This window comes from Typopeltis vanoorti, chromosome 3, assembly GCF_054136105.1.
Source record: "Typopeltis vanoorti isolate ZY-2024b chromosome 3, IOZ_Tvanoo_1.0, whole genome shotgun sequence".
In the NCBI taxonomy this organism is placed as follows: Eukaryota; Metazoa; Arthropoda; class Arachnida; order Uropygi; family Thelyphonidae; genus Typopeltis; species Typopeltis vanoorti.
The window spans coordinates 7,888,572-7,960,660 of record NC_143551.1 but is presented as its reverse complement, the minus strand read 5'-3'; positions in this window follow the sequence as shown (position 1 = coordinate 7,960,660).

Here is a 72,089-nt window from a genome sequence, read left to right as displayed (position 1 = left end):
TTTCTGGAAAATATTCTAACGTTTTCTGCATTCTACATCAGCGCGTCAGCTCTGATCTTAAAAACATCGTCAGTGATTACAGCACACAGTGAAGTTACATAAAACCCTGTGTTGTCGTCATATTAATAATATAGTATAGAAATACCTGTCTTAAATTCTATTTTTTATCAGCTACGTACAAAATTACGTATTTAAATCTAAATTTTGAAAGAAGAAAGAGAGAATTCCGATATATATTGTTTGCTTTTTTCGAACAGTAGATAATGGTGAATTCCACTTCAACCGGTGTTATTCAATTGAAGAACAGAATTTCTTTCGAAGATTATTATCATTAAGACAGGTGTTTAATTTAATGAACAAACTATTCCCTTCGCGTTAAAATCAACATTGTAATGCATCAATTCTAGACAGTCATATATAGAATCATCCCTCGCCTTACGTGCGGGTTCCGTTCCATCCAGCAGGACGTAAGTCGATACATTAAATAAACTGTGTTATAGGGGTTAGGGACTTAACAGTATCAAGTATACTGTCATTTTAATTTTTAAACTATATTATAAAACTTTACTGTGTGTTACTGTCACTATTAACCAGGAGCATAATCACCCAAATATTCCTCCACAATCACGTCTTCCTTATTTTCCTTGTGTGAACGATCAGGCTGTGGTTCTTCTGGTGTAACCTTAGTTGTTTTTTTTTTTATGAAAATGTTAAATGTGCTTTGATTATTTCTCTTCTACTTTTCATCATGAATTTGTTCGCAGCAAGCAAACGCATCATTTACTTTCGTTTCTATTATTAAGTAACGTTCAACCTTGGGGTCCATGTCTTCAGCCATTTTGAGAACATCGCTAACTGCAAAGAACATTTCTGCTATGCTCTTCAATGTAAATTGTTTAACTACTTCTTCCTGTTTTCCTTTCCCCTCTTCCGTTTCTCGTATTTATTCTTCTGCAACAGGTTCCTCTAGTTTGACCAATTCTTTGTTGGTCAACTCTTCAGGGGAACTTTCTATGAGTTGACTTATGTCGTCATCATTCACTTCGCGATTCGATTGTTTTCTAGGCCCACTATTCCAAATATCTAAAATCATGCACAAACCTTTTTAATGAATTTTTGCATGTGTCCCTCATACATTGATTGGTCACTTCATCCCAAGCCACAGCAGTATTATTAACAGCATGAAAAGTATTGAGTTTTCCAGAACTGCATGAGAGTCTGGTCATTTCCCTCAACAGTAGAAATGCTTTGTGGGAAGGTTCTCTGTAGATAATAAGACTAAGCCTTAAAAACTGCAAGAGCTCTCTGATCCATCTGGTGGATCAATGAATTCGTCTTTGGAAGAAGTAAAATGACCTTGAACTTGGTGAAGATCACTGCTATAAAATGTATAAGACGGATGACCTTTAGCATTATCTAGAATCAATAAAATTTTAAATTCAACATTTTCTTTCACACAGTAGCTTTCCATTTCACTCGTATAATAGCTGATTAAGGCATCCTCAAACAATTGTTGAGTCATCCACGCCTTCTTATTGCTCCGATAATGAACTGGGAGTATGCTTTCTAATTTTTTTGAAGAGTTGTTGGTTCTCAATATGCCATATTATAAATGGTTTCGGTTTATATCCAGTCACATTACCCGTAAGAAAATCGTAATATGGGCATTTAGAGCTTTAAACTAGGTTTAGATTTTAGCTTTTTGCGAATGCATGTCCGCTCGGGCATTTTTTTTTTTGGAAACCAGGACATCTCATCCATATTAAATATTGGCTTGGAGAATAATTTTCCTCCGTTATAAGTTTATCCAATTTTTCCATAAACATCTTGGCAGCCTTCTCATCGGCACTTGCAGATTCACCATACATTTTCATATTATGCAGCTCAAAATGCTGCTTCATTCTCATGAAACAACCGGAAGAAGCGTTGAATTCATAGTGATAATCGGGTTCTGCTTTCTCCTTTAACATCTCGAAGAGACTTAGTGCGGTAGTGGTTATGGTCTTAATGCTAAGGGTTATGCGCTTGGGTTCAGGTCCTCTATCCATGAAGCAAGTAGCTTTTCCATATCACCGATAGGACCTTGTCGTTGCTTCGTCACTATCATTTATATAATGGAAGCAGATTCTTTCACATACTGTACGATTTTATCCTTATTTTGCAAAATGGTCCTCACTGTAGAATGAGACCATTCATAGTCATGTGCGATCACATTGACAGGTTTACTAACTTCATGTTGCTTTATAACTTGAAAGTTATAAAGCAACATTATAAAGCTTTATCACAAGAAACCCACTTCTCAAACACAAAATCAACAGAAGAACTGTTGCAGACACGTGCCGACTGCCGAGGGTGCCCCTGAAAGCTCTGTTGCCACTGTGCACGCTTAATCTTAAGCCACGCTTGAGTCTTGTTCGAAAGTATAGCCGAAAATGTTATTTATTCCGTTATGGGGTCGCGGACGTGTCTTCTAGAGGACGTAACTCGAACTGATGTAAATCGAGGGATGACTGTAATTTGGTTTTGTGAATTAACGTCGAACATAAACGAGTTTTTAGTTCGAAACAATTTGTTTGATTCCATTTCAGGTGCGAGGAACTCTTCAGCAAATTGAGGACTCAAGTAGATATTATTTTGGCATTACATATTTTCTTATATTTATTTTGAATCTGAATATAAGCCATAATTTTGATAAATGTCGACTGTAATTGATATAAACCCTCTGTTCAAAAGGAAACCGAACGTTTAGCAAATAGAAGAAACTAGCGGGACTACCTGTTCTATCTTTTTAATGTAGAAAGCGGCTACCTCCATTAGTATTGTGTCAACTGTATATGGCATTTGTTTCATTAGAAGCCGAGTTATAGTGCCAAGAGTGACAGTGTGTTTTGACGAACGTTCGGTCGTCACGATATTCATTCCGTACGCGACGAATTCTCGCAAACAATCGCTTCGAAACTTCGAGATAAAACTAGACATTGACCGTTTGGCCAGGCAGAACGGATTCTTTGTGGATACTGATTTGTTTATACGAAACTCTTGGATTCGTATAAACAAATCAGCATTGTCTTTACTTTTGACTTCTCCAAGCAACTTTTTTTCGGATGTCCCTCTTCTGGTGGTCTCCACTCAGCATTCTGGAGCTTTGTTTCGGGCTCATACTTAAAACACGACGTTTCGTCGAGTTTTATGTATGAGAAACGAACGTTTCAAGGAAGTCTGAGTCCTAACCAGCGGTTCTGACGAGGTGCTTGCAGTATTCAGTTAGTTACATTTTTGGTCGTCGGTCAATTTGTGGGGAACAAATGGAAAATTCAATTACGAAGGCCCAATCTCTCAGTCAAAATGTTGTGCCCAGTTAATTTTGGAATCTATAATTCATCTTCAATCAATCTCAAGGAAGGACGATATCGGGTTTTCTGTGAAGAAATCACGCAATTTTTGGATGTTAACTTCGCTTAGTCCAGTTTTTGGCTGCACGGTTTTTCGTCATCCTCAAGCTACTCACGAACACTTTGAAATTGGTTAAAACAACTCGTGAACTGGAGTACGAGATAAGCTTTCATCACCGTATGCTTTTTGAAGCATTTCATGTTCCAAACACGAAACCAATACAAACGTCAATGGCAGCTCTCTGCTTGAAACTTATTTTCCGACCGTTGGTCAAAACACACTGTCACTCTTGGCACTATAACTCGGCTTCTAATGAAACAAATGTCATAAACAGTTACATAACACTAATGAAGGTTTCCGATTTCGACTACAAAAAAGATACAACAGGTGGCGCAACTGGTTTCTTCTATTTTCTAAAAGTTTGGTTTCTTTTTGGACAGATGGTGTACTTCTAATATATTATCGAAAAAGAAGTGGAAATGTCATCTTTATTTCTCGAAAGTATTAGTAGTTGAAGGAAAATAATTCTTACAGTCTCATAAAAACTTCCAGCTAAGATTTAACAATACAAAGTGATGACCTGATTTTGCTGAAGTAAATTACAGAAATATATCATACATTTGTAAACATGACTGAAATATTCCTCATTTCTTTAAATTTCTTCTTAGGATTAAAAAACATACAATCTGATTATTCAAATTAAGGGGATATTAAATCCAACATTGTTTTAAAACCGAATAAGAAACTCAAAGATTGGAATCAAAGAGTTTCTTTGCCGAATATAGTATAGTAAACTATAAAGTATCGGCGACCACTAGCGTGAGCTAAATGCAAGTGACCCTAGCACGTAGTGCACGTAGGGTCACTTGCACTAACGAAATCTAACGATAAACTGAAAAACTACTTTATTGAAACAAAACATTTAATGAAACAATTTACTGACACAAAAACAGTATACAAACAAAAACATCAAAGACACTCAGAAAATTAAATAGCAAAATCCACTGTATTGAATAACCTACTTACATTTACGGTACCATATCAATGTTGCAAAATATACCGAGCAAATAATTAAAACTAAAACAATGGCAATGAATCTAAAAAAATAAACGACTTCCTTGGGCCTGTATTGAAGAGCAAAGCTTTTCATATGATGATGATACACTGGAAATCGACATTCTTAGTTCTCTTTCTACCCTTAAATGAGATGTATATTTTGTTTTTAAGGAAGCCACTGCAGAAAATCCGATTTCACAAATATACAAAATTGGGAAAGGAAAAAGTGCGTGAACAGCTTTTCACTTTAATGATGAAAAGTTATCATCAACACCGACCCAAAATTCAAATCGCGATTTAGATGCAAATTGTCTTTTGATTTCGCCACTTGACGTCAAGTTGATAAATTGTTCCTCTTCTTCAATCGAGAAACCTTCAAGGGTAATTTGAAATGGGTTTCTAACCCACTCGTACTTTGCTATTATGTTGTTTTCGGTTATCAAATAGTTTCTAAAATTTGTGGTCAGCATTGACAAATGATTTTCAATAGTCACAAATAAAACTTTCACGTGTTGCCCTTCTTCCTTTAATCAAACCCGAAATAGCTGCAATAAAAAACTAGCAATGTTTCAAAACAGGGTTTGAAAGAGAAAAAAGCAGAAAATTGTTCAAACGGCAGGCAAGCCTTTTGGTCTCTTACCAAAACAATTCAACTTGACATTTGCTTAGCACTATTCCCAAATACCAAAATGGCTCTATTGCATCATCACCTACAGAAAAAACCAATCTCCTGGCTTCAAAATTTACCTCAAATGCACACATCACTGATTATTAGAAAAGGTCAAGACTATTCCAGATACCCAATATTCAATACCCATATGTTCTTTCGCAAGAACGAGATTAAAAAATATTGCCCAAATTAGACACAAAGTGTCCTCTCCCTATTGGGATTTCTTCAAGTGTCCAGAATGTTTGTGCACAAAAACTGCCTTCTATTCTGTGTCACCTCACAGTCTGGAAGCTGGCCTGTTTCAATGTTAGTAGTTGGGTGGGCTGTTTGAACTACATCAAGATCCAGATAAGATAAGGAATCGTGAAGTAATGAGTTTGGAATGTTTTGAATTTCCCTGGTGGCCTATGTATCAGTGACATCAGGCTTTGTGTTTTGACTCGCGCATGGAATTGTGGGTGATGTTTAGACAAAATATCTTGTAATTTCCCAGGGTGACAAACATCCGTCATTGTCATCAAGTTTTGTATTTGGTCGTCTATCGGTGGCGGCACGACTTTTCCGATAAATGTGATATTTCTTTCCTGACTATGGGAATTCTTAGTTTAGAGTGAAGAATGGCGGCACCGTTTAGTCATATCTGAATAATTAATTATATGTTGGTGTCCCCTCAACTACACACATTAGACATGAAAACTCACTGATGTATCCTATGATTATTGCTATGAAAAAAAAAAAACTATTCGGTATTAGAATTAGAACTGCACTTACCAAAACATATGATGACCGGTCAATGAAATTACAAATATCACATGCTGTGTTTATGTTAAACAAAAAAAAAAAAAAAGAAAAAAGGATTAACTTACTTTCCAGAATACAGCATCTTGGAACTATTGAGGTTTCCTGAATATTCTAATTGTTGATTTTTGACATATATTCACAGCACAAAACACAAGATCTGAAATGCAGTTGACTCTTTTTCTTTATAGTTTATTATGCACTTCGTTTTTTTCCCATTACTCATGGTGACACTGTACCTACTTGTGAATTTTCTGACTGAGGCTTAGAATTCTCTTGGTCTTATTTGAGGGTTTCATAATACTTCCCACACGACAATCCAAACTTCCTATTTCATTTCTGCTTGCTATTTTCTCGTATCGTTGTGTGACATATTCTGATTGTTTTGGAAGTCTTCATTAGCGTTTTCTTCTTTTTCAAATGAATATTAGCTCTGTAATATACTTTGTTAATTTCTATGTTACCTTTTATTTGACTGAAATATTATTTTCAAATTGTATTTACTGAACATACAGAAATTAAATAATATCTATGTAATAATTAAATTAATACTTCTTCTCTTGAATCTTGCTGTGTGCAGATTCAAGAGAAGAAGCAGGAACTAAACTGGAAAGATGGAGAAAAGTACTGGAAGAGAGAGGTATGAGAGTGAGCAAAAGTAAGACAGAGTATATGTGTTGCGCAGTGTGCGGTGGCCAGATGACAGATCTAGAGCTGGAAGGAAATGTTATCAGGAAGAAGAGGGACTTTAGATACTTAGGTTCAACAGTGGAAGAAGATGGAGTAGCTGAGTAGGAAGTGGGATGCAGGATACAAGCGGTTTGGAGGAACTGAAGGAAGATGGCTGGAGTGTTATGCGATAAGAGGGTGCCAATCAATCAGAAAGGCAAAATCTACACCACAGTAGTGAGGCCAGCTATGACATATGCTATAGAAACTGTGGCCCTGGGGAAAAATAACATCAGCAGGATGGAAGTAGCAGAGATGAAAATGCTGAGGTGGATGTGCAGTGTGACCAGAAAGGATCATCTGAGGAATGACTCTGTGAGGGGAACAGTGAAAGTTACGAACTTAGGAACGAAGATAGAAGAGGCAAGGTTTGGTCATGTGATTAGGACAGAGAACGAATATGTGTGAAGAAGGGTCATGCAAATGGATGTTCAAGGAAGGAGGAAGCGTGGGCGGCCAAAGAAGAGATGGAGGGAGCTGGTAGAAGAGGACTTGAGGATGAAGAACTTGGATGTGGTGACAGCCTAAAACAGAAGAATGCGGAGGAGACTCATCATCAACAGTGACCCCAATTAGGTGGGAAAAGCAGGAGAAGGAGATGATGAAGAAGAAGAACATGCAGAAATTAAATGAAGTGAAAAAAACTTTATTTGTTTCTTACTTTTTCTGATTTAACATTTGTGCTGATGTTCAATTATCTTGAAGGTGACTGACTGACTGACTCATTTCTACTCATTTGTTTTCGCTCCTCTTTCAGACTATGTGAACTTTAGGTGGTGTGTTTATCAAGGTATCTGATGTGACTAAATGTTTTTAGCATTCACGTGATTCCTTCGTTGTGACACACATAGCCTTATCCTCATATATATATATGATTATTGGATTTTATTATCACTTCTTGTTTTTGAAGATTTGGAATTTGACCTCATGTGTTTGAAGAGAACTAAGTTATTCTACGTCATGTGTTCTCGTTATTGATTTTTCTTTTGTTCTTATTTTTTATAAATAGCCAGTAATGGATTCGGAGATTCCCATTGTCTTTCAAGTATTTGGAATATATATATTCAGTCAGACGTTCGTAGTTCCAAAATGAGTGATTCTGGAGAAACCTAAGTTAATTTTCTTTAACACGGCAATGTCATTGAAAATATTAACATTAGTTGAGTTTTTTTAGTGACTACATTAGCAAATGTATCCCGAACACCCTGTATATATATATATATATAGATAGATAGATAGATATATTTTTTGCTTGTTAGTGATTGGGAAAGGTTGTATATTTATTAAAAATGTGTTAGTGAAAGCATCGCGAAGTGTCAAAATTGCAAAAACTTTTTATGATGAGTAACATTTTTTATTTAATTTCTAAAAGAGACTTCTGAAATCTAGAAAGTAATTTTTTTAATGTCTAAATTTTAATATATTCTTATAAGGTGGTTTTGCAATGGAATTAAAAAATGTTCATGAAAATACTTCAAACAGTTTTTGTTTTAAATAAAATGCCAATAGGTAATTTTTTTTTCTTTAGGAAAGATTTTGAGGACTCATATTTAGTAAAATTGTGAAAGGATCGCATAGTGTTGCAATTGCAAAATGACTTTATCATGATTAACATTTATTTATTTATTTATTTCTAAAAGAGATTTCTGAATCTAGAAAGTAATTTTTTTTAATAGTCATCATCCGGCATTCGGTTTGTTGATGGTGGCGGGATTGTGCATAACCATGCACCATTCTTGTAGAGCTGGATTTGATAGATTCATCTGTAGGTGAAAATGAACAACAGTACACAGGTCAAAGGGTTAGTCCTCAGGTTACTGTGGCTGGTATGGCTGTGGAGTAATACCCCCCCTCCCAAAATTTGTATTCAGACTCTGTATATGAAACTAAACTGTCTACTTCTACTACAGACATCTCACTCTATGGGGATTATTATACTGTTTCGGTGGAAGATCATGTTTCTCTATCAAATATCAAACTCATCAAATGGAGTATCAAATTAGATTTCATGACCTTGAACTCCTCCCACCAGAGTCATTTTTCAGAATGTTTCGAGATATGCTTAATGAGATCATTCAGCATTCATCGAGTTTAGGAACTTTTTCTCACATTTGGTTGGGCGTTAAAGCATCCAGTTTAGAAACTGATATCAACTTACCATTCATATTGCTTTCTGAATTAACTATCCAAAAGATAGCTGATGCATTTTATGCTGTCGCTCAATCGAAACATGAGTTTCTTTTGGCAAATGATATTGTTATGATGTTGTACTTACCAATATAAGTAACAATGATTGTGGAAGAACCAATGTAAAAAGAAGAATGCTGCTTAGCCTGGATGACTTTGAGAAAATTAAAACGCTCTGTGGAAATTAACAACAAACACAATCCTTGTATTGCCCAAGCACTTGTTCTGTGTGTTTCTGTACACATTGATGATGCCCAAACATACAGAAAAGTGCACGTAGATCGTAAAGAGATACAAACAAATAGAGCTTTAAATCTCAACAAAATTGCAGGGTTTCAGCTTACTTCCTGTGGTATTCCAGAGGTGGCTCTCTTTCAAAAGCAATTGATTCTGGAATATCAAATCATAATTTTTTTAGCAGATGCTGATTTTTCTGTGGTGTTTCAATAGCCAAATGCAAGTAAACAGATCTGTCTTTTATTCCACATGTGTCATTATGATTTCGTGCATAGTGTGGCAGCTCTGTTTGGGAATAGCTATTATTGCCAGACTTGCTTTTGAACATTCAGAGAATCTCGCAAATTACTAATGCATAAATATATAAATGTGTGAATCAGCTGTCACAAGAATACCAGTCATAGTGTTCAGGATCTTCTTTTGTGGGAGAAATGCAATTCCTTTTTCTACAAATGTCTGAATTCGCACATACAAAATATTATTTATCCAAAATTCCATCATTGCAGACAGTGTTTGGCTACTTTGTCTATAGAAAAAAACCATGTCTGTCCACCTGAAAATTACTGTCCCCACTGCAAGTTAGTACACCTAACACATGTGCTTTGTGCAAAAATCGGTGGTCTCAAATAAGCAGGTTTCTATGAACTATTTTGACACAGATACTATTGCAAAAATTCATCATCATGTTCCAGTATTATGTATAGCTGATTTTGGTAGTCAGAAACGAGAAGTCTGGGGTTAAAACTGTGTGGGTCAGTTTCTAGATGAGTTGTTTTCTGTCAAGGATGTAATGAAATGTGGGCAAGATGAGAGGATCCTTCGGCCTCTCAAACCAAAACACAAAAATGTCCATGTGATGGCACACAATTTTCGTGGTTTTGATGGGTATTTTATTTTAGAATATCGTTTTAGAAAAAATTTAAAACTCCATTTAGTATTTGACAGATGAATGATACCTGCTATCTATTATGACCCATTAAACAACATATTTCTTAAGAGTTTTTCGTACATTAGTGTCCCTCAAAAAAAAACTATGAGCCATGTGGGATCTCCCAGAAGTTATTAAGGGTTTATTTCCTCATACGATTCATACATCCGATTCACTGGATTATCACAGAGTCATTCGCAAAATATCATATTTCCAGCTGTAATATATGATCAAAGCAACGCGCACTGAGTTTTAGAGTTGGTAGGAAAATCGGCGAGAACGTGAATACTGTCTGAAAATGGAACTTTTGGCTTATATGAAGGATGACGTGCATGTTTTGCATGAGAGATGCAACAGTTTTTGCACACTCTTCACACACCGAGATTGATCTGTTTCTTCATGACATAACAATTGCAGGAGTATATTTGAGAGTATTTTTCCAGAACTTTTTAAAACCTAACACTTTGGCTCTAATTCCTGCTCAGGGTTACATTGGGAGATAAGTGAAAAGTAGTAACGATTTGGTTTGGCTCAAATGGCAAGAACAAGAGAACAACATAATCATACAACATGTCCATTCTGTGGGGGAAGTCTGCATTAAAACTTATTTTGTCAATGGGAAATGTGGAAACTTTTTATATCAATTCTACGGCTGCTCCATCATGGTTGCCAAAAATGTTACAGTTCAAGTACATTCCAACCATACAGAAACACAGATGTGATTTCCCTTTTTGAGCAAATGAAGGATTATGAAAACTATTTTTAGCAAAGGATTTGATGTGATCTCAATTTGGGAATGCCAATTTAATGCAGAAACTTTGGAAAACACAGCCATGAAAAACTTTATTGCTGCTCTAAAAATTCGAGATCCTATTTTATATCATAGTGCTTTGCATGGTGGTCAAACTGACTGCTACAAAATGTATCACAAAACACAGTCAGAAGGGGAAGTTATTCACTATTTGGACTTCAATTGCCTTTATACATGGGTGATGAAATAACAGGTATTTCCTATGGGGAATCCCAAAGGCATTCTCGATAATTCGAATATTCTCCTGGGGTATACTTTCGTATTTGTCATGCAAAAATAGTAGCACCTACCGATCTCATTTTACCGGTTTTTCCCATCACGCTGAATGAAAAATTATCTTCCCCTGTGTGGAAAGTGTTCTTTTGAAATTGTCTCATTGTGCACTCATATGTACCGAACTCTTTCAGGTTTTTGGTGAACTCCAGAATTAGATTGAGCACATCCTCATGGTTATAAAATTTTACAATTTTATGAGGTGTGGCATTTTTCTAAAAAATTTGAAGGTTAAGAAAACGTCTTTGCTCACTATATTGATACCTTTCTGAAGCTGAAACAGGAAGCATCTGGATGGCCTGAAGGTCAAAACCGACAGTCTTATCTGAATGAGTTTTTGCTATGGGAAGGTGTTATGCTAAATAGTGAACACATTAGTAAAAAACATGGTAAATGTTTACTTTCTAAGCCTTGTTTTAATTCCCTATGGGGATGGCTTGGTATGAGAATGTTAGAAACTGAGACCCAGGTGATTTCCTTTTATGAATAACTCGTAGAACTTTTTATCAATAAGAATAAAGTTATCCAAGATGCCAGGTTAGTTTCAGAAGAGCAGATCATGCTTGCCTACTCTCCTATTGAAGGTGCAGAGCCTGAAAATAGCAAAGGGAATGCTGCCATGTCCTCGATTGTAGCTGCCTATGGAAGGATAAAGTTATAAGAGATCATGGAACCTTTGTAAAGATGGCGTTTATACACAGATACCGACTCTATCATTTTCATTGAAAAACCGGGCAATTACTCACCATCATCTGGACACTACTTTGGAGAGCTAGGTGACAAATTCAACAGTAACTTATAGTTGAGTTTGTTACCACATTCCCCTAATCTTATTCCTATAGAATGCAGGGGGGGGCAGTAAGATTGTGACCAAATGCAAAGGCATTACTTTAATTCTTGCATCGCCACTGAGATTAATCTGGACTCTATGATAGCAGCAGTAAGGAGTGAGCCACAAAACATCCAAATCCCTATAGAATTTTCTGTCCATAGAGAAAAAAAGGGAGTTGTCAACTCAAAACGACCTCTGTAACAAAAAGATTTGGATACAGTTTTGCGAAGCACATAGTGTCAACATCCACATACACTTTTCCTTATGGGTATTTAAAACGATAATTCCTTACATTCACATACCCCATAAGCAAAAGATGCCATCTATGGGACAGAAAAATTAAACAACATTCTAAGTTTTAGGTAAATTCCATGATTTTTTCCCAAAACGATAATTGGTAGTGTCACCCTTCTCATGTGCAGTTTTCGCATCACTGTTACTATTATTCCACAATAGCTTTTTTCCCTTAGAATTTAAAAAGAAAAGAAGTTCTCTTGTCAAGATTACATGGTGAGTGTGATAAAAAAATCTCGATGAGGATATTTTCTTGATATCAAAAACAAGTATCTATCTGTTTTTACATCATTTCTGATTATATAAAAATAATCACAGTCTAAATATGTTATAATTTTTGCTATGTTCATACATCCATTCACATGCATTAATTTGGGAGCTACTCAGTCAGGAAAAACAACATTCGTGTTGTCTCTCATAGAACATTGTAATCAACTAATCAAACCACCAGTGGAGCGAATGGTTTACGGTTACAGTGAAAATCATGGTAAGTTTAAAAAATTACCAACATAGAATTCGTGAATGGTTTGAAGTTACCTGAATTTGATTCAAATGTGAGAAATTTACTCATAATCGATTCTTTGGTTCACCAGGCTAAGGACAGCACAGTAATAGCTGATATTTTCATAAAAGGTTCACATCACTGTAACATTAGCGTCATTCTTCTGACACAAAATTTATTCTGTAAAGGAACATATTTTCAGACAATTTCTCTCAACAGCCATTATGTTATTGTATTTGAAAACCCCCGAGACTCTTAAATTTTTCTCATTTATCTTCCCAAGTATTTCCAGGACATACGAATGTGATTGTTCTGATTTATAAATATGCAATGCGAGAACCCCACTCATATTTAATTTTACAATTTTGACAGGAAATAACTGATATTTTATGCTTAATGCCGCAGACCTTGCCAGAAGAACCCAACACAGTTTATTCCTGAATGGCTGATAGACTCAAACGATATGAATACCTCATCAAGTACTTATCTCATTCCTTTCACAAACACGCAAATGATGCTTAAAAACACTGCACACCAGCCAAATAACCACAGTCTGTGAAATCTGGAAAAATGTTTTATCTGGAAATATTCCTCTAAAACATAACCAGAAGTCATGCCTATGAAGGAAAAAAAATTATAAGAGCACTAAGCAACAAATCGCTTCCCTTCATTACTAGACGAAAACTTGTTTTACAGCACAGGGTAGCACTGTTCCCATTATTAGACAGTGTTATTGTTCCATTGTTGTGTTCACTTATTAGAAAATGAATTTATTTAAAAAATTTACACTACTCCAATCACCAGAGGAGTGTGTACTGTACACACTAGATGATGAGATGAGTGCCATTTTAAAAATGAGAAATCAAAATCCAGATGAAAAAGTAAAAGCATATTTAGTTGTTTTCCAGAAGTATTTAGGTTTGAAAAACCAATTGGCTCACACAGAAGGAGAGCAACAGGAATTTAGACTTTGACATCAGGAACCTACACTGAACAATACTCAGACCCTTTTCCACCAACCATCAGCATCAGCCAGTCCCAGTGAGTGGTATGGTAGGCACTTTGAACCAAATCAAAATCAAGAAAATATAAGGAATCACGATGTGATTGGTTGTAGGGATGATGACGTCACTGTGTGTGCCGTCATGAGTTTGGAATGTTTGGAATTCCTCTGTGGGTATATGTGTCAATGGCTTCAGTTCTTGTCTTTTGGTTAGCATATGGAATTATTGGTGATGGTAGAGATAAGGATTCGTGTTGTGATTGGTGGGGCACTTCTGACCAGAACAAGATCAAGATAAGATAAGATAAGGAATCGTGACGTATGTGTGTGTGTTGTTATGAGATTTAGATAAATGATGTAAGTTGTTAATTTTAAATTAGTGACGTCATTTGTTAGTTGTAAATAAGTGACGTTATTCTTTTGAATGGAAAGATATATCAGAGGATAAGGAATCGTGTCGTGATTGGTGGGACACTTCTGTCCAGATCAATATCAAGATAAGATAAGGAATCGTGATGCGAATGTTTGTTATTATCAGATGTAGATAAGTGACATACTTTGTTAGTTGTAAATAAGTGACGTAATTGTTAATTGTAAATAAGTGACATTGTTTAGAATGGAAAAGGAATATATTAGTGGATAAGCATTTGTGTCATGATTGCTGGGACACAATGAACAAAACAGAGGTAGGGGGAATGGGGGTAAGCGACGCCTGTGTCTTGGATGTGTATTGTCATAATTTGTAGATAAGTAAATGGTTTGCGTAGGACATTATGGGTGATGGATAGTGATAAGAAAAATTGTGGAATGTTTGGAATTTCGCTTGGGCGGCCCTTCTGTCGGTGACATCATTGGTGTGTTGGTTCCACAAAAAGCATTGTGGGTTTATTTAGAGATAAGCAATTGTGTCGCTATGTGTTTGGAAATTTCTGGCAAATTTCCAAACATTGCCAATGGAATTGTGGGCAATGTTTTTGAGATAAGATATCTTGGAATTTTCTCAGGGTAACACACATCAGTCATTGTCATTATGTTTTGACTTTGGTTGTCTATAGATGGCTGTACTAATTTTGCAATAAATTTGGGGTATTTCTTTCCTCTTAATGGGTGGGAATTCGTAGAGTAGAGTAGACTCTAGTGGCGACAGAGTTTAAGCTTTTCTGAATAATTTAATTATACGCTGGTGTCTCTCACAAACACAATTTTTTTCCATAGCTGATACATATTTTATTCTGTTTTCATATTCTAATTCATATTTTTTTCATAATTCATCCGAATATTTTGATTTGTCTAAAATTTGAGATCTTAAGTTCAATCAATAAATAAATAAACAAATCGAGTGTGAATTCACATTGATTTCAAAAGTGATCTTAATTAAACATCCATAACACATCAATGATACTGTTTGTTCTTTTAAGTTGATCTATTGAACTTAAAGATCAATAAATAAATAAATAATGAAGTATGAGAATTTTAGTTCAGAGTGAAGAGGTGGCAGCAACGTTTAGGTTTCCTGAATAATTTAATTATATGCTGGTGTCCCTCACACACACCCTCTTTTTTTCCCCACAGCTCATCTGAATTTTATTCAATATTCATATTCTAATTCAAATTCATATTTTTTTCATAATTTATCCAAATATTTTGATTTGTCTAAAACTAAGATCTCATCATCATCATCATCATCATCATCAAATTCCTGCCATGTACCATCAAAGGGTGTACAGGATATGATATTGCTACATGAAAAAAATTACATCATTACTAACTTCCTATCTACAATTTTCCTCCAAATCAGTCTGTTACTTGTCAAGACTCCAACATTATCAGATCTTATATTTCTATCGTCTAAGGCACTTTGTACCGTATCAATCCACCTATACCTTGGTCTTCCTCTGGGTCGTTTTGCTGCCAACCTGGCAGAGAACACTTGTTTTGCTAATCTTTCTTCGCCCATTCTGTTTAAGTTCTCTTAGATCTCAAACTAAGATCTCAAAGTTCAATAAATATATAAATAAACAAATCGTGTGTGAATTCACTGTGATTTCAAAAGTGATCTTACTTAAACATACATAACACATCAACGACACTGTTTGTTCTTTTAAGCTTACACATTTATTTTACAGATATTATTTACAATGCAATTCGCAGAAATATGAATTTACAGATATCACCAATACATGTGGTGGTTTTTATGCCATAACGTTTCTATGATTGCCTGATTTTGTGTGATTGCCTGATTTAGATACTGCATCCCAAATGATTATGCCAATTTCAACATACACCAATATTAGCAATAAAAGCAAGTATCTGCGGCTTTTCCATGGTTCTTTATTTTCACCTGCAAAGAAAAAAACTTATTGTTAGTGAGGAAAATGTTAATAGATTACTATAATCCTAATACAGCAGTTAGTTTTGGAAGTATCAAAGCTTTTCAGAAACATACAAATTTGCCACATGAAACCGTGAAAAGTTGGTTTGCAACAAAGCCTACTTATGTGAGACATAAACCCATCAGAAGAAAGTTTAAACGCAATCAATTCAAAATCCCGACACTTTTGCACACTTTTCAATGTGATTTGGCTGATATGTCATCCCGTGCAAAAGCGAATGGGAGTGTGTTTCCTCCTTATATGCAATGATTGTTTTTCCCGATTTGGTGGTTTCCAGCACTGAATAATAAATCAGAAGAAGCTGCTCTTAATGCTTTCGAGTCTATTTTTAAAGAAGTGCCATGTTACATAAACACTGATCAAGGAAAAGAGCTTTGCCACATGAAAGTTCTTGCATTGATTAAGAACCATAATATTCATTTCTACACGTTCAGGAGTGAAATCAAAGAACCCAGTGCAGAACGATTTATCAGAACATTGAAAACAAAGACCTACAAATGGACGACGTATAATAAAAATAAAAGTTATACGAATGTTTTGCCGACCCTTGTACATACTTATAACCTCACACCACACTGCACTATCGGTATGATTCCTTTGGACGTTAACCTTCACAACGAGGATCGTGTTTGGAAATATTTGTATGGAACCCAAGAGGAGACTACTAAACCAAAATTTCAAGTAGGTGAGAGTGTGATCTTAAGTGATGATACCCACACATTTAGAAAAGGGTTTTGGGGTAACTGGACAACAATATTGTTCACAGTTGCTCAGGTTATTAGTAAAAACTCTAGTATATAGAGTTCGCGGTCGGGACGGAGAGATAGTGGAGGGAAGTTTCTATGAGCCTCAACTGCAAAAGGCTGATAACTTCCGGAAGACGTGTATCTAATCGAACAAGTACTGAAACAATGCGAATAGAAAGGAAAGCGTCAGTATTTTGTGAAGTGGCTCGGTTATCGATGATCGTATAATTCTTGGGTGCGTTGTGAAGATGTTTTACTTAAACCTTCCTAGCAATGCCAGGATAAAAGTGTTTCCTACTAACACGCAAACGAAATTTTAAGTGGAATTACAACATGAAATCAGACTTAAAGGTAAATGGGAAGTTGCTCTTTCCGAAACTCATCTTCCGGGAGAATTTAATAACATCGATTCCGGTTACGATATATTTTCATAAGATACTTGGATTTGGAGGAGGAAGAGGAGTCAATACTATTGATTACAACAACAATATCCCAGGAAATAAAGTTTACGAAAGGTCTAAAGAAAGATTTTACAAAGTGTACAATATTCTCCATGGCAGTTGCAATTCACCCTCTGAACTTCTTCAAGCAGTGTTTGATGTCAGTTCTGTGATTACTGTAAAAAGAAACATCAACAACAACACAATTTTTCTGACATTCCCAAAAGATTACAGCCTGTTGTTTCTCAAGGAGGCCTCGGGTTTGGGGCTTCTACTGGGCTTTAATCAGATGTTAAACTGAAATGTACAATCACTGGGAAATATCCAGTTGACATAAACAGGAGTGTAGCCACATATTTTGTTTATTCTGATTTAATCCAAGAACAGGTTGTTAGTGATACATGTGCACCATTGTTAAGAGTTTTTCAGTGCACACCATGTGTTCCTTCGTTTTTGCTCACCCTGAGTATTATCCGTTACGAAAACAAACATTTCAGTCATTTAGCATTGAAATTTGTTCTGACAGCGGCGAGTTGTTCCACTTTCGTGGCAGCAAGACAACAATTGAATGGCAGTTCCGACAAGTGAAGGATTACTGATTATCTCAGGTGGGACTCGAAAGTTTACGTGCGCCCCAATACAGCGTGGGTACAGATTAGGTAGCATTTTCAAAATTGCCTTCTCCTTTCTAAGTCCACTTCTAAAATCTGCAGCTCAATTTGTCGGTCATCAAACCTTAAATGCCGTCAGCATGTGATAGGAGATGTACTGGAAGGGATAACTGTACGTTGAGCCTTTATAAACAGAGCATCAATGGTTGGGAAAACCATTGCTTAAAAGGCCCAGAGCCGATTACTTCAGAGAGGTCATGAAAGCACGAATTAAAAAACGAATACGAAAAAGCGCAAGCGAGATGACAACTTTTGCTGAGGATATGATGTCAGAGTAAGATCTTTTTTCCTACCCTCGTGTCAACATGTGTGTGGAAAGAAGTTATTATGTCATCGACCAACCAATATCCATACTGACAGTGGAGGTCTTGTGAAGTTTTGCATACCAGATACATCTGAAGAATACTTGGATTTAGGAATATCATACCTGCGCGTTCGTGTGCGCATCACTGACAATGATGATAAACCTACAATGTCCGATCAGACAACAACAGTCGATGTTCGTCGTCAACACAGATCCAACCTGGTTGCCAAGACAACATTGGCAAGCTGTCTATATCAAAGACAAACACGGCGATTTTTTCGATAGCTTGGGTCGTCCACCAGAAAGCGATATTCTTAACTTTCTGAATATCAACACTAATATCTAGCATTATAATACTGCAGCTGTACAAGCTAAGGAATCTGTCGCGTGTGATTTGCACTGTGTATATTTGTCAATATTGAGATGTCGTGGTCTTTATATGCAAAATATTATTAGCAAATGTTATTCTAATGATTTGTGGTTAAATGATATTGTAGTAACTTATGCCGTTACAGATCATTTACAGAAAATAAACAAAAATTTAAAAAAAAAATATTTTTTTTCACTTTCCATTTTTTCCACACCAGTTTCTTATTCCCTAGCAGCTTTCGGGGAGATAAAAAGACGAACTTGGTATTGGTTCTTCGAGCTCTCCTGCGGGCAGGGAGTGGAGTGGAAGCATTTTCTTCACTGGGACTGGCTGACGTTGATGGTTGACGGAATGGTTCTGGGTATTCTGTTTGTTCAGTGTAGGATCTGGATGTGGCAATCTATGTTCCTGTTGCTCTCCTACTGTGTGAGCCAATTGTTTTTTCAACTCTAAATACTTTTGCAGAACATTTAAATATGCTTTTACTTTTTCATCTGCATGATTATTTCTTATTTTTGAAATGGCACTCATTTCATCATCGAGTGCGCACAGTTCACCCTCCTCTGGTGATTGGAGAAGCGTAAATTTTTTAAACATATTCCTTTTCTAATAGGTGAACTCAATAAAGGAACAATGATACTTCCTAATAATGGGAACAGGGCTCCCTCGTGCTGTAGAACCCGTTTTCTTCTAGTAATGAAGGGAAGCGATTTGTTACTTAGTGCTCTTATATATTTTGTTTTCCTTCATAGCCATTACTTCAGGTTATGTTTTAGTGGAATATTTCCACATAAAACATTTTTGCAGATTTCACGTAGTGTGGTGATTTGACTGGAAGTGCAGTATTTTAAAGCATCATTTGCTTGTTTGGGAGAGGATTGAAATATGTACTTGATGAGATATTCATAGCGTTTGAGTCTATCAGTCATTCAGGGATAAACACAGTTTTGGGTTTTTCTCCTGGCAAAATTGGTGATCTTAAGAGTAAAATATCAGGTGTTTTCTATCTAAAGTATAAAACTAAATATCAGTGGGGTTCCCGTGTTGCATCTTTATAAATCTGAACACGTTCGTTTGTCCTAGAAATACTTGAGAAGCTAAATGAGAAAATTGTAAAGAATTTCGAGGATTTTTAAATACAATAACATAATGGCTATTGAGAGAAATTATCCGAAAATGTGTTCCTTTACTGAATAAATTTTGTGTCAGTAAATTTTGTGACTGACACTGAGGATACGGTGATGTGAACCTTTTATGAAAACATCAGTGATTTCCATGCTGTTCTTAGCCTCGTGAACCAAATAATCGATTATAAGTACATTTCTCACATTTAAATCAAATTCAGGTAACTTCAAACCATTCACGAATTCTATGTTGGTAAATTTTTTACACTTATCCTGATTTTTATTGTAACAGTAAACGATTCGCTCTGGTGGTGGTTTGATAGTTGACTGAGTAGCTCCCGAAATAATGCATGTAAATGGATGTGTGAACATATCGAAAATGATAACATAATTAGACTGTGATTGTTTTTATATAATCAGAGATCATGTAAACTCAAAGAGATACTTGTTTTTAATATCAAAATATCCCCATTAAGATTTTTTTTTATCACAGTCACCATGTAATCATGCCAAGACAAATTTTTTCTTTTTAACTTCTAAGAAAGAAAAAAAAAGCTATTGTGGAATAATAGTAACAATAACAGTGCTGTGAAACCTGTACAAGAGAAGGGTGCACACTGCAAATTATCGTGTTGGAAAACAATCATGGATTTTTACCTAACAGGTAGAATGTTGTTTAGTTTTCTGTCCCATAGTTGGCATCTTTTGCTTATGGGGTATGTGAGTGTAAGGAATTATCCTTTAAAATACCCCCACCAAAAAGTGCATGTGTCTGTTGACATTATGCGGTTCGCAAAAGTGTATCCAAATCTCTTTTGTTAAGGAGGTCGTTTTGAGTTGACAGCTCCATTTATCTCTATGGACAGAAAATGTTACAGGAATTTGGTTGTTTGGTGGCACACCGCTTTGCCTTTGCATTTGGTCACAATCTTACCCTCCGTGTTCTGTAGGAATAAGATTTGGTACCTGTGGTAACAAACACAACTATAAAGTCACTGTTGAATTTGTTGCCAAGCTCTCTAATTCGGAGAATACACACCAGTGGACGTTGATTATTCGGCAGGTTTTTCATTGAAAATGAAAGAATCAGTATCTCTGTATGAAAGTCATTTTTGCAAAGGTTCCATGACCACATATAATTTTATCCAACCGTAGGCAGCAACAAATCAGGAGATGACAGCATTCCGTTTCCTATTTTCCGGCCTGGTGCCTTCAATCCTAGAGTAGGCAACCATCATGTGCTCTTCTGAAACTTACCTGGCATCTTAGAACTGTTATCTAAAAAAGATTCTATGAGGTCTTCATAAGAGTAAATCACCTGCTTCTGAGTACTTAACATTCTCGTGTCAAGTCTTCCCCATACAGAATTCAAATAATACTTAGCAAATGAACGTTTACCAGGGTTTTTACTAATGCATTTACTAATTACCATAATACCTTCCCTTAGCAAAAACGCATCCAGATAAGACTGTTGGTTTTTACCTTCAGGCCATCCAGATGCTTCCTGTTTTGGCTTCAGAAAGGTATCAATGTAGTGAACAAAGAAGTTTTCTTCACCTTCAAATTTTTTAGAAAAATGCCACACCTCATAAAATTCTATAATTTTATAACTGATAGCACATGCTAAATCTAATTCTGGAGTACACCGAAAACCTATAAAAGATCGGTTAGTATGAGAGCATAATGGAGCCATTTTGGAAGCACAATTTCCACACAGGATGAAGATTAATTTTTCGTTAACCATGATGTGCAATACTGGTAAAAAGTTATTGGTAGGTGTTTCCACTTTTCCATGGAAAACATCAAAGTATACCCCAAGAGAATAGTCCAAATATTTCGAGAATAACATCGATCTGCCCCTTAGGAAATACCTGGAATTTCATCACCCATGGATAAAGGCTATTGAAGTCCAAATAGCGAATAAATTCCCCTTCTTACTGAATTTTGTGATACATTTTGTAGCAGTCGGTTCTGCCACCATGCACAGCACTAAGAGGTAAAATTGGATCTGGAGTATTAAGAGCAGCAATAAAGTTTTTCAAGGCTGTGTTTTCAGAAATTTCTGTATTAAATTTTCATTCCAAAATTGAGATCACATCGAATCCTTTGCTACAAAAATAGTGCTCGCAATCCTTTGTTTGCTCAAAAAGGGTGATTATATTTGTATTTCTATATGGTTGGTAAGTATTTGCTCTGTAGCTTTCCTGACATCCATGGTAGAAGCAATTGTAGTATTCTTATAAAAAGCTTGCACATTTCCCATCAACAAAGTAAGGTCCGATGCAGGCTTCCCCCCACAGAACATGCATGTTGTATGGTTATGTTGTTCTGTTGTTCTTGCCATTTGAGCCAAGCCAAAGCCTTTCGACTTTGCATATTTGTCCCCCTGTAACCCAAAGCAGGATGTATGGCCAAAGTGTTAGGTTTTAAAAAGTTATGGAGAAATACTCTCAAACATACTCCTGCAGTTGTAATGTCATGGAGATGACATTACAATTACATCATGCATGTTTTGCAGCTGTCATGCAAAACATGCAAGTCGTCCTCTGTATATGCCAAAAGTTCCATTTTGAAACAATATTCACTGTCTAGTCGATTTTCGTACCAAATCTCGAAAAATCTGTACGAGTTTCTTTGTTCATAAATTCTGGCTGGAAATATGATTTTTCGGGGATGACTCCACGATAATCCAGAGAATTGGATGTGTGAAACTTATGAGGAAAGAAACCCTTACGAACTTATGGGAGATCGAACATGGCTGGTAGTTTTCTTAGAGGAACACTAATGTAGGAAAATCTATCAAGAAATATATGGTTAAAAGGGTCATTATAGATAGCAAGTATCTTTGATCCATAAAACACTACATGGGGTTGGAAATTTTTTGCAAAAAGATATTCCAAATTAAAATACCCATCACGAAAATTGTGTGCAATCACATGAACATTTTCGTATTTTGGTTTGACAGTCCGAAGGATCCTACCATCTTGCCCCCTTTTCATGATATTCTTGACAGAAAACAACTCATCTAGAAACTGACCCACACAGTTTTCACCCAAGAATTCACGTTTGTGACTAACAAAATCAGCTATACATAATATAGGAACATGACGATAATTCTTAGGAATAGCTTCTGTGTCAAAAAGAATCATAGAAACCTGCTTATTTGAGACCTCACATTTTTGCACAAAACACATCTGTTTTGGGTGCTCTGATTTGCAGTGGGGGCAGAAATTTTCAGGTTAACAGACGTGGCTTTTATCTATAGAGAATGTAGCCAAACATTGCTTTCACTAACATAATTTACTAAACATCACCCCTCAAAATCAAACATATAAAAAATACTTACAAGATTTCAGATAAATGTTACTTACTCATCACAATGTGATTTTGCAATTGTGACATTACATGATCCTTTCACTAACACTAAACATCAGCCCTCAAACTTTTCCCCAAAATCCCCAACAAGCAAAAAATAAATAAATAAAAATATAAAAAATGACTTATGGACATTTCACTAAACATGAAACAGTTTGAAGTATTTTCATGAACATACTTTTAATTCCATTGCAAAACTGTCTTATAAACTTGTATTAAAAACTTAGACATTAAAAAAAATTACTTTCTAGATTTCAGATAAATATTACTCATTATAAAGTGTTTTTGCAATTTTGACACTATGGGATGGTTTCACTAACACAATATACTAAATATCAGCCCTAAAAATCAGACATTAAAAAAAATTTCTAGATTTCATATAAATGTTACTCATCATAATGTGTTTTGCAATTTCAATACTATGCTATGCTTTCACTAACACACTTTTACTAAATAACCATACTCAATATCTTTTCCCAATCCATAACAAAAAAAAAATATATATATATATATAAATGTAGAAATTATTTTACCTTGGGTGTAAAACATTATTCTACATTTTTATCTACATTTATATTTTTATCTCCTCCAGAGATTTTTATTTAATAAGGTTAAAATACCTTTTGGTAACTTGTTCTGGTAAAATACGTATAAGCTTTGTATTACTAAAATCTTGGTATTTCTAGTCTGGCTCCCACTGATGAGACCTCAATACAGGTTAAAACCGGTCTGGGTAGTGGCCCCCTTGCCTTTAATACAAAACATCATACATCTCCTCTAGGAGATGTGTTTTGGCATTAAGGATAAATATTAAGATAAGTGATCAGAGCTTATTCTACTTTTACCATGAGTTGCCTTGGTCTTGCACTACCTTTATATATATATAAAATGACTTATGGGATTTCACTTAACACAAAACAGATTGAAAATCATGAACATGATTTTCAATTGTCCATTGCAAAAACCACCTTATATCTTTATAGATAAAATTCGACAATGCAATACTCACAATGCATTACGCGAACTCAACATACCAAGTGATCTCCTTGACAGAAGTTTGGTCCCAGCGAAATTCCAAACATTCCCAAAATTTTTCTTATCACTATCCATCACCCATAATGTCCTACGCAAACCATTTACTTATCTACAAATTATGACAATACACATCCAAGACACAGGCGTCGCTTACCCCCATTCCCTCTACCTCTATTTCGTTCAGGGTGTCCCAGCAATCACGACAAGAATGCTTATCCACTAATATCTTCCTTTTCGATTCTAAACAATAATCACTTATTTACAAATAACAAATTACGTCATTTATCTACATCTTATAACAACACACACCCACGTCACGATTTCTTGTCTTATCTTGATCTTGATCTGGTCAGAAGTACTCCACCAATTACAACACGAATCCTTATCTCTACCATCACCAATAATTCCATACATGAACCAAAACGCAAGAACTGAAGCCATTGACACATATACTCACAGGGAAATTATAAACATTCCAAACTCATGACTGCATACACAATGACGTCATCATCTCAACAACCAATCACCTAAAGATTCCTTATCTTTTCTTGATCGTGATCTGGTTCAAAGCGCCTACCATACTACTCCAGTGAGGAAAATGCTTTTAATCCACTCCCTGCCTGCTAGAGAGCTCGAAGAACCAGTACTAATTTCGTGATTTTATCGCCCAGAAAGCTGCTTGAGAATAGCAAACTGGTGTGGAAAAAATGGAAAGTGAAAACAATTTTTTTAATTAATTTTTATTTTCAGTAAATGATCAGTTACAGAATAACAGACCACAATATCATTTAACCACAAATCCTTAGAATAACATTTGCAAATAATATTTTGCTTATAAAGACCATGATATCTCAATATTAAAAATTATACACATTGCAAACCACACGAGACAGATTCCTTAGCTTGAACAGGTATAGTTTTATAATGCCATTTATTAGTGTTGATATTCAGAAAGGTAACAATATCGCTTTGGGGTGGGCGCCCGAAGCTATCGAAAAAATCATCATGTTTGTCTTTAATATAGATAGCTTGCCAATGATGTTATGGCAACTAGGTCGGATCTGCGTTCACGATGAACATCGACTGTTGTTGTCTGATCGGATGTGATGGCAATTCATCACGAGCACAAACTCCTAACCTCACTTTTCTTGTGGTGGATTCTAACTAGTATGCTTACTAATTGTTTAGTGTTCATAGTCCAGTAACACAGAACGATCCTTTGTTAAGGATAACGTACATTCAAATTCTGCATAAAGAAGTACTATGATGTTTTCAGGAAGGGGTTGAGCAAATTTAACTTCCAGTCGCACACTTCCTCTTCTTAACAGGCTGATATGGGGGGGGGGTCAACGGCATTTTGATCTGGTGATAAGTCAAATCCATAGAGAACATTTCCCTTTACGTATTACTCATAAGAAATGTCATTAGCACAATCTCTGTTCCATTTGCCTTGAGATGTTAAGAGTGACATGTAACATCTGCTGTAATGCCTTTCTTTGAAATTCGGAGTCAAAGGTTGCGAGGGATACTGAAGAAAATTCCACCACAAGAAAATTCAGATTGAAATGATGAAAATAAAATGAATTTCTGTTCAAAGTGCCATTACAAGTGACCAGTTCAATAATTAATCTAGATGGTATTTCACCTAGATACAGACTGCCTCTTGTAGAATCTGAAATACCTTTGGGAACCGAAAATAAAACATTTGTACTCAATTGATGGGATATACCATGTTTGACTTGTCTAACACAGACAGGTGAGCCAGTTGAATCTTTGGGTTTATTTTGACTTTGCAGACAAAACGTGTAGCCTCTTCAATTTGCACTTTAGCCTTTGCATCAGCATTTGCAGTCAGTAAACAAAATTCTGGAGAACTGCGAACCATACGAACACGAATAGAAACATTGTCGATCAAGTACCGGGCTTGATGCTTGATGTCAGCATGTATTCGCCCAAGCATATCGATACTTTTCGATTGGCTAATTCGAGCTTGTTATATACGCATTCAACATTCATTTTTGCTAAAGATATTACAAATATCAGCACTTCATCTTTAACAAATAATTCATTTGTCAGTTGACAGTTTTTAGCATCTCTGTCATAATTTAACAGGTTTTCAATATAAGCCCTATAAGGATACGTGTCTGATGCCACATTCACTAGTTAATCTTGGAGAAAAAAGTCAATTTGTCTGAACACGGAATGAAAAAAATTGTTCACGACACCAACTGAAGAATCTTTAATAGGTTTACTATCATTATCAGTGACGCTCACATGAATGCGTTGGTGTGATTTTCCCAAATCCATGTATTCTTCAGATGTACCTGGTATGCAAAATTCCACAGTATCCCCACTGTCAGTACCGGATATTGTTTAGGTGACATAAGAACTTTCCACCCACAAGTTGACACTTTGGTGGGAAAAAATATTTAACTCTGACATCATATACTCAGCAAAAGATATCACCTCTCTTGAGCTCTTTATATTCGTTTTCTTTTACTTACCTATTTGGCCTCTCGGAAGTAATCGGTTCTGAGATTTTTGAGCAATGGTTTTTCCCAGCTTCTGATTATCTGTTTATGAATGCTCGACGTACAGGTATCCCTTGCAATACATCTCACATCATATGCTGACTTGCTCTTAATGCTTGACGACCGAGAATTTGAGCTGCCGCTTTTAATAGTAGACTTAGAAAGGAGAAGGCACTTGTGAAAATGCTACCACTTCCGTACCCACGCTGTATTGGGGGCCCTGTAAACACTTGAGCCCCCACCAGCCTGCAGTGTGTAATATCTGAATTAATCAGTCATCCTTCACTTGTCGGAAGTGAAATTTAACTATTCACTCATTTTGACTCGCCGGTCATCCAATACCATATCGTGCAATTGATCAATGATTTCTGGTGTTACACGTTTTGGACGTCCTTCACGTTGATCATCTTCAATGCTGGTACAGCCATGTTTAAACTTGGCAGCCCATTTCTTAATTGTCGAACACGAAGGAGAAGAGATCCCATAAACTCTTTATGAACTTCGAATGAATTTCCTTTGGCGTTAAACCTTCTTTTACAAGAATTATAACCGCACGGCCTGAAGCACAGCAGTTTTAAACAAACTAGTTGCTAGAATGACATGACTTGCAATTTCACATGGATGCTTATGACAGATGTATCAACGTTGGGAAAAAATTGCGCCGATAGTGTTACCATCTATGGTCAAAACCGATAACTATTCACACAACTCTCGTATACATATCTAAAGTTGGACTGCTAACTTTAGAGTAATGCTTTGGTATTACAGGTGGTGGATCAAAACCATCTCCAAATACCTGTGATAATCTGGAGATATATTTTTCTCACTTTCTCTAGACGTTTTAATCGTGTTATTTCAATCCATTCAGATTGAGATTGGATTGAGAGTAATTGGCTCGGCACGGAATTCAGCGAAATCGTATTGAAGGACCTTTTTTTTTTCATTATTATTGACACGTTTGCTGCCAACTACGAGTATACTCGTAGTTCGTATATGAGCTTCACAAGCCAACTACGAGTATACTCGTAGTTCGTATATGAGCTTCACAAGCCAACTACGAGTATACTCGTAGTTCGTATATGAGCTTCACAAGCCAACTACGAGTATACTCGTATGTCGATTACCAACCTCGTATGCCAAGCGCGAGTTAATCCGTAGTATAACATTGTAATTTGTAAATCAATTTTAAACTGGGCTTTCCTCAATATTTTGTAAAGCATATAAATTGGTTTGTTCTACTAAAATTGTGAGAAAATCTTCAGAAAAGAAAAGTTCAACTAACCTTTTGATACTGAAATTTCCAGTGTCAATTTTAAAACCTGCAGTTTCAACAAAGTCAAATTGTGGGGGCTCTTCTTCTGAATTTTCCCAATAAGTTGATGTTGATGTATTTGGCTGGTTGTTAACTTCATCTTGAAAAGTTTCTTCATCATCGGAGTCACCGCTAGAGTCGTCTGTAGGATCATCTTCGGGTGATCCGAGATTACTCGTATTTGGCGAATGAAATAAAATTCGATCTGATAAGCCGGCTACGAGATTACTCGTAGTTACCTTGAAGATGGGAGCGATACGAGATTACTCGTAGCTGGGGTATGAAACAAAATTCTGTCTGATAAGCCGGCTGCAGCGAACGTGTTAAACATCATAGATAGTTATATCTGAAATTTGATACTGAAAGTGATCCTGAAAATTGGCTGATGAAAAGAACATCTTCCAATGGGTGGAAACAAATGTACGTAGTAATCTGAAAGTGAAGCTTACCGCTTTCGGTTGTAGTGCAAATAAATATTATTCACAAAAATGGAGAAAGCAATACCTGAAATTGCTTGGTTTTATTGAAAATAAACACAGCGGTAAAGTTCCGGTGTTAAGCGAAAACCTTAATACCGCATGAATAAATCAATCATTTTAATACGTTTCTAATATGGTTGATATTCATATAATAGCAATGTAATTATGTATATTATTATTATTATTATTATTATTATTATTATTATTATTATTATTATTATTATTATTATTATTATTAAGAGATAACCTCCAGCAGCCAGAAACTCATCGAGGGAAGACATTTACTATACACCAGCAATCATACTTATTCTTGAATTTCATCACACTGTTTGCTCTCAGAACATCCAATGGCAATCCATTCCAATCACGCACCACCCTCTGAGAGAAAAATCTAGCCCTCACACACTTCTTGCCGGCCTTCATTCTCAGCTACCAAGCATGTCCCATCGTCCTTTCCCCACCCTCCATAAATTGAAAAATTCCATCACTTTAAATCCTTTATGTCCCTTCAGAAGTTTGCAAGTCTCAATTATATCACCACTCATTTGATTGTTTGCCAGTGTCTGCAGTCTACAAATTCTCAATTTGTTTTCATAATCAATATTCCACAATCTTGACATCATTTTTAACACTCGCCTTTGTACTCTCTGCAATATATCAGAATCACAACGGAAACCAGGAGACCAGACCTACGCACAATAATCCAAGTGAGGTCTTATCAAGGCCGTGTAAAGAGGCAAAATAACATTCTTAGCTTTACTGGTGAACGTTCGTTTCAGTTGCAATTATCTTTTGAGTGGTATTTGTAATCCTTGCGACATAGCCAATGAAATTCATCTTCCTATCTATTATCACTCCAAGATCCCGTGCCTCATCAGTTTCTTCTAGCATAATCCCACAAATATAATAAGACAATGGATTCTAATCATGCAGAAGTAAATTACAATACATTTACTGACATTGAACTGACATTCATTTTCCCATACCTACATTTCTAGTTTATTCAAATCATTCTGAAAGTACTACATATCAGCAGCATTCCTGATTACCTTACCTATCTTTGCATCAAAAGCAAATAGCTGTATGCTGCTTGTTAAATCATTCCCAATATCAATAATTTACAGAATGAATAACAGTGGACCAAGAACTGATCCTTGTATTACACCTGGTTACTTTGAATCTTCCAAATTCAAATTCCGCGTATACCACTTTTTCATATCTGTCAGTCAGCCATCTTCATATCCACGCTAATAGTCTATAACCGAAACCCATTTTCTCCAATTTATGCGACATTCTAACATGCTATATTCTGTCAAAAGCCTTAACAAAATCCAAAAATATCATAGTTTATCCATTCCAGTTGCCTAGGTCAAGGAACATTGTTATGGAATGTGAGCAAGTTGCTAAAACATGCATTTCCCATAGTAAACCCATGTTGCCTATTGAAAAGTAGAGATTCATTGATATCCTATTTCGGAGAGCTCTAACGAATTTTTCCGAAGTCTTCACCACCACTCCTGAATTAGCAAGTGGTGGATAATTGGACACATCGGTCTTTGTGCCACCCTTGTGGAACGGAATTACCATATATTCCTTCCATTCCTGAGGATTCTTCCCTGTTCTGAGAATCATATTAAACAGCCTGGACAAGGGAATGGCCAGTTCATCTAAACACTCTTTTAGAACGCGTGCTGATATCCCATCAGTCCCTATTGGTGAATGATTATTCAGTTTTGTTGAACAGCTCTAATTCCTCTTCCTCATACACCTAAGTTTCTACATCTAGTGAAGCGGTAACAAACAGCACAATGTCGTGTACTCCAGGTAGATAGATTTTAACAAAACGGTACGCATTATTTGAACAGCCTCTTCTGCATCTGTAACCCTCATACCATCTGCATTTAGAAGAGTTATTATTTCATATTCATTCTTTCTTTTACTTGCAGCATATCTGTAGAATTCTGGTGGGATGTCTTTATCACGCAAAACCGGTTTATTTTCATACTAATACTTTGTTTTCCATACAACAGTTGTGACTATTCTACCCTGCCGCTTATAATTTCAATAATGCGCATCATTCTTACGCGCACGTGTTCCTTAAAAATCATCTTTTGTTTAGGAATCTCCTGCTTAATAAGATTACACATCCATTTGACTCTTGCCCTATTTATTCTTCGAACTATCGGCACACACTTTGAAATCGCGTCATTTAAGTATTGTTTTAGGGGGAACAATATTTCTCACGTCCATAGCGATGTTTAAGCAATACGTGTCTCCTGGGTGGTGCTAAATGAGAAACAGCGATAGGCAGCCAGTCCATCCTAAGGATCTCCTGACCAATCACATGATGTCCACTGAATATAATACTTGCAGAAACCAGATTTTAGAAAGATTAGCCCTATACTACGTATTTGTCAATTAAATATTGAATCTATTAGCAAAGCCAGATGCGATTATTTATCGAAATTATTGATATCGTGCTACTGATCCAGATCAGCTCCTTAAAAGAGGTCGCATTCCATGTTACACTGCTATTCTTGCAACTTATCATGAAGTATATGAAATAGCAACGTACGTGCGAAATCGTCTTAAAGAAGTTTTCTTCGATCTCAAAATATTGAAGAAAACTTATATACAGTAGTGATAAAAGTTCAAGATATTACAATTACGAATATTTATAAGCCACCTGGATCACCTTGGCCGGGAAAAAGTATTCCGATTACTGAACATCCTGCAATTTATATTGGGCACTTTAATAATCACAATGAACAGTGATATTATGCTCCAAACAAAGAATGTGGCGAAAAACTGTTGATTGGATCGAACTAAATAATCTTCACTTAGTCTTTGATACCAAAGACAAAGGCACTTTTAGATATGAGGCCTGGAAAAGAGTCTATTTAACCCTGATTTGTGTGTTGTGAGCAAAAATAATTCAGGTCACCCTATGCAAAATTTGAGAAGGGTCTTAACTGACTTTCCTCATGGTCAACATAGACCGCATTAATTGACATTGGTATTTCTATTCCACTTGTAAGACCAAAATCTATCCCAGGCTGGAATTTTAAATAGGCTGACTGGAATAAATACGCAAATGAACTTGACAAATGTATTCGCTGGATATCTCCGATAAGCAGTAATTTTCATCGATTTATAGGTGTAGTCCTGCTTGCTGTCAAGAAAATTATTCCTAGAGGTATTAGACACAACTATATACATGGTTGGAGCGAGGAATGTGAATTACTTTATAATGAATATCAGATCCAAAACACAAAAGATCCAAAACACAGCAGACGAACTTCTAGAAAACTTGGATGCATCCACGTTTTCCAGCCGAAAAACTTGGATCCTTCTAGGAAACTAGGTGGTAATTATTCTTTGATTAAAGAACAACCAAGAATCACCCCAGATCAACTAGCTATACACATTATTAATATATCACGTATTCCAATCAACAAAAGCAAACAAGATATATTAAGAGAAAATTAAAAGAATTTAGCAAGTCTACACCTATAACTTCAAATTTTGCACGCCTTTTACGTAGCAAGAAGTTGAAGCAGCCTTAAAGGAATTAAAGCCTGGTAAGGCTCTTGGTTTTGATAACATTCATCCAGAATTTTTGATTAATCTGGGAAGAAATGCAAGACTATGATTAACTAAGTTCTTTACTGACCTTCTTACAACTGGTAAACTTCCCACTATTTTTAATAAAGCAAAAATACTTTCAATTTTAAAGCCTGGTAAGCCTAATCCTAAACTGGAAAGTTACCGACCTATCACTCTCCTCAGTTGTTGTTATAAATTCCTTTAAAGACTTTTTTTATAATAGAATAAGCTCCAAAATTTTTAAATATGTCCCAATATAACAAGCTGACTTCAGACCAAATCGCGGGTGTTATGGCCTGGTTCTCTCTTTAGTAACTCACAGAGAAGCTGTTTTCAAAAAAGTATAAAAACATCAGCAGCATTTATTGATTTGTCAACATCCTTACATCGTTTGGAGACAAGGCCTTCTATATAACTTATATAAAATTATTCCATGTAAAACAATAGTCCATATTATTAACAATATGCTAAGAGTTAGAAGATTTACAGCGACTATAGGTAATAAAACTAGCAGCGAAAAGAAGTTAAATAATGTATTACCACAGGGATCTGTTTTATCTCCGTTATTATTCAATCTGTATATATCTGATCTTCCCGTCACTACATCAAGGAAATTTTGTGATGCCGGCGATATAGCAATAACTACATAGCATAAATGCATAAGTCATACAGAAGAAATTCTAAAAGCTGACTGAACTATTCTAGAAGAATATTTTAAAAGATGGAGACTCTGTTTTTATAGGAGCAAAACAGCAATATCTTGTTTTCATCTAAATAATAAGTTGGCAAATGTGAATCTAAAAATTGAATTGAATAACACTATACTTCCATATAATAAATTCCCTAAGTATTTGGGAGTCATACCTTACCGTTCTCTCACTTTCAGACAACATCTTTCAAACTTGGCATACGACCTAAGAACACGTGATAATATCCTTCAGAGAATCTGTGGCACTACCTGGGGTTCAAGAACCTCTACTCTTCAGACAACAGCCCTTGCTTTGGTATTCTCAAGTGCTGAATATTCTGCAACTCTGTGGATAAATAACCCTCACACAAGGATTATCGATTCTCAGTTGAATATATCTTAAGATTTATTACAGGCTCTATTAGATAGAGTTCAATATATTGGTTCTTTAGTTCGTGAATTTCAACATATTTCTAGTAATCCAAACCTACCTGTTTATCAGGATCTCTCAACTCATAACGTCAATAGATTGAAATCTCGCCATCCATCACTACAAGCAGCAGAAGAACTAGTGCTAAATAATTTTAATCCTTTAACAAAGTGGGAGGAAACGTAGAAGGAAAATATGAAAGAACATTTGCATAACACCTTTAATGGTGATCAAATCAGTACAGGATCAGATCCACCTCGTAAAACCTGGACAGTACTAAATAGAATTCGAAAAAAACATGGCCTATGTGGAGATACTCTCTATAAATGGAACAGACGAACATCTCCAGAATGTGACTGTGGTGCTCCATGACAGATTGCGCAAAATATTTTAAAAGAGTGAACCTTCGTGCTTGTCAGAATGCCTGGAATGACTTATTACAAACTGCTCCTGAAGCTGACAACTGGATTACTAACTTAGATCTGATTTTATTATGATATGATTTTTTTTTCTTTTATAACATATTAAGACTTTCAGTTAATTCTGTTAATATTCCAACTCCTTTCTTTAGATTTGTGTTTTCCTTCAAAGTTCTTAACTTAAAATATTTAAAATTTTTCAATCCTATTAATATATAATGACATCGTTATTCTCTTTCATTAACATCATGTTTTTGCCATCAGCTATATATGTATGTAGTATTGTTTAAAAGGTTCCCATGCACTGTCGATATTCTTCTCTTCGATCAAGCGATCCAGTTCCACTGAACTAAGTATACTCCGAAGTTAATCATAATCACTGCCACCAATTTTAAGTAGAATAGTTACATGTTTAACTGAAACGCCCTCTGACACTATAATCACATCTTACACTCTTTTCCCTCGAGTTTCTTCTGTCACATAATGCACGAGAAGTTGTCCCTCAACAGCTCAATAAATGCATTTTCATTCTTCTCATGAGATTCTACTACTACAGGATCAATATTTGTATAATTAAAATCTAACATTACGATTAATCTTTCCGCGCTCATATTTTCTATTTGTTGATGCATTTCTTCTTCACTATCAACCGATCCACCAGGGCTGGAACAACACTCCACTATGTAATTGAACTTGATTCCTCTTCACATCAGACGGTTTCAAGCTAGATGCCAATTAAAATACTGTTACTAGTACTACAATCATAGGTCTCAACTCTAACTGTATTCACGTCATCCGATATCATTAGCAGAACGCCCCCTCCTCTCCTACCCTATCTATTCTTCCTACAAATAGTGTACCTTTTACACTCGATACCAGTTAACGTCCGAATATGATAGCCAGGTCGCACTAACGCCTACAATTAGAGTTCCCTACAGTAGTAGTCCAGTCACTTCTGACCAAATGCTTCCGGTGGGCGTGGCTTCATGAGTCAGCAATTTCCCTAGGGGCATATATGTCAATGGCTTCACTTCTTTTGTTCTGGTTCGCATATGGAATTGTGGGTATTTTCTTGGTTGGCGTATAGAATTATGGGTGATGGTAGAGATAAGGATTCGTGTTGTGATTGGTGGGACACTTTACACCAAATGCTTCCGGTGGGCGTGGCTTTATGGGTTGGAATGTCAGAAATTTCCCTCAGCTCATATGTGTCAATGGCTTCAGTTCTTGTGTTTTGGTTCACGTATGAAATTATGGGTGATAGTAGAGATAAGGAATCGTAACATGAATGTTTGTTGTTATCAGATGAAGATAAGTGACGTCATTTGTTATTTGCAAATAAGTGGCATCATTTGATAGTTGTAAATAAGTGACATTGTTGTTTTGAATGGAAAAGAGAGATATATTAGAGATAAGGAATCATGTTGTGATTGGTGGACACTTTAAAGAAGATCAAGATCCCGATAAGATAAGGAATCATGACGTGAATGTTTGTTGTTGTCAGATGAAGATCAGTGACGTCATTTGTTAGTTGTATACAAGTGACATTATTGTTTTGAATGGAAAGGGAGATATATTAGTGAACAAGTAATCGTGTCGTGATTGGTGGGATACTTCTGACAAGATAAAGATCAAGATAAGATTAGGATTCGAGACGTGAATGTTTGTTGTTATTGAGTTTGGAATGATAATTTAATTTAATTATATACTGTCGCTCAAACATACAGTTTTTTTTAACTCATGATGGTGACAGTCTTTCGAGGTTTTCTGAATAATTTAATTATATGCTATGTCACTCAAACATAATTTTTTTTCTTCTATAGATGGTTGTACTAATTTTCCAATACATTTTGGGCTATTTCTTTACACTTAAAGGGTGGGAAATCTTAGAGTATGTCGTGATGGCAGGTGTGATTAGGTTTTCTGAATAATTTAATTATAATGGTATCCTTCATCACACAGACATACACATTAGACATGAAAAGTCATTAATGCATCCATGTTGATAATCTAATATGTATCCTATGATTATTCTTATGAAAAAAACTATTCAGTATTAGAATTATGCTTACCAAAAAACATATAATCAGTGATTATTACAATTATCAATTGTTATGTTCAAGTTAAAAAAAAAAAAACTTACATTTCTTTCCAGAATGGGAACATCTTGGTACTATCTAGGTTTTCTAAATGATCCAAATTGTTGATTATTAACATATATTCACAGAACACAAACACAAGTCTGAAAAGACAGTTCACTTTTTCATTACAGGTTACTGTGGCTAACATATATTCACACCACAAAGCACACAAAACATAGGTTTTGAAAGATATTTCTGTAAATAACCAGAAAAGCTAGTGGACTACTTAATTTAAATTACTATCTGATTGGTTCTCAGTATTAGTTCTTTCCCATAGTTGCTCATGCTATGATTTCCCAAGCTTGGTGGGAAAGTCTATTCGCCGTTTAGTTTAGGGTAAGTGTTATTTCCAGTTTCGAATTCTGATTGCTGTTAGAGTATGGAATTCTGACAAGTGAAATTATTATTATTATTTTATTTTATTCTTTTTTTTCAAATTGATTGGTTATTTTCTGTATTTTACTTTTAAAGGTCATATTCTAACAGAATAACTGAGCAAAATTAATAAATATATAAAGTGTATGTGAATTTATTTTCCAACACTGTATATTTCTCATTAAGCCTTATCTTAAAGATATCTCTCTTATCCGGTCGCCATTTGTTGTACGTAGGTGAGAATTGTGTGTTTTGGTTCAAACTCTTGGTTTCTGTTGGGAAATTACCAATTTATCTATTAATTTTACCTTCGATTCCTTGTGTTCTTAACCTATTTCTGTAAGTGGAATTTATTTATTTTATTTATTTTTTTACTTAGCATTAGTAAATTTTAAGTAACTGATATGAGAAAAACAAGGTTTTGAACACTCTGCAGCGTTTTTCTATAGCAATCTTTTTAAGAGTTTTTGTAACGAGTCGTTGGTTTTAAATATCTAATGGCTCTGTAAAATAACCAAACTCTAACTTGTGACACAGTTTTGTGACATTTCAGGTGAAATCTTCAGTACTAAAATTCTAGCTATTAATTTAATATCTGATTATTCCTCTCAAAGATTTGACAGTTTCTTGAAATATTTGAGAGCTTGTATGAACAAATAAGACTTTTAATTCAATGAGTCAAAAAAAAATTCTCTGCTGGTTACTTTGGGGCATGAAATTTCACAAGAAAAAATGTTATCCTCCTTCTTAAAGTTGTATATAACACATTAACAACACCCAAGTGTTCATTTAAATTTACACATATTATTTGAATAAAATATTATTTACAAATTGTATTTACTGAATCTAACAATACAGAAAATAAATAAATTGAAAAATACATTAAAGTTTCTTCAATGCTTGTGGTACTGCCATCATATGGTTTTCACAATGTGACTCTCATCTGAAAGTTAATTTTTCATTTGGTGTTCATTGGGAATTTAGAGCCAGGTGAAGAGACAAAACTCTTCAACTAGCTCTAAAAGGATGGAAACCGATTTTTATTTTAGAAGACACGTACATTGTGATGTATTTATCCAGGACCACTTGGGAAAAATTATGCAGGAAGTGGTCTGATATCCTTGGCTACTTGCAAAGAAGAGTTCACTATGAAATGGACCTCAGTAAGTGTTATATTCTGAAAGGCCAAGATGGGGAACTCATACTTGATGATATAGGAGCTGATGGAAGTAAGGTTTTTTCTATTAGTTGTGAAGAAGCTGGAAGATTTTCACCAAAAATGTACGACATTGATAATCATTTACTATTTTTGGAAACTGAATTACCATCTGTTTGTATAATGGGAAAAATTATTGCTAATCATTTAAATTCATCAATGGTAAAATTAGACTTTCAAGATTTTATCCAATTCGATAAAGAATCTTTATTTTGGGACATTTATGCACATTTTACAAAAACTATTTGTGTATATTTGCTGACAAAAGAATACACAGAATGTTTATGGAGGCATGGTGTCATTTCCAGACTGACACAATATGAAATGTATGGAAGTGTGGTTACCATGGTATCTGATTTAAAAATTCTTTTGCATGACCAGCTATTTTGATGTAATGTAACCAAGAAACAGTGAGTAACAAAAATTTTATTCATTGAATTCTTTGGAAAATGTTAAGAGTCTAAACTAAATATTGTGAAATATTTTTAGGTAATTACATGTTTCGAATTTTTCTCAGTGAATATAAATTAAATTGGTTGCCCAAAACGTGAAAACATAACTTGTACTTTTAAATGCTTTTGGAAACATAATGAAAGATTTTGTGCTTTTAATAATTCTCAGATGTATATGTATTGGATTCAAGGAAATAAATATACAACCCTTAATTTTACTACAGTAATAAATTCCCAATGACAACCAAATGAAAAATTAACTTTCAGATGAGAGTCACATTGTGAAAACCATATGATGGCAATACCACAAGCATTGAAGAAACTTTAATGTATTTTACAATTTATTTATTTTCTGTATTGTTAGATTCAGTAAATAAAATTTGTAAATAATATTTTATTCAAATAAAATGTGTAAATTTAAATGAACGCTTGGGTGTCGTTGATTTGTTATATACAACTTTAAGAAGGAGGATAATTTTTTTTTCTTTTTTTTTCCTTGTGAAATTTCATGCCCCAAAGTTACCAGCAGAGAATTTTTTTGATTCATTGAATTAAAAGTCTTATTTGTTCATGCAATCCCTCAAATATTTCAAGAAACTGCAAAATCTTGGAAGCAAAAGGAATAATTGGGTATTAAATTAATAGCTAGAATTTTAGTAGTGAAGATTTCACCTGAAAAGTCACAATACTGTTGGAGTTTGGTTATTTTACAGAGCCAATAGATATTTAAAACCAACGACATGTCAAAAACTCTTAAAAAGATTGTTGTAGAAAAACACTGCTGAGTGTTCAAAACCTTGTTTGTCTCATATCAGTTACCTAAAATTTACTAATGCTAAAGTAAAAAAATAAATAAAATAAATAAATTCCACTTACAGAAATAGGTTAAGAGCACAAGGAATCGAAGGTAAAATTAATAGTTATATTGGTAATTTCCCAATGGAAACCAAGAGTTTGAAACAAAACACATGATTTTTCACCTACGTACAACAAATGGCGACCGGATAAGAGAGATATCTTTAAGATAAGGCTTAATGAGAAATATACAGTGTTGGAAAATAAATTCACATACACTTTATATATTTATTAATTTTGCTCAGTTATTCTGTTAGAATATGACCTTTAAAAGTAAAATACAGAAAATAACCAATCAATTTGAAAAAAAAGAATAAAATAAAATAATAATAATAATTTTACTTGTCAGAATTCCATATTCTAACAGCAATCTTAATTCGAAACTGGAAATAACACTTACCCTAAACTAAACGGTGCATAGACTTTCCCACCAAGCTTGGGAAATCATAGCATGAGCAACCGTGGGAAAGAACTAATACTGAGAACCAATCAGATAGTAATTTAAATTAAGTAGTCCACTAGCTTTTCTAGTTATTTACAGAAATATCTTTCAACACCTATGTTTTGTGTGCTTTGTGGTGTGAATATATGTTAGCCACAGTAACCTGTAATGAAAAAGTGAACTGTCTTTTCAGACTTGTGTTTGTGTTCTGTGAATATATGTTAATAATCAACAATTTGGAATATTCAGAAAACCTAGATAGTACCAAGATGTTCCCATTCTGGAAAGAAATGTAAGTTTTTTTTTTAACTTGAACATAACAATTGATAATTGTAATACAATAATCACTGCTCGTATGTTTTTTGGTAAGCGTAATTCTAATACTGAATAGTTTTTTTTTTCATAAGAATAATCATACGGTATATATTAGAGTATCAACATGGATGCATTATCGACTTTTCATGCCTAATATGTATGTGTTTGTGTGTGTGTGTGTGTGTGTGTTTGTTTGTTTGTTCATGTGTGTGTTATTAAGGACACCATTATAATTAAATTATTCAGAAAACCTAATCACACCCACCATCACGACATACTCTAAGAATTCCCACCCTTTAACTGTAAAGAAATACCCCAAAATGTATTGGAAAATTAGTACAACCATCTATAGAAGAAAAAAAAATGTATGGTTGAGTGATATAGCATATAATTAAATTATTCAGAAAACCTCGAACGTCTGTCGCATCATGAGTTAAAAAAAAAACTGTATGTTTGAGTGACATAGTATATAATTAAATTAAATTATCATTCCAAACTCAATAACAACAAAAATTTACGGCACGAATCCTAATCTTATCTTGATCTTGATCTTGTCAGAAGTGTCCCACCAATCATGACACGATTACTTATACACTAATGTATCTCCCTTTCCATTCAAAACAATAACATCACTTATATACAAATAACAAATGACGTCACTGATCTTCATCTGACAACATCATACATTCACATCACGATTCCTTATCTTATCGGGATCTTGATCTTCTTTAAAGTGTCCTCCAATCACAACACGATTCCTTATCTCTAATATATCTCTCTTTTCCATTCAAAACAACAACGTCACTTATTTACAACTAACAAATGACGTCACTTATTTGCAAATTACAAATGACGTCACTTATCTTTATCTGATAACAACAGACATTCACGTCACGATTTCTTAACTCTACCATCACCCATAATTCCATACGCGAACCAAAACACAAGAACTGAAGTCATTGACACATATGAGCTGAGTGAAATTTCTGACATTTCAAACACATAAAGCCACACACATCGGAAGCATTTGGTTTAAAGTGTCCCACCAATTACAACACGAATCCTTATCTCTACCATCACCCATAATTCCATACGAGAACCAAAAAAAAAAAAAAAACACCCACAATTCCATACACGAACCAAAACACAAGAACTGAAGCCATTGACACATATGCGTCCAGGAAAATTCCTGACTCATGAAGCCAGGCCCACCGGAAACATTTGGTTAGAAGTGACCAGACTACTATTCCCAACGTATTCACTTAGGCAGCAATCTGTATCCCTTTGTTTCTGATACTCCTAGCATTCGTGTACAGACATAATAATCTACACGCATATTCTTTTGTATACTCTTGTCTGCAGTCTGCATGACATGGTTGGTCATTCATATTCTCTCTATTCCTGCCTTTATTATTTAACTTCCCAGACTCCTTGTGCTAGGACTCATTCTATTTATTAAGTTTTCTAGACTCCTGACACCGAATGATTTTAGGTGTGGGTCATCCCCTTTATACAAATGAAATCTGCTCTCAAACTCTTTCCACACATCTAAAAACTAGCATCCATTCCTTCTACACAGCTTACGCCTCGAATCTTTTACCATCATAGCTCTTCTTCTTAATTCATTTTATCATATTGAGGTAAAACACTGACTATTTTCACTTTCTCATTCTTCACTCTCGCCTTGTCCAACAACCCTTTCATGTCCTCTATCATACTGAACTTTATACCCAGTTAAGTCGTTAGTTTTATTTTTTAGTTTATTTAGTTTTATAATTTAATTTAGTTTAGTTCAATTTTTAATATAATTTTGTAAAATTAAAAAAAAAAATCAGCCTAACGCCTTTTATGCACTTATAGGGAATACTTGAGGTCGTTTTAGTCTTATCTAACTTTTGGAGACTGATTGGTCAGTTCAATCTTTACTGGTGGCCAATAGCTGGCTGAATGCTGTCACTAGTTGCAGCTGCCGCAGTGAAGAGCCGGTTAACAAGTGTCGCCATCTCTTGGTTCATAACCCTAACACAATAATCTTGATGTCTGAAATAGTGTTGGTTCTACGGTCAATTTTCTTGAGTTTCCGGGAAAAAAAAAATCCGCTTACCCGTTCCAGAGATCGGATAACTTTGGAACCGGTCGAAAACAGTTCAGAAAAAGTTCTTCTTTAATCGTCGAACTAGGCTTGAAAGCTTATAAATTACTATGCGATAAAAGTATTCCTGTTTATTTATCAATTCTCTTAGAGGTAAATGAATGAATACATGTTATTGAATTCGTGCACGTACAGTGTCTATAATACACTCACTCACATTAGGCATAAAATATGGCCAATATGCCTTAACTTTTTTTTTCCATCCTTCTTAAAGAATACCTGAGCATATGAAATCCGTACATGTTCAACAAAGGACCTTCTCTTTTTGAACTATCTCGGTAAAACTCTGATTATGCTCATTCCATACGTCAAATATTCGCTAAAGAGCTATCAATTGGCAAAAAATTATGCTTTATGACATTTTTGGTTTTACTTTCATATTACTGGTTACTTTTACTGGTTTAATTTTCATACAGTAAACCCTCGATTTAACGGGGAAAAATTCCTGTCCGTATGTCACATGTGAAAATTAACACCATGTTAATTTTAAAATGCTTTTTTCCAAGATTCGCTTATAATTAAATTAACAGGTTATTTTTTATTATTAATTTCCTGCTATGTGTAACAACTTTTGGCGAATAGGCCATCATATGTTGGAAAAACACTGCAGTGATTTATCCGCCATAAATGAGTCACCGCTCATTAAACATGTTCGGCGAATGAGTATTTATTGACCAAATACTCATTCGAACCAGTTGAGAACCAGTATTTGTTTAATCAGCTGAAAGAGATACTTAAAATGTCTTTCAATCGTGTTTTCATTTCATGCTATTCTTAGCTGAAGTTTTTAGACGACTTTGGTTGATTAAAAATCCAAATATTATCAACTAAATGCGGCACGTCTTCTGAGTTTTATCTTAATATTTACATTTGGATTTCTTATCATCGACTAGGCTTCTAAACTGCATTGCTGTGAACCGATGAATATATGTGAACGCGTTGAAGAAGAGACTGAAATGAGTCATTTTTATGTGAACAAAGTTCGTCCACCCCTATTGTTATATTAGATTTGATTTGTCATTGCATTTACTCTTCGAATTTGGCATCGTTAAAAACACTGGTCTAGCCCAGTTGTGCTTAACCGGTGTTCCGGGAACAGGTTATAAGTGCACCACCCGTAAAAGATGTCACATGACACACTTCTGAGTGTAATTGGCTACTCTGATCCTAACAACTGAAGACTGAAATGCGCGTTGACCTCTAAACCAACAGAAGATCGTTTGTAGGTCATGTATTTGTAGGAGGGGCGGGGTGGAGCCTCTCTTTTACAGTCATTCAGTGATGTGGGTATGGCTTGTATGCTGTGTAATATTTTAATAGCGCAGACTCCATTTTTAATGTGTATTGGTTTCGTGGGTTGTCTAACATCGTAGTAGTACACAATAGATAAATTTATTATTAAACAAAAACGTGATTCTGAGGTAAATATTAATGATGGGGGAAGTAGTAGTAGTAATGACATTGCTGCAAATATGTTTCGTACTGAAGACAGCATTATACGTAGTAAAATAAGAAAAATTAATAAATAATATTCGGACAAATATTTCAGTTGTGGTTTTACATGCACCAGTGAGGAATAATGTCCTGTTCCTCAGTGTCTTGTATGGGGAAAACGACACTTTACTAAATCACGCCAATCTTGCTTCAAAAACTAAAGATTATTTCAAGGGATTGTTGGACATGTAAGTAAAATATGTTAAAAATACTGTTAAAATTTCCGATAAGGCACAACTTACTCATATAAGGCAGCTGAATTAATTGTTGTAAAATAAAAACCACATACTTCAGCAGAGTATCTTATTTTACCAGCATGTTGTGAAAATTGTAAACATTATGTTTACTATTATAACAAAGATAACACGGATAACAAAGATGGTTACAGGACTGTACAATGATAGTCATGAGGATCGGCTGAGGGAATGTGGACTGCAGAGTTTGGTGGATAGAAGAAGGAGAGGTGATGTGGTTGAGAGGTAGTTACAGGGTTGACACTGGGGAGTTCTTTCGCTTGGTGCAGGAAGGAGTGATGACAAGAGGCCATCCCTGGAAGTTACGAAAGGAACCTGGGAGCAAGAGGGGGAGTGGTTTCTTTGCATGGAGTGTGGATGAACCATGGAATTCATTGCCTGATGGAGTGGTGAGAGCAAGAACGATCAATGAGTTCAAGGAGTGGTATGATAGACTTTGTGTTTCTTAGGAAGGACCTCCCACGATGAGTCTTTTGACTCCATGGAGGCCTGAATAATAATAATAATAATAATAATAATAATTATGTTCGACGATGAAGCAAAGAAGAAAATTATGAAAATTCCTCATACAATACAATAAAAAATAAAATTAAAAACGTGCAGATGATATTGAGAAAACAGTTACCAATAATCTTCCCAAACAACATTTTGTTTTACAAATTGACGAGTCCACTGACATTAGCGGTAAAGATCATATACTAGGATTTGTTCGTTTCAATTTGTATGCTGGAGAGAGCTTACCGAACGTACAACAGAATAATATATTTTTGACTTTATTAAGACATATTTAGAAAATTTTAAACTTTCATGGGAACTGTGCGTAAGAATTTGTACGAACGGTTCTCCATTAATGGTAGCCTCTATTAAAGGATTGTTACCCTTGCAAAAAAAAAATAATAAAATAAATAAATAAAATAAAATAAACCGATATATTATTTAGAGATGAAATAAACCACTTGGCCAATCAGAAGTGCGGCCTAATTGGCCGACTGGTTAGCATATCCGCTCTCCAGTCAAAAGGCTGCGGGTGGATGTCATACGAATACGAACCCGCCTAGGGCATGGATGTTTGTGATTGTCTGTGAAAATACTAATGGTGGTGGTTGCAAGTAGATGGAGTTGGTGTAGATGATGAAGATAGTTGCGGTTGGTGGAGTGATGAAGAGTTGTATAGTATATGCCTTCCCTCGATGAGTCTTTGGACTCCCTGGAGGTGTTATGTAATAATAATAATAATTATATCTACCACTATTTTTTGCAAACACGATCCCTAGTTTCAAAAACATTATCTGCAATATTAATACCTGCACTAGACTAAGTTGCAAATATGATAAATTACATCAAGTCAAGACTTAAAAAAAAAATTCGCATATCTATGGAAGATAAGTAGAAATCTTTGCTTTTGCACACTGAAATAAGATAGTATTACAGGGGTAAAGTGCTATTCCGAATTTTAGACCTTAAGAAAGAATTGTTGGCCTTTTTACAAAATGAAGGTAGAGGTGCTTTCGTAAAATATCTTCAAAATGATACTTGGTGTGCTTAAATGGTCTATTTAGCCGATATTTTTATTTCTTAAATAGAGTTAGTACAAGTATCCATTGGAATTAATGAAAATATTTTGACATCCACTGACAAATTGTCAGCTTTTCAGAAAAAAGTATCTCTTTCGAAAAACAGCAAATCAGATAAAAAAAAAATACAGTAGAATGTTTCCTTCGCTCCATAATAAAAATGTCGAAAGAATTATTTCCCTTATTACAAACCATTTAACAATATTTGAAGAAAAGATTTCAAGTTACTTTCCTTCTTCCTTAAATACACACAATCATGACTGGATGCGAAATCCATTTGGTACAGTTAATACATCAAGTTGTGAATTTTCGTTACAAGAAGAACAATTAGTTACCTTGTCAACGGATCGTACTCTAAAAAGGAAATTCTCTGAAAAAATCTTGAGGAATTTTGGGCTTTTGTCCAAGCCGAATACCCAGCCCTCTGCAAGCGGGCACTGAAAATTTGGTTACAGTTTTCAACATCATATTTCTGTGAGCTCGGTTTCTCAATATTAACCAATATAAAAGCTAAATTGCGTGAAAGACTTACTAATATAGACAAAGAGATGAGTGTAGCTATATCACATATTAGACCTGATATTGCTGAAATCTGCAAAAGCGGACAAGCTCAAGTATCGTATTATAATAAGTTAAATTTTTATAAAAGGCAAATCCATGCAATTTCTGTTAGTTTTAAGACCCTAATGCTTTTCGTGTTCCGCAAATTTTTCTTATAATCAAAACTGTTTCTTGACTTCCAAAAAGTTAAGAACCACTGATCTAGCCGACTTACTCTCTTCTGTTTTCTTATCAATCTGTCCAACGTCAGGCAAATTCTGGCAGACAGTTTTGAAATTATGCAATGAAAGCTCAGCTGTTGGTGGATGAAATTTAATGAAATGTGAGGTATACAGTGATCATTAAAATGTGTCTTCAATTCTGTTTTGATTTCAAACATTTTCTTTAAAATTCGTGAAGCAATTAGAAATGTCACGTAGTTTCAGATTACCTGTTTCATGCGGAGGTAGTAGGGTTTTCGTACTGAAAATTCAGTTTTCATCCAGCTATCGGCCAAACTGGCTGGGAAAACATATACAGGACAACATAATCCTCCTTTTGCATTTTTCCTCTGTCGTTCATTTTGTGAAAAGCAATAGTAAAACATTTCTTTTCTTACCTAAACTGGATCAGAGAAGTTATTATGAAAAAATGAAACATTAACTGAGTTTACTCTGCCTAAAAAGCTCCCTCTGTTTTCTTTCCTCTGCAGTTTTCTTTCCCTTTTGCCAGTCTTTAGCACTAACAGTGTAATATTAATATCCCATTCAACTTGAAAGAAAGTCAATCCCTCCTTCTGCACTATAGATAATCAATGTGCTCAATTTTAATTCCGTCGTCACTTTTAGAAACCCTCAGTTTCCCCACTCGCCACTCTTATTGGTGCTACCATAATAATTTTTCTTTTGGATTGTTTTTTCCCTTTCATTTTTTTCTTCTTAGAACAGGAATGCAATAAAATTTCTTCTAGAAATTGAACGACGGTGATTAAAGAAATCCCAAGCCATATTCCAATGTATCCACCAATGTAGCTGAAGATCTCGATGCGCTGCAAGTAAATTGAAAATAATCTAAAATTAGTTAATATTGATATTTAGCACGCACGCACGCTCGCAAACACACACACACACACACACACACACAAAGTAATTGGTGAGAATAAGGAATCTCTTCTGCTAATGTGAATCCCACCAAGAAAGGCTGTAAAACTATTAACCTATGGTACGTTAGATAGACATAGCACGTGACCTCGAATACATGTCATAACCGGAAGTTGTTTACAAGTATTCGTTTCGGCCAATGGAAATCGTTAAAGCAATACCGATGTATTTAAATCAGGAACGTTTCGCAATATTTTATTTAATGTCAAACCTTACGAACATTAGAACTATCAAATAAAAGAACAAATCTTATTTCTTTTCTCCCTGCCGTTGAAGAAATGGCCCTTCTACAATCCTGGTTCCCATATAACGTGTCGAGGAAAGAGAGAAAACCACCTGTTCTGTGCCATTTTTTGGACCAGCAGATTCTTTCCCCCAAGTTATGTTTATTAGCACGTAATCCCTGCTTCTGCGATAAATATTTCTCAGGTTGAACGATAAACTGGGTGAGATGACAAGCTTAACACGGCGATACCGATGTAAATGAAAAATATGCGGGAAGAATGATTTTTGATCGTAGGTAATATCGGCACACTTTTTAAGGGTCCAGGGAATCATCTAAAAATAATTCCAAACAGAATTTCGAAATACTAATGCTGAATTCTTTCTCCGTATATCTTAGGTTAGACTGTTGTTATAACAGAAAAAGTGTCCCTAATTGTAGGAATATGAAATAGTCCAACGTTCAGTCAACGACTAGCCACAGCCAGTGTTAATAGTTTCATATAGTGGGAGACTTGTGCGGTGTACAAAATCGAAAGTCGCTTCTATGATATGAATACAAGAAATAGGTCACGTTTAGCTTACTTTTATGGTAGAGATCTTTGCAGAAAAAGAAACCCCCCCCAAGTATTTGCTTTATATTTGAATGCTCTGAAATGTTCATATCCGTAAAATATGCCAACTTGAACAGCATCGATTTAACATTCTTCGTTCATCATCAGCATTTTTCTATCCTTCGACTTTAAATTCTTATTCTTATTTCACTTCTTATAAATGTCATGTAATGAATACAACTTTCTTTCTTGTATATGACTTCCTTCAATATAATCAATGGATTCGATCCCTTCTATTTCACAAAAGATTTCGAGGTCGAATCCTTCACAGTGAGAAAGGTACGTTTAAGAGAACTTCTCATTTGAAACCGGATTTGGTCTCAGTATAGAGCAGTAAAATAGAGCATTTTTATCTCGCATAATACATGCATAAAACTTTCGAAAGAAGTCTTTTATGGACATGATACACTCCCCCTCATCATTTCAATTGCGATTCAAGGAAGCACTGTGTTAATTTGCTGGCGATGCGTCTTCCTCTTTGCCAGAATGGTTAACGCTTATACCGCCCGCATGTCTGTTGCAGGTCGATCGGTTCAAATTCCACCGTAAACCTGGATGTTTTCAGTGTTTTTAGTGTTAGACAACCTTCCTCGCCCTGTCAGATCACCGTACGTACCGTTGGATGTCTGAAGGGGCTTGCAGAAGTTTGATGTCTGATTATTTATTTACTTCTCATGATCCAGAAACTGAACGTTTCTGGATCATGTTACAAATTTATGGTAGTAAGGCCCAAGATGTTAGTAGAAATATGTTGGTGGGCTATATTAAAAAAAGAAATTTGGTTGATGGCGAAGTTGGGTGATTCAATGCTGAATAACAGTCAGTTATATTTTCTACATCCTGAACAGAAATGTATTTACAAGAATTTATATCATCATCATCATCTTAATTATTCAAAGATAAGTGACTTTTGACTTGATTCATTCTTAAATTGTATTGCGTATTTTTTGGGAAAACACGACTGGAGGAACGAAGTATTTGTCTTTATACTTTAACATTTGTTAATGTCCTTCAGCAAACGTTTTTTGTTCTATGAGATTCCATTTTATTAATATTATGCTTGCTTTTACGTTTTTAGTCTCAGTGTATCTTAATTGCTTTTGTAGTCAAACTGTTTTAGAGCCCTCATCAACTTCAATTATTTTCATTGAATATTTATATTTCACTTCCTTTGCAATGTTTGAATAATCGTACTGAAGTGTGGCTGTTTTTGCACTAAATGCGAATTGAGATTTACGAAGAATTAAAATTATAAACAAGAGATATTTGTAATTTTATTTTCCAAGTTAAAAGGATTTTTATAAAAATTTTTATTTTTTGGTGTAATATATTTTCTGTAATTAATGAAAATATTAATTTCAAATTATTTACCTCGTATTTCGCCTTATAAGTGTACGAAGTGATTTCCAGCACTTTCAGAACAATCGACAGTCTGAAGTTCACACAACTGGGAAAACAAAAAGTGTTTGATGTTGATCCTGAATAATGCATATCAATTGGCATATATATATATATATATAAATCTAAATCTCGCTACAAGAAAGTCACTAGTTTAAAATACCATGCATGTGACTCACATTTGAATTTTTTTTTAACATTAGGAAAACAGCGATAATTTATACATGAATTTGCAAATGAGAAAATTTCGCACTTCAGTGACATGCTGGTATCAGTGGGTTACCGGAAGTGCTTATAAGTGCAGAATTTATACAGCAATTGACACTTGGCACATTCCTAATAACTAATTTTAAAGATCACAGCTTAGTGCTAGCACAGTAATGAATTGTGTTTTCTCCAATACGTACGTTAATGAGTAAGACATACAGTATAGAGTGGAAAGAATGACCTGAGTAATGAAAGCATTTTCGAAATACCTTGACTTTCTTTCAATTAAAATTCGAAGTAAAACGCCTTCGCTGAATTTAAGGCATTCGTCTGATTTCCCCGCTCTGATACCGTTCAAAGTTTTCTATTTGAATTTGTCGGTTAACATTTCTATATAAGTAAAACTTTCAACGAAAGTGTGCCGATTACAAAAACACCTCAAAACTGAACCAACTCTTATAATTCCAGTGATTTCTTTTCTCCAACTTAACAATTTTTGGTACGCTTCGTCCATCACATTTAACTCACGAGCACTCCATATCACAGAGTGCCATGGATACCCTTCTTTTGCTGATTTCAGTTTTACAGACAAGACATATATTCTAAATGCATTGCTCTCTATTTTGTCATCTTTACCACGAATATGATCATCGTTCATTGCACTTCGGATTTTTCATTTGGTAATGAAGCATCGATTTGCGACACTTCCCGAAATACGAGGGGTTTCTGAAATGTAAGGTAAGACATTTGTTTCCCTAATAACGATGAAAGGGAATGAGATAAAATACAGTGGACAGATAGATTGGATAATAAGTTTCAAAATATTCACTATTGTAGTGTGGCGCTAATGTCGGCTCACAGCTAATTGTATTCGTAAGATGGCTGGTACCTGCAAGTCTGGTCCAAAACAGGTGTGCATGAAGTTATTCGTTTTTTGCAAGCAAAATGGGATCTCAACAAGCGATATTTACCTTGAACTGGTTTCTGTGTACTGCGAAATGGTAAAGACAAACAAGCAGATATATGTTTTTGGTGCAATAAGTTTAATACACTCCGTGGTGACATTGAAGATCGAAATCGGGTGGCAGGCCTTCATCGTTCAAGACAGAAGACAACACTTTGCATATTAAGTGCAACGTTCATGAAGGCTCGCAGTAAATCTGAGCAACACTGCACAAGTGGTGAACTCGGGTAAGTCAACTGTTTCCTAAAATGTTCACAATGTTCTTAGCTTTAGAAAGGTGTGCTCCAGCTGGGTGCACCGGCAATTGCCAAAAATGCACAAGGAACATTCATGAGGATATTTCTGTAAAATCTGTTGCAACATAGCGAAAAAGTCGAGTATTCACTGAATCCGGGAATACAAATAAGCCTCTATTATCTGGAAGCGTCCACAATCTCCTGAGCACAAAAAATTCAAAACTGTTCCCACTGTCCGAATAGTCATGGACACAATTTTCTGCGACTTTAATGTGTTCTGTTGGTAGACTTCTTGCTGAAGGGTGGAACACTCAATGCAGAGTTTTACTGCGCAACGATGGACAAAGTTCAACATTCGGCTCAAACGACCAGAAGGAGCGGTGTGAGTTTGGTTCACGAAAAACGCTACTTTACACACACACAGCACAACTTCTCCTGAGTGGTTGCGCTGTCATCTTTGGGAAACTCTGCCACTTTCCCTACAGCCAAGAATAAGCTCTGAAACAGCTTTCCGGAATACAAATACGGATGTGGAAGTTAATCAGGCAGTGCATGGTTTCTGGGTATGGGCCCTGACTTGGTATTGATAAACTATCTTTGGGATAAATGCATCAATAAATTTGGAGATTTTGTGGAGACGTAATCCATGTGCACTTAATTCTTAGTGTATAATTTCAACTTTCTATTATTAAACATCCTCAAAAAAAATGTATTACCTTACTTTTCGAAAATCCCTCGTAGATGCAAAGAGAAAACCAAATAGAAATTCGGTTCAGAAAGGACAAGCACCGAGAAAAGGAAAGAAAGAATGAATCAATCGAGCGACGTATCTTATGAGCTGAAACGGCAGTAACATCCTTCTTGTTGGAAAAGAAGGACGGGACCACCTTCCTCTAAAGCCTTGCTTGCTTAAATTAGATTAAAGCGTTAGTAACACTTGCTGTTTCTACAGAAATATCGCATGCAAAAGAAGCTGAATTATATATTTTCATTTATTTTTAACCCACCTCGTTTATGAGAAGAAATCTATCATTCTAAGAACTTTTATATTTCTATAGGATGAATCAGGCAAGAATAAACTCTATACACGATCTAGTTTCATGATTTATATGGATCACTTTATAAAAGAAATAAAGTGGCATTAAGCATGACATCAGTGTCGAAGATATCTAACTTTTTAAAAAAATTTTTTTTTTTTATGCAGCTAATATAGTACTCAAAACATAACTAGTGCAAGCCTTCCGGATTCCGTAACTAAAGAAAATGACTGTTCTAACACATTGAATATGAAAATTAGCAGTACAAAGTCAGTCTAAAAAGTCGAATATTAGGAAGAAAAGAAGGATACTTCAGCTCTGTTCCATTTGGAAAAGCAAACCAGTCAGTCATTAAAAAAAAAAACAGTTCCGATTCACTGGCATAGTTTTAGTGAAGGTACCAAATTAAACATGGAAATAAGTAATAGAATATGCAAATAAATTACGCTGTGGGCAAGGATCACATGATCAGATTTATATGCAATATGAGGAAAAATATTCCAGACAATATACTAACTGTGTATAGGACAGTATTCAAACCAGTTTTCAATGAATGGATATGAAAGCTTGAACATAGATAAAACAACTGTGTTCAATGTGTAGGACCTGATGTTATGATAAAAACATTAGGGTATTGGTATTAGGAAGGAACTTTACACAGTTAATATTCAAGAATTCTTTAGGGAAAAGTAAATCTAAGTTATCCTGATCACTTCATCAGGATTGGAGATCAAAATCAGAAATATAGATATTGGAAGTCAGGATAGAAGGAAAACGAACCAGAGGAAGACCACCATCTAGAGCCACTGATGATGTTAAAAGACTAAAACGAAGGATGTTAAAAGACTAAAACGGCAATACTGTAGGCTGGTATTATAGATAACAGATTAATCCAGAGAAGAATAGGTAAAGGCGATTGATGTAAACCTAATAGTAAAGCTCCGCCATCAGTACTGTACATTCCCTCAGGGTGCATATTATTAGTTGGTGATGATAATGATGTTAATTATATATATATATATATATATATATATATATATATATATATACGTTCGAGTGATGGAATGAAGTTGTAAAGTAAGGTTCAGCATAAAAGAATTCAAGATGATCACTTGTTTCGAGATAATATATTCATATTCTTTCCTTTCTTTTAGTCATTTTTTATTTATTTCCTGTATAATTTTAAAGAATTTTAATTGATAAAACATACTCACCTTAGGTCGGATTTTTCGCATGCTTTCTGTAATGTAAAATGTACAACAATAAACAATGTACAAATCACAACATACAGTTTCACTTATCAAAAAATATTAAAATTCTTTAAGTAAATCACAATTTCAGAAGTAACAATAAAAAGTTATTAAATGCTAATGAAATAACCCATGAATATATATATGATCCAAAGAGATTTTGATAAGAACCAGTACTATGGGAACCAATTTTAACAAGATCAAGATAAGATAAGGATTCGTGACGTCATTTCTTGATAAGATATTTGACGTCATTGTGTGTGATTCCTTGCGTGACGTCATTAGTAAGGAATGTTTGGAATTTCACTGGAAGAACATGTGTCATTGACGTCAGAAGGTGTATTTTTGTTCGCTTATGGAATTGTGGTTGAGAGTTAGAGATACAAATTCGTGACGTCATGAGTTTGTAATGTTTGGAACTTTTCTGGGTAATATATGTGTCATTGACATCATATTGTGTGTTTTTGTTCACATATTGGATTGTAGGTGATATTAGAGAGAAGAATCCTTGCAATTTCCCTGGGTCCCATCCGTTTTTAGTTTAGAGTCAAGAGTGAGTAGCATTTAGACCTTTTTTGAATAATTAATTACAGGCTGTAATTGCTGTTCCCTCAAATACACATACATGCACACACACACACATTTTTTCTTTTCATGTTCACATTTCTAAAATAATTAATTGCTGGCAATGACTGGTGTCCCATCAAACACGCACAGTTTTTTTTCCAGTTGCACAAAATCCTTATAACCATGTATTAGTAACATTGACATGAAAATTCGCTAATGTATCCCAAGATGATAGTCTCAAATGTATGTACTCTATGATTGTTCTTATGAAAAACTATTCAGTATTAGAATTCATGTAATATAAATATAATTCAGTATTATATCATTTGCCGTGTTTAAACTATACAAAAGAAACATTAACTTACATTCAGAAAAGCTCATCTTGGAAATAACAACTTAGTGCAAAAAGATATTCCAAAATAGTTGAGTTATAAGCATATATTCACAGCACAAAACACAAACAAAAGAAGGCCTGAAAGAACAAAATTGATGTAAATAACCTGAAAATGCAGTTGAGTCTTGCTACTTATAGGTTTATGTCCGATTTGTTAATAGCATTCACACTGTGCATTTTGGCTATGTTTTTACCCCCTGGTAGTGGATGTTCTCTAGTTAGTGATATCATGGGAAGAAAAGTAAACTCACCGCATGCCTATTCTGTTAATTTTCACAATGTAGAGCAACATTTTGTACTAAGACTTGGTAATTTGCACTTGTAATTTTTTTTCTTTCATGTTCACATTTCGAAAATAATTAACTATTTCTTTTGTTTTTTTTATTCTAATTACATATTCTAACCAGATTAACTGATCAAAATAAATAAATAAATAAATAAATTGGGTGAGAATTCACAGTGACTTAAATATATATATATATATATGGTATTACTTAAATTTGCATAACATATCAACGAAACAAATTTGTTCATTTAAGTTTACACATTTTATTTGACTGAAATATTATTTACAATATTGTAGTTATAAATCTGACATACAGAAAATAAATAAATTGAAAAATGCATTCAATTTTTGTTCCTTACTCTTATTGTATCATTAGCAGTGTTGTTCAAAGGGTATGATTTCCCACGGTTGGGGATGTTTTCCAACGTATGCGGATGTGACACTCATATGCAAAAGTTTATTCATTTCTGATCGTGAAATTGTTACCGTAGTAAAATTAATGCTTATATTTTTATTTTTTAAAAACCAATACATATATTTTTGAACACTGATATAAGCACAAAATCTTTTGGGTATATTTTCAATAACAATTATAAGAATTCACGGAATATTTTCACGTTTAGGGCACCCAATATCATCTAAATCAAGAATAGGTCTGCCTATTTATTATTATTATTATTATTATTATTATTATTATTATTATTATTATTATTTCGGGCGAATCCAGGGAGTCCTTAGACTCATCGAGGGAGGCCCTAAACATCATGTCCACACAAACTATACGACATTCTCACGATATCTATCATACCTTGCCTTGAACTCACTCACCGCCATAGCACCCACAACAGACTCTGGCAGCTTATTCCACTCATTTACCACTCTAAAAGTAAAGAACCCAGCTCTAGCACTCCTGCTAACCACACTCTTGCTTCCATAGATGTCCCGTAGTTCTCCCACCACCAGTCCTGATCTCAAAAATATCCTCTGAATTAATCCTATAGAAACCCTTTAGCAATTTGAATGTCTCAATCATATCTCCACTTTTCCGCCTATCAATTAATTTCTGCAACCCACAAATCTTCAACCTGTTCTCATATGGTTCATTCCATAGACCTGCTATCATCTTAGTCACTAGCACCGGATCCTCTCCACCTCCTCCACATCAAGAAGGAACCGAGGTGACCAAATCTTGGCACAGTAGTCGAGATGAGGTCTTATCAAGGCTCAGTACAGAGGTACCATAACGTCTTCTGCATTCACTATCGCCCTACCCAACTTTGCATTATCAGAGAACAAATGAACTAATTTAAAACGTTAACATTTTTGATTTTTTTCTTCCTTTGGTGAGCAATATTTGATATTTGCATGTTGATTCCATTATCTAATCTCTTAGTTACTCCAGTGATAGTGAACCAATTTCCCAGTTTAGCTGATGATTATATTTTATCAAGCAAGAATTCTGTTTTTTAACTCTTTCAGCCAATTCTTTCCATCTACGTGGTGAATTTGTCATTGCATATCTTCAATAATTTCAAGAGAAATACAATTTTTTTGGAAATAAAGTTGCGCCCTTATCCAAAAAAAAAAAAAAAAAAAATTGATCATCAATAACACCAGTGATATCTGAAACTTCCTATTTTTTTCCAACTGTAGATTTTTCATTTTCTTTTTGCTTCATTCTTATTACATTACTTCTTTTCCCAGCATAAATACTGTAGTAAAATTAATGCTTATATTTTTATTTTTTTAAAACTTATTTATTATTATTATTATTTCAGTGAATATTAGCTCTGGTGTTATACTTTATGTTAACTTTCTGTTACAAAGTTCCGATAATTTAGAATTTTACATTCTTGTGTTATCTTTAATGATGTCTCATATCTGGTCTTTTGTTGCAACCATCTGTATTTACAAGTATATTCACAATGAAAACAAGAACCTATTATTAACTAGAAATATTTCACAAGATTTGTCTCTCTTGCTATTTTCCTGAAGAAAGAAAAATTCCAAAGGGTTTTGGGTTCACTCATTTTTTTTACTTTAGATACACAAAACAGCGCAATACACACACACACACACACACACACACACACACACACACACACACACACACACACACACACACACACACACACACACACACACACACACACACATACACACACACACACAAGGGCATAAAGAACGATTTGCCATAACTAAGCTGAAAAGACAGCCGACTCTTATTCCTTAGCACAAAATCTTTGGTTATGTTTCCAATAACAATTATAACAATTGCACGTTATTTTTTTCATTTTGGGCAATTAATATCACGTAAATCAAGAACAGGTTAAACCGTTAATGATTTTGATTTTTCTCTTCCTTTGGCAAGCAATATTTGATATTTGCATGTTGATTCACTTATCCAATCTCTTAGTTTGTCCAGATAGTGAATCATTGTCCCATTTCAACTGATGATTATATTTAATTAACCATGAATTCTGCTTTTTAATTTTTCAGGTAATTCTTTCTGACTACATGGTGTTGTTGTTGTCAATGAATATACCTACAATAAATTTATCAGAAATACAAATTTTTGTATAAAATAAACTTGAGAGTTCATCCAAAGAAATTGAGTATCAATAATACCAGTGATATCTGAAACTTTATAGTTTTCCCTCACTGTAGATTTTTTTTTTCTTCATTTTTCTCACGTTACTTCTTTTGACAGCACAAATAAATAGTTATGTTATTTTTTATTATTATTATTTCACTGAATATTAGCTGATGTGGTATATTTTGTGTTAACTTTCTGTTATAAAGTTCCAAACATTTAAAACTCCAGACTATGGTCATAAATGTTTAAGTTAGCGTAAAACGCAATGTGTCTAATCATGACTTATATCCTCCCTCTCAAAACCTGAAAATTGTGATGAATAGGCAGGCAGTGAGTTTACTTTTCTTTTTATTATATCACTAAGTAGAGAACATCCACTACCGTCGGAAAAATCATAGCCATTCGCCTCAGTGCGAGTGATATTAACGAAACGGTCAGAAACCTATAAGGAACAAGAATCAACTGCATTTTCAGATTATTTACAGCAATTTCGTTCTTTCAGACCTTGTGTATGTGTGTTTCCTACTTTGAATATATGGTTATAATTCATCTATTCTGGAATATCTGTTTACATTCAGAAGTTAGTTAGTTCCAGGATGAGCCATTCTGGACAGAATGTAAGTTAATGTTTCTTTTGTATAGGTTAAGCATAACAAGATATTTGTAATTTCCAATAAACACTGCTCGTATGTTTTGGTAAGCGCAATTCTAATTCTAATACTGAATAGTTGTTCATAAGAATAATCATATGGTACATACATTAGAGACTATCACCATGAGATATATTAGCGAATTTTCATGCCTAATTTACTAATATATGGTTAAAGTTATTTGGGCAACGTGAAAAATAATGATAACCACTATTTAATTATTTTAGAAATATGAACATGAAAGGAAACTTTGTATGTTTGTGTGGGTTTCAGGGGACAGCAATGATTGCTTGAAATTAATTATTCAGAAAAGACCTAATGCTTCCGCCATCTCTTGACTCTAAATTAAAAACGGACCGGTCCTGCAGGGATATTCCAAGGATTCCATACTCTATCTTTTCGCTAATATCACTCACAATCCCCTACGCTAACAAAAACGCATTACGTGACATGAATGACACATATATTCCCAGAAATATTCCAAACATTCCAAACTCATGACGTCACGAATGTTAATTTCTAACTATCAACCAAAATTCCGTAAGCGAACAAAAACACATGACGTGAAATCAATGACACATGTTCAAATGGTAAATTCCAAACATTCCATACTCATGACATCACGAAACGACATCAATGATCTTATCAGACAATGCCGTCATGAATCCTTAACTTATTTTGATCTTCATCATGTAAGAAGTCGTTCCAATACTACTAGCACCATACACAGTGTGCAGTCAATATTTGTGTATATATATAGACTCATATATACACACACACACACACACACACACACATATATATATATATATATATATATATACTCGCAGATATCCTCTGTGTCTTGTTTCTTGATTCGAGTACTGAGTTCAGCTGACAATCCAAGGACTCCGTTGAACCATGTGTGTGTGTGTGTGTGTGTGCATGTGTGTTTCAGTGAAGGCTCGGAATGGCAGCTGAACTGAGTTCTCGAATCAAGCAACACTGCTGAGAGGATTTTCACTTTCATAATGAAATATCCACTGGAGAGAAGGTTTTTCCCTGAGTACACTAGTAACTGCTCTGCAATTGTTACCTGTCATCCGTGGCGATCAGTCCAAGTGTATCATTATAAAAGTGTTTTGTGTCGTCATGAAGGTCCATTCCGACTCAAAGTTTAGAAATAAGTATCAGTTTAATATGTCTCTCTCTCTCTCTCGTGCGCATCTCGTAAATTTCTATGCTGTATGAGAATTTGCAGCCTTTGTAGCATGAAGTGTGTATTTTCTAACAGGTTTGCAGATTTTGGAATTTTAGTTTTTGGTCTCTGGTGTATCTTATGGCTTCATACATATGAAGCTTGGTTCAAGTGTAACTGCTATTGATATACAATTATAGAAAGATGTTTAGAAATTCAAATTCACAATATGAATGTGAGTTTGAGCAATTTGAATGTATCTTCTCGAGGGGAATTCAAATTCACTTCAGAATTTGTATACCATTAAAGCATTACACATTTTCCAACATCATGAACAAACTTCAGCCTTATGAACAGACTACGTATGCTAATCTCTCTTTTCTTTCGGATTCTCAAACATAGATAACAAGTTGGGTTCGAATTATATTTAAAGAAATATTATAAGAACACCGAAAATAAATTAATTTAAGGACGAAAATAACCTAACAAATGGCAAACGTTTAGGAAACACTTACCAAGTCTGTTGAAATGTGTGTTACCGAATATGTTGACGACCTAATAGAAAACAGAAAAACGTTAGTGTTTATATATATATATATATATATAAGGAAAAACTTTTTATTAGGAGAAATTATATTGATTCCTATTTTTATGACAATTGTGAGTGTGTTTATTCATGTACATTTTGTTCTTGTCACTTACCATAAAAACTCTTTGCAATTGGTTTGTAAAATAATACCAAATATGTTAAAAAACGTTTAATTTTCTTGACCAAAAAGCTCTGGAAAAACTTTTATTGGAATTATATAGATCAAGTGTATATAATAAACAGCTCGGTTATACCAAATAATTTCACCAACTAAGTCTGTTGGCATCTTCAGGGTACATAACTGATGTAAGGCACTAAAGAGTAAAAAAACTGTTACAAACTAAAATCAACCGATTCCAAAATATTAAAGAACAGAGTGCGTACAACATATTCATAGAGCGTGGATGATATCACTTGTTGTTATTTAGGAACGTTCTATAGTTGGCACTATAATTCAGTTCTGGCGAATTGAAGGATCTGATAAGGGTTTTCCAGATCACGGGCAAGATTAGTCATTGGTTCCTGTTAAGGTTTTGTGTACAGCTGGCAAATGTTGTGACCTCCTTAAAAATTCGGGAGCGGAAGTCCTCCTCCATATAAGGAATTGTGCTTCTTTACCACTCTATGGTATGGTTCGTTTTTCAGAAATGAAAAGCTAACCCCGATTTTTCTGCTCTGTTATTATTGACGTCGCCTATGTGTTCTTTTTGCCTAATTTCAAGGCTCTTCGAAGTTTGGCCGATGTAACTCAAGCCGCACGAGCATGGTATGTTATAAACTCCAGCATATTTGGAGATAGGGTGGCTATCTTTTGGAGATCTTAAGAATTGTCTAATTGTTTCTGTGGGTTTAAAGGCCACTCTTATTTTATGTGGTCTAAGGAGTCTAGCAATCTTATTGGAAACTGTCCCTAAGTATGGAATGACGATGGTAGAAATATAACGTACATCATCTTGTTGTCTTTGTTGGGGTTCAGAGAAAAGTATCTTGTGGACGAGTCTTCGAGGAAATCCATTCATGTTAAGGTTGGTGGATATCAGGGATAGTTCTTCATGAAGGTCTTGTTGATCTGTTGTAAGGACAGAGGCACGGTTCTTCAACATGTGTACAATACTAAGTTTCTGAGAAATGTGGTGTGAGGAAGTGAAATGTAAATAACGTCCTGTATTGGTAGGTTTGCGGTAAACTGAGAGGTTGATACCACCATTCGGAAGCTTCTTAATTAAAATTGTCCAGAAATGATAATTGATTATCTTCTTCAAGTTCTAGAGTGAATTTTATTGTGTGGTATAGAGAGTTGATTTTCTTAAGAAAGTCCAATAGGTCCTTTTTTGTGTGGTTCCAAACGATAAAGATATCATCCATCATACTGTGGGTTTAGGATCTGTTTGAGTTAAGATTTTACTTTCAAAATCCTCCATAAAGAGATCAGCACAAGATGGAGAGAGGGGGCTACCCTTTGCAAGGCCAGTCATTTGCTGATATATGGTTTTATTCCATAAGAAATAGTTTGATGTTAAACAATGACGGAACAGAGAAGTAATGTCTTGTGGGAGCAAACTTCCTAAAATGTTGATGACTTCCTCCACAGGGATGTTAGTGAATAGAGATGTAACATCCATGCTGGCGAGTAAATCCGTATTGGAGATAGAGATGTTGTTCAGTTTCTCAACGAAATGTTGCGAATTTCATATATAAGTGTCCGAATTATGGATGTGAGGTTTGAGGAGGCCTGCCAGGTGTTTGGATAACAGATAAGTTGGCGAATTGATTCCATCCGCAATCGGGCGTAGTGGTGTTCCATTTTTGTGTACCTTAGGAGCGCCATATAGTCTTGGTGTTAGTGGATTCATGGATTCCAATCCTTCGTTTTTAGTCTATAGACCAGTTCTCCATATGACGTATTAAATCATTGGTATCATTGTGGTTCTTTAGTGTTGGGTCTGTGACTAGGACACGGTAGGTTGATGTATCCGACAATAAACTATTAATCTTAACTTCGTAATCACTGGTGTTTAAAATCACTGTTGAATTTCCCTTACCTGCCTTCAATATGATAATGTCTTTCTTTTTCTTCAAACTGTTCAATGTTCTTTTTTCCAGAGTAGTGATGTTTTGGTTAGGAGTTCTGGAAGATGAGAGGATGATACTACTACTTTTTAATCTACTATCATTAGCTATGTGTTCCGGTAACGACGAGACTGCCTTTTCTATATTACAAATGATATCCAATTTAGGGACATTATGAGGTGTTATCGCAAAATTGAACCCTTTTCTACCAGACAACAAAGTTATTTTTAATTTATCGGATCATGTATTAACAAAACCAGAGATTAAAATACTTAAAAAAGGGTTCACAGTTTCTAAAATAATTAATTACTGGCTATCAGCGTTATCACCCCTCAAACACACACACACATTTTGTTTTTTTTTCATGTTCGCCTTTTCTAAAATAATTAATGACTGGATATCAGTGGTATCCCCCCTCACCCACTCAAACACACACAAACACATATATTTTTTGCTTTAATTTTTTCTTTTAAGGTTACACGGTGATCAGCATTCATATTTAAAAATTTAGGGACACAAAACAGATTATTTCATTAATTACTAATAAAATAAATTGTTTAAATAAATTGCTAAAAAAAATAAAATATTTTTTCTTTCATGTTCACATTTTCTAAAATAATGACTTACTGGAATTTCAGTTTTAATGCTTCTGTGTCATATTTAAGATCTTAAAAATTAATTACTTTTCTAATTAAATGTTAGGTTTACTACAAATTCTAAGCAGAATAAATATTCTTAAATATGGAGAACAAATCAATTATTTGACTGAAATATTATTTACAAGTAGTATATTCAGAATGAAAATTAGAACATATAATTACCTATTTCACGATTCACTCATTTTTTTTTACTTTATGTGATACCTAAAACAGTACAGAACAGCACAATCCCCCACAAAGGACAATCTACAGACGGAAAGAACGAATTGCAGTAAATAGACAGAAAATGCAGTCACTTCTTCTTCCTTATAGGTGTTTCTGCCCAATGGAATTCTGACAAGTGAGATGAGTTTTTATTTGTTTGGGTGTGGCATTATGGTTTTGTTTCCCATTCACGGCATTAATTTCACAGTAGTCATATTATTTTAAAATTCAATTATTATGTTACATTGTTTTTCCAACACAAATAAATAATAATTTGTTATTATTTCAACCGAATATTAGGTCTGGTACTATAATTTTGAACTTAATTCCTCTGTTTCAACTTCCGAAGAATATACTTTAAGTCTCCGATATTTTTCTTTAGCATTAGTAAGTTTTAATTCTCTGAACAATTCACAATTGAATTCACTTATTTAAAGGAGATGATTAGTGTTTTCAGTTTAAAAGCAAAATAATTATTTACAAGATATCAGGTTTTCCCCACTTTTTTCCCTTTTGTTCCCTGCATTAAGTTCACAGTAGTGATATCACATGGCAGTATGATTTGCTGATTTTAGTGTGTGTGATTTTTCATATCTACATCTGATAAGAACAGACAGTGATGACAGTGATCCTTATTCCTATTTGGTTTTTAGTTCCAGAATTGTATTAAGGGATAAAATTATGAATTGATATATTAACATCTAAGCAGAATAACTGAATAAAAATCTTAAATATTTTTTGCATGCATAATTAGGCAGAAATCCATGTTTCCAATAATCTTTTTGCATATATAACTGAACCAATATTTTGATCTGTGTTAATGATTCCTTTGAACAACATGTACACAAATGGTCTTTGTATAGATTTTATAGATCTTAAAAGTTCATTTCTTTTTCCTAATTAAATGTTAACTTTTATTTACCATAATTAAACAGAATTGTATTAAGGTATAAAATTATGGATTTAAATATCAACTTCTAAGAAGAATAACTGAGTAAAAAAATTCACTGCAATGTCATTTAAGTCTGGAAAGCACACCAACAACCCAAAACTTTGTGCATTTAAGTTTACAAATGCATATTTTATTTTGCTAAAATATTATTTACAAGTATATTCACAGAGAATAATTGGAAACATGTAATTACCAACAAATATTTCACAAGATTTAGTTTACACTCTTAACATTTTCCAATGAGTTTAATAAAGAAAATGTTCATTACTCACTGTTTTTTGCTTACATTGCATCAAAATAACTGGTTAACATTTAACCAGTTAACATTTAAGTAGGAAAAAGTAATGAACTTTTAAGATCTATAAAATGATATCTATACAAAGACCATTTGTGTATAATTTGTGCAAAAGACTCATTAACACAGATCAAAATATTGGTTGAGTTATATGTATAAAGATTATTGGAAACAGATTTCTGCTTAATTATGCATGCAAAAAAATCTAAGATTTTTACTTAGTTATTCTGCTTAGAAGTTGATATATCAATGAAGGTGACATTCCTTCTTCACTCCTTTTCCCTGTCTATTCTTATCAGATGTATATATGAAATATTACACATACTATAATCACCAAATCATACTGGCATGCATTATCACTACTGTGAAATTAATACAGGGAATGAAAAGAAAAAAAAGTGGCTAACACTGATATCTAGTATTTAATTATTTTTCTTTATTACTGAAAACAGTCAAGTTATAGCAGAGAAATTAAGTTGAAAAATATAGTACCTGACTTAATACTGAGTTGAAATGTTAATAAATAATTATTTATTTGTGTTGGAAAAAATACTTAACATAATAAATGAATTAAAAAAATATCACTCCTGTGAAATTAATGCCTGGAACATAAAAAAAAAATCTAATGCCACACGGGAACAAAAAAAAAAACCTCATCCAACTTGTGAGAATTCCATACCCTAACCATTACCCAGGATTCCATACTCTAACCATCAACCAGAATTCTACACATGAACCTTGGCCCACAAATGTAGACTTGAACCAAAGACACAAGATGATGTCAGCAATAACACACAGGTTTGCTCCCAGGGAATTCCAACGAATCCATACACTAACCATCATCAGCTGAATGACATCACTTATCATTATCTTATCTCTAACCATCACCTACAATGCCATATGCAAATAACTACTCAGAATTCCACACTCGAACCAAAGACCCAACGTGATGTCAATGACAGATGGTATCCCACAGAAATTCCAAACATTCCATACTCTGAACATCACCCAGAATTCCATACTAAAACCATTACCCATAACTTACCACTGAAAACTAAACAAAAACAAAACATTCACACAACTCATGCACACACACAAGAAGTCCCAAATACCCATGACGATAGCATCCCCTTTCCGCTTCAATTCAATGACATCACATTCGACAGAAACCTATGAGGAAATTAGAATTGACTGCATTTTCAGTTTATTTACTGAAATTCGTTCTTTAAAGCCACAAATTGTACTGTGTTTGTTGTGCTGTACCGTACTGGTTTGTGTATCGCATAAAGTAAAAAAAAATTAAAAAATGAGTGAAGCCAAAATCCTTTGAAACGAAATTTTTATTTCTTCAGGAAAATAGCAATAGACAAGTCTTGTGAAATATTTCTACTAATTACATGTTTGAATTTTTCATTGTGAATATGTTTGTAAATATATTTCAGTCAAATAAATGTTTATTTGTAAACTTAAATGAGCAAATTTGGGTGTCGTTGACGTGTTATCCATATTTTAGAATATTTATTCTGCTTAGAATTTTTAAGAAATTGACATTTAATTAGAAAAGTAATGAATTTTTTAAGATCTTAAATATGACATAGAAGCAGTAAAACTAAGATTCCAATAATTAATTATTTTAGAAAATATGAACATGAAAAAAAAATGTGTGTGTTTTTGTGGAAGGTGCAGGGGATACCACTGATATCCAGTAATTAATTATTTTAGAAAATGTGAACAGGAAAGAAAAAATGTGTGTATATATATGTGTGTGTGTTTAGGGGGGTGTTAGCACGACACCACTGATATCAAGTAGATAATTATTTTATAAAATACCTACTGCTATCTATTTATAAATATTCTCCCATAGTTCCACACTCGAGCCAATTACCCCAACACTTTATGAAATATCCTACCATAATTCCAATCTATAATCATTACCATAATGCCAAACACAAACAAAAAGCTCATCTCACATCACTGAAAAATACCGTCATATTCCAGAATTCCATGCTATGACCATTACCCATAATTCCACACACGAACCATAGACACAAAGTAATGTCACTTATCTAATTCGTATCTTATCCAGCTCTCAATCTTGTCAGAATTCCATACTCTAACCATTACCCAGGATTCCATACTCTAACAATTACCCAGGATTCCATACTCTGTAACCCAGAATTCCATACTCGAACCTTTGCCCACAATTCCACACTTGAATCAAAGACACAACATGATGTCTGTGACAGCTGGGTCCTCACGGAAATTCCAAGGATTCCATATAATAACCATCACCGGTTCAATGATTTCACTTATCCTTATCTTATCTCTAACCATCTCACAGAATTCCAGACTCGAACCAGAGGCACGACATGATGCCAATGATGTACAGCTCCCCCCATGGAAATTCCAAACATTTACCCATTAGCCATCATTGAAAACATTAAGTTGGAGTTGATACCCAAACCTTTACCCACAATTCCACACTCGAACCAAAGGCGCAACGTGAAGTCATTGACAAATTTTTCAGCCAGAGAAATTCCAAGGATTCGATACTCTGACCATCACCCAGAATTCCATATGCGAAGAATTATCCAGAATTACATACGCGAACCAAAAGACATAACATGACGTCAGGGAGAGATGTGTCTGCAGGGAAATTCCAAGCATTCCATACTCATCAAGTCACGAATCCTTATCTTATCTTGATGTGGGTATTAGTGACACCCCTGCTACTAACAATCTATCTTCATGCTCCCTTGTATAGGGAGAGCGACCTCATAGCAAACGTCCGGAACATATTCGTTTCAAACATTGAAACCGTTTGAAGCGTTGCCTAGAGCCTGAATACAACACTATGTGAGATTTCAAAGTCTCTGGCAATATTAATAAATCTGTGGCCTTCTTCTAGCTGTCCAAGAATTCTTTTCATCTTGACAGTTTGCAACTTTATTCCTTTATGAAAAGAGCTTCTTTCAAACACAATTCGCTTAGCCCAGCCTTTTGCCTTTTACCTTATTGTGTGCTACCATGACCTTTGAGCGATATTCGAAAATTTCAACATGTACCCGCTTTCTACAGTACTTGAAATCGTCAGTTATACAAGTGGCCTGAAGCTGATTCTTCTGAATAATGTTCGTTCTTGTGTTTAGGACATCAGGATATTATAAATATAAAGAACTGTTCTACAAAGCACAACAGAAGAGTGTTGGAAATTTCTGAAAAGGCTGGTAAACTCTCTTTTTGTACTTATTTAAAACTTTAGATAATGCTCATAAGGCTCAGCATTCTAGAATATGTTGTTTCATCAATAGCTATTCGTTGAACCTAAAAAAAGATTTCATAGAAACAGTATTGCTTGTGTTCAGATGTGGTATTATAGAAAAAGCTTTCTGGCAAAAGGACGAGCGATGAAAAATCAATGAGGACAGTCCTGGAATTAATTACAGCTCTTCAGAGAGTTGAAGCTTGAAGATAGATTACAATCAGACCACCTCTCAAGAATTCATGTGGTGTATCCCTTAGATTTGAAGTGATAATATGGCGGCTAATGTCCAATATAAATGTGAATAGAAAATTCACATTTTTTTCTTTTTTATGCATGGTTGCAAATTTCCGTTTCCTTGAAAAATTTTCATTCCTTCTAAAGGTTGATTATTTTGAAATGTTGATTGATTGGTTTTAATTATAATCTAAACAACTTAAATTATATGTTCGTTCAGTTAAAACTGACAATTCCGACATGTTCTCTTTATGTTTCCCTCTGATGTGATATGGAAAAATCACAGTTGCCGAAAAGAATCACGGAGATACCTATTTTCATATTTAAGCAATTCTTGCACAAAAACCTTTAATAAGGTTCCTGGTGTCCTAGACGAAATGTGAACCCATCGTTGCAATGAAGTGATGACAAAGCGGACAAGTATTTTGAATAGCAACAAGCTGCCAGTTTAGCGTTGCGAGCAAAAATTGATGATTTAAAATCGTATGTATTTGAACAATAACTCGATATTGATGCCTTGTGCATCTAGAAATCGTAGATATTTATAATTAATATAATTTAAAAATTATGTTAAACAAGTGAGAGAACGGAAATATTAGCAATTAGCATCTCCAAGCCTACAGATTATCTGAAAATCTCTCTTGAAAATATAGAAGCCCATGCTCAAGAAGTTGCAGTTATTCTTTATTGTTTATTGCAACCAAGACTCATTTTTATTTTTCATTATATTTTCTTCACATTTTTTCTTAATTAGTTATTAATTAATCGTTTTACCCATTAACCAAAGTCTTTAACATAAATGTTCCTCCAAAGCATATCGATGCATTCCTGATATCAGTGATTCCCTGTCAAAGCATATTCCTACCTGCGTTGAGATCATTCTAGCCAAGGAGACCAACGCAGGTAAATATGTGAATATGTTTTGACAGGGAATCAACGATATCAGGTATGCATCGCTATCGCTATTGCTGGAGGAATTTTATTCCTTCTTTTCTAAGATAACAGCTTTTTAAGAAGATATGAGGGTTACTCCTCCAAAATTCGGACTTTTTTATTCCTCTCCTCCCATCTCGCAAAATAACAATTTTGATCATTTTGATAATTTATGATGATAATTTATTGATTACTAAAATATTTATACATACAATAAGCATCTTGTGTGACATTGCACCTTATAGTTTTACAGAGTTCAGCACTAACTGCTGCAACAACAACAACAACAACAACAATAACAACAACAATAATAATAATAATAATAATAATATTATTATTATTATTATTATTATTATTATTATTTCACCACATAGCCACGAAATGCATCCACGTATTATAAGTCTTCCGAAAGTATTCAAAGGCTTAATCAGCTTACTCGGCATCATTCCTTTTCATCAAGCCATGAAGATAATAATGATAATAATAATCAAAAATCTGTCCAGGAGACTGAATTTAAACATTTTTACTACGTAGATAAAATCGTATTTGCTTATAGTGAGTTACTTACTGGCAGTCCGGTTTGCACTTCACGTGACAGTTCTTCGTTTCATCCTTTTTCAAATCGGTGTCTGAAATTGAAATAACTTCTTTCATTACATTGAAAATAAAATCATTTTATATACTTATAAAAAGTTCATTTTATAGTCTTTAAAATAAATTTATTGTTTTATTATATTTTATTGATTTATAGTTTAATATTGTATAGCCTTTGGATACTTAAAATTTGTATCTACATACATATAGCTAGTTTAGTAACTTTACTTGGATAATTTTCTTTTTTTTAATCAAAGGAATTAATAGTTCAATTAATTATTCATTTATCTTCTACATATCTAATGGTACATGATGCGGAGATCTGTTTTCTACAGTTACCTCTATCTTGCGCATTGATTCTACTGCTCTGCAACAGTCCCATACCTGGTAATCGGTTTATTTGTTTACCATTTGATATATTTTAAGCTGTTTGTTTCTAGTAGATCTCCCTAATAACTATAATAATGCCTCCTTTGTTATTATTATTATTATTATTATTATTATTATTATTATTATTATTATTATTATTATTATTATTATTACACCTCCATAACAACACGAACTGATTAGGGAGGCTCCTGGTTCTGTGAGAGAAATATCAGGTTCATTCCAGTCTTAACCGTACGCAAACTAAACTTGCACGGATATCCTATTGTCAACTCCAAATCTTCCATATAATGAGAAATTTTATTTACCGATATTCTTTAATGCTCTCTGAAATGTTTATAGAACCCTCTCATACACTCTCTAAACCTTTTTGTAATCTACATTCCATAATCCTGATATCATCTGTGTAACTCTTCTTTGCAACATCTACACAGATTTTTTATCACCTCCGAATCTCCACACAGCAATCCAGGTGAGATTATATCAAGGCATTTTGAAGATGCTCTTGTGAAGAAGGACTTCCTTATCTTTACATTTCATTGTTCGTTTCAACATCGTAATTATTAACTAAAATGTTCATTGGTTGAATTAACTGATTTTTGATATGTGCTCCTTAAAACTTATATATTTTAAACAAGTACTGATCCTGAGGCACACTACTCTTCGCCTTAAATCTCGCAGATTCACAGCCGCCATATAATACTTTCTAATATTTGTCCAGTAGCCACTCACTTATTCAAGCCAATACTTTACATTCTAATACCATACACTTCGGTTCATGCAATTCCGTTTGATATGTATCCTCTCTAATGTCTTAACAAAGTCCAACAGTATAACAGTGTATTATACTGTTGTCCATTCTCTTTGTCTAATTTAACCATTACATTAATAGAAAATATGATTTTTAATGCCAAACCAACCTTTATTACACCCATGATTTTCTTTGCGATATACAGCTGGTTTATCTACCCATGTCTGTATGCAAGACAGTAGTAAAATGGCCACTAGTGAGAACACGAAGATCAAGATAAGACAAGGAATCATGACGTCATTGTTTGATAAGGTCATTGACGTAATTGTGTGTGATTCTGTGCGTGACGTCATGAGTGTGGAATGTTTATTTTCCTGGAGTATATATGTGTCATTGACGTCACGTCGTGCGTTTTTGGTCGCATACGGAATTGTGAGTGATGGTTAGATATAAGAGTATTGAATCCTTGGAATTTCCCAGGGTGACAGACATCAGTTATTGACATCATGTTTAGAGTCAAGAGATCCCATCATCATTTAGACATTTTCTAAATAATTAATTACTGCATATCAATGGAGCCCCTCACTACCCTCAGGCACACACACGCACACTTTTTTTTCCATATGCATAATTCATCGGAATATTTTGATATGTTCAAAATTTTAAGATCTTAAACTTTTTCTAATTAAATGTTATCTTTATTACAAAGTCTAAGCAGAATAACTGAGCAAAAAATAATAAAATAACGTAAATAAATAAATTGTGTGTGAATTCACTGTGATTTCAAAAAATATATGTGGTCTTTCTTGAATTTGCATAACACATCAATGACACCAGTGTGTTCATTTACGTTTACACATTTTACTTTTACATTTTACGTTTTACATTTTACACATTTCACTGACATATTATTTACATATTGTATTTTCTGAATCTAACATAGAGAAATTAAATAAAAGGAAAAATATACTCTATTTTTTGTTCATAAATCTGCTTATTGTTAAATTTGCGCTGTTGTTCAAAGGGATGATTTCCCACGGTTGTGGTGCTTTCCCATGGTTGCGGAACTGACATTCGCATGCTTTTCTACATTGTGACACTCATCTGCGAAAGTTTATTCATTTGAGATCATGAGAATTTGTTACTGTAGTAAAATTACAGCTTACATTTTTTTGTTCGCTTATGGAGTTGAGTGTGATGGTCAGAGATAACATAGAGCATGGAATGTTTGGGATTTCACTTGAGGATGTTCATTGATGTCATGTTGTGTGTTTTAGTTCACCTTTGGAATTATGGGAGATGGTGATGGTTAGAATTTTGCTGGAGGACATATGTCACTGACGTGAGATGAGGTTTTTTTGTTTGCGTGTGGCATTATGGGTAATGGTTTAGGGAATAGAATTCATGGGAATGTTTGGTCAAGTGTTGGGGTCTTTGGTTCGATTGTGGAAGTGTTGAAAATATTTGTCTAGTAGCAGCACGGATTTTCCAAATAAGTGTGTGGTATATCATTTCTGTTATTGATTATGGGAATTGTTAGTTTAGAGTCAAGAGATGGAGTCAGCAATTAGACATTTTCTAAATAATTAATTACAGGATATCATTGGTGTCTCCCCCAAATGTACCTTTTTTTTCTCTCATGTTCACATTTTCTAAAATAATTAAATACTGTCTATCACTGGTGTCTCCTCAGCCCCCCATCAAGCACGCACACACGCATGCACACACACATATATTTTCCTTTCATGTTCAAATTTTCTGAAATAATTAATTACTGTCTATTACTGGTGTCTCCTAAACCCCCCCCATCAAGCACGCACACATTTTTTTTTCTTTCATGTTCACATTTTCTAAAATAATTACTACTGCAATCTCAGTTTTACTGCTTTTTTTTCTTTCATATTTTTCTTCTCAACAGGTTGTAGTTAGATATTTTCTAAAATAATTAACTATTGGAATCTCAGGTAGAAATTCTAAGCAAAATAAATATTCTTAAATGCTATACCATCTACACTATCCACAATCTCAAAGGTTATTGAAATTCTGATTTAAAAAACGCTTAATTAGCTATTTAAATACAATATCCTTTTACACAACTAATCAATATGGGTTTAAATCCAAATGCAATACTGAAAAAGCGAAAATGAATTTTCGCTTTTTCAGTATTGGAGTTCCATAAAAAGGTCTATAGTGGGATAAATGAAAGAATGCACACAGCAGCTGTTTTCTTGATATATCTAAAGCGTTCATCATGAACTGTTGTTACTGAAAATGTCCAAATACGGCATTAGGGGAATTATTAATGACTGGATCAGATCTTATCTGAATAATAGAAAACAATATACCAACTATGATATATATAAAAGCACAACAAACATAGTAAAATACGGAGTCCCACAAGGGTCAATACTAGGACCCATTCTATTTATAATATATGTTAATGATCTATGTAAATACAAACGTTTTGGCAAAATGATATCCTTTGCTGGCGATACGGCTTTAGTATGCACCGAAGCAACCCTTGAAGATCTAAAAAATCGGATTCAGAGCTATATGTTAAAAATGAAGTATATGGTTTAGCAACAACGGATTTAACATTAATAGCGACAAAACGAGATATATGTATTTTACATTATCAGACAAATTATATCAGGGTACAATTATAAAATGGTATGAAAGGAAATATAGTGATATTCTAAATTTTAAATGTAGCTTCATCAAAAAAAAACAAAACAAAACAGGTATTTGGGCCTCCATATCGATAGTAATTTGAAGTGGAACTCCCACACCACTTTCTTAACAAATAAGTTTAGGTTCATAATTAACAGAATATATTATGTTAAAAATTTGTAAATGCAGCATTCTTAAGATTTTTATACTATTCCTGGGTAAATTCCTTACTGCAATATGGCATTATCTTTGGGACGGAGACTATTATAACAATCTGCTTCC